Genomic DNA, 72089 nt, shown 5'->3' on the forward strand with positions numbered 1-72089 from the left:
TTAAATACTGGTGTCTTGTGTTCCCTTATGTGCGATCTATTATTTTCTAATATTGGTTATATTTGCATGTAACTGTTACTTCTATCAGAGGGTAATCCTAACAACATAGCACCTTGGTAGGACAAAGAGTGCATGGGTATAGGAAGTAGTCCTAAATCATCCCAAAAAATCATGCATTTTTCTACAGGATATGCAGCCCAATCAATGCATAGGCCTCTAAAAACAAATGTGTGCATAAGTCAAAAAATGTTCTTTCCATTCAAAATTGCCAATTAACACATCAGCACATGAGGTTGACTGAACCAACACATGAGCCAAGGAAGGAATATTGAGTGCTTTAATGTGAAAATATATTTCAAGGAATGGACCTGTACACTAACAATGTCGTAGGGTACTAAGGGACTTGCAAAACCATTGTTCCTTTTTTTGAAAGGACAAAGGCCCACATTGAGAACTAGCCCATGTACCAAAAGAAATTCCACCCAAAAGTTGCTATCTTGCTCATGTATTTTTGATAAATAAAATCAAAAAGTTTCATATATATATAATAAAAAGAAATATTGTCTCGATTTCCATGCCTAGGTCAAAATGGCCTAGGTGAAATTTTTTTGCCTCATATTTCAATAGCATTCAAACTAGACATCTTTTATATGGAAATGGGGGTTTTTGAGCACTTTGAACTCAATGAGTCTGTTTTTGCTCAAATTCCTTAAAAATTAGTGATCCCCATATCCAAAATAAAAATGTTGAAAGCTTAGATCTGAAAATTGATTCCAAATCTCTCACAAATAGAACAAGTGCATGAAGATCGAAAGCTTCGATACCATGTTGAAGTTGATGAAAGATCAACCCCACAACTCCCTAGAATCACCTAGATGCAAACACCTATCACAGAAAGAGAGAAGCAAAAGCTATGGAGGCTGATAGTGCTAGATCCATTCATGAGAAAAAAGATAAATTGCTATTATAAAAAATGAATTAGTTAATAATTAAAATGAGATCGTCCCTATAAAGGAGATTGAAACCCTAAAAATGTCTAACCGAGGTTGCATCATAACAATTAATAAAACAATTAATTATTAGATGCCGACAAGTTTAGCCTAAGAAAAATAGAGTCAATTATGAAATATCTAATTACTCTAACAATCACTATTACAAGTAAGAATTTATATTTGATGCAATTATAGTTCAAATATATTTGACATCAACAAAATGTGCTTGCAACAATAGGATTATTGTAACTTATCTTCTAATATGTATTTAGAGTCCTTTGATCAAATCATGCCCATAAGGCACATACATGATATAGTAAATCTAATAGCCTAAGCTATATAGAAAGGTTATGCATTATTGATTTAGCAGACAAGGCTAGAGTCCACAAGGGGTTTCGAATAAATGGATAAGAAATCAGAAGTCCTCTGTGTCTATATTTTATTGATAACCTTTTTCCCAATGTCACCTATGATAGTTTTTGGCTTATTCCTTCTCTTTCACTATTATTTATCAAATTATTGGGAGTTAATTTCCTAGTAAAGATTAACCTTGTTTAATGGCTTATGTGTAATAATATATTGGCACCTAGTTTATTTGTGTAGAAAGTACATAGATTAAGCAAGTGACTTTCTTTAAAAAAAACATCATTTGAATGAGAACATATATTCACTAAAGTTCCTATTTTTTATGGGTATGGTATATTAGAGATTGGTTCTTAATTGTTACTATTCTAAAACTAAGCTTTTTTTGTGTGTCAGAGAGAGAGAGAGAGAGAGAGAGAGAGAGCACCTCTTGAAATATATAAATTATCATTCAAATGTTTTTGTGTTACAATGTGGACTGGAACAACTATATGGGATCGTCTAAAAGGTAAAATAGAATGTAAGGGATCCCACCATTTGTAATGTAAATTTGGACAAAAAATTCTATATAAATTCAAAAGTTTTTCTTGCTACAATGGTGTAGAAAAATTGTAGATGCCTAATGATAGATGCATAAACTATGCACATCTAAGATGATGTAAGCTCAATGCACAATTTGCAAGCTATGGACATCTAAGTTGTTGTAAGCCATGTGGGTGAAAGTATAGATCTATGTCACCTTTGGGGCTAAATTTTAGGTTTCAATGAGATAGGATCTAGTTGAATGGGTTCTAGGGGGACCGAATCTAGTCAGAACTACATGGCATTGACTATGCACCAAGTGGCGTGTATAGCTCGATAAGGGTCTAGTTGATAGGGATCTAACCGAAAAATCCTAAATTATATAACTCACGAAAAGACAAATCTGGCTGTCATGTTCATCATATGAGCTTCTAGGAACTACGGAGTGGGAAGAGCTATAGAAGACATTTGGCCTGATCAAGCATGTTAGAAATTCCCCCTAATTTTTAATATATTTTAAATTTTATTTTATGTTTTCTTAGGTAGAAATATGGTTTTTAATGTGTATTTCTAATGTAGATTTTTTTAAAGAAATCAATTTATTATTATTAATATACATTTATATTTTCAAGTACTCTAATTTTTTATTTTAAAAAAAAAATTAGATCGGTAAATGGTTGAAGCCTACATTGATTATTGTTAACTATTGGACTTAATTATTATCATATGTTAAGCGAAAGTAGATTCGAACCCAAGACCTCCCACATGAGAGGCTCGTAAGTTACTGTTGCATTGTAGGCTTTTGCCTTTAAGTACACTAATGTTAGATGACGTTTAGAAAATGTATTAAAATTTAGTAGAATTTAGAAATTATTAGAGAAATTGTAAAATATTATTTGTAGAAAATAGTAGAAAATTATATAGAAAATTTAAATTCAATTAGTTTATAATAGTTAGAAAATTTTTTAACTTTATAAAATATTAGAAAACTTAGAAAATATTAGAACTTTTTGGAAATATTAGAAAATACTACAACAATTAGAAACTTTAGAGACTTTAGAAAATAATAGAAAAAATTTATTAAATATATACAAAATTAGTTAGATCATGTAAATTAGAGAATTTAAATATTTTTATTTTTGTTTTTATTACAAATCATTAGAAATTGTTATAAAGGTAAAGGTTTAGAAACAACTATAAACTAGTAACTGAAATGATCAGATTGAACTAAATCAGACTTTACTTCTTACCATGAACACAAATAAATCCTAATTGAAGCCTTAACATTGAACCTTAAGCATGAGAAAAAATTAACATTAAATGTAATTAAATCACAAAATTAAATCAAATCAAATTCGAACTAAAACTCTCACACTGAATCAGATTAGACTCTTAACTCCTATGTTGAACTTCAAATCCAAATATGTTGACTAAACTACCCTCTAAACCCTAAATTTCTTTCTAAACCCTAAACCACTCTTGAACCATATAATCTGAAAACCTCTCTCTCTCTCTCTCTCTCTCTCTCTCTCTCTCTCTCTCTCTCTCTCTCTCTCTCTCTCTCTCTCTAAATTGCTCTCTAAACCCCATAATCCATAACATAACTTCATCTCTCCCACTCCTAAACCCCATCTCTATACCCTAAACCACTCTCTAACCCCTAAACCCCATCCCTCTAAATAGTGAATCACTTTGTAACTCCTAAACCCCATCTTTGTAAACCCTAAACCACTCTCTAACTCCTAAACCCCATCTCTCTAAACCCTAAACCGCTCTCTAACCACTAAACCCCATCCCTTTAAACCTTAAACCACTCTTAACCCCTAAATCCCATCTCTCCAAATACTAAATTACTCTGTAACTCAACCTCATTTTTGTGAACCCTAAACCACTCTCTAAACCCTAAACTACTCTCTAACCCCATTTAATCCCTAACATAACTTCATCTCTCCCACCTCATCTATCTCTCTCTCTTACATAACTTCATATATTCATATTCATATATATATATATATATCTCATAACCTCATCTATCCCAACCCTAACCCATAATCTCTAACATAACTTCATTTCTCCACTCTATCTCTCTCTAACTCCTAAACCGCATCTTTGTAAACTCTAAACCACTATCTAACTCATAAACCCCATCTCTCTAAACCCTACACTGCTCTCTAACCCCATTTTATTCATAACATAACTTTGTCTTTCCCATCTCTCTCTCTCTCTCTCTCTCTCTCTCTCTCTCTCTCTCAGACACACACACACACACACACACACACACCCTCATCTATCCCAACCCTAACCCATAATTCCTAACATAACTTCATCTCTCACCTCTATCTCTCTAACTCCTAAAACCCATCACTCTAAACCCTAAACTACTCTCTAACTCCTAAACTCCATCGCTCTAAACGCTAAACCACTCACTAACTCCTAAACCGCATCTTTGTATACCCTAACTTCATATATATATATATATATATATATATATATATATATATATATATATATATATATATATATATATATATATATATATATATATATATATATATATATATATATATATATATATATATATATATATATATATATATATATCAAACCTCATCTATCCCAACCCTAACTTATAATCCCTAACATAACTTCATCTCTCCCCTCTATCTCTCTCTAACTCCTAAACCCCATTGCTCTAAACCCTAAACTGCTCTTTAACTCCTAAACTTTGTCACCCTAAACCCTAAACCACTCACTAACTCATAAACCCCATCTTTGTAAACCCTAACTTCATATCTCTCTCTATCATAACCTCATCCATCTCAACCCTAAATCATTCTCTAACTCTTGAAAGAAAAATATAATGTAGTTAACATTTCTTTATATGTTGTACAATATGTTTGTTTAGAAAGATTCATTTAGTGTGCTTTGATTCAATTAGTTTATCTAATAATATGTGTATATATGTATATACATGCATGTGAAGATCTCTATTATCGTCTATCTAGTTTTGTTTGTTTATATCTTTCATCATTATGGCATTGGGGGTAGTGATTCTGGAGAGGCCAATGTACATGGTCATCCTCGTAGTGGCTCATCCCATAGATTGACTAGTAGTACCTAGGACAAGGAGACATTATTCAATGATACTATTCAGTGCTTATAAAGAGTACATGATACTATTGATTAGAGTCTACAAGCTTCACCTACCCTACAGTATAGGGATAAGGTGATTTCGATCAGAGATGAGATTATTAGCATGATGTGCATAGTCAAGGGTTTTAACCCTTATGATAGTGTTAGTTTAGACACTTTTTATAGTGCTCTATCCTATTCTATTAGTGGTGGTTTGTGATGGGGGGAGATAGATGAGATGGTCTCAGTGGAGAGTGTGAAGAGCATGTTCCCATATTATCGACCTTTGAAAAAGGTTAAAGGGTACTGTGCTATGAGGTGTATTGATCCATTGGTGGCACCTTTCATGCATCCTCATTGGTTGGCTACACATCAAATGTGGACCCAAAAGGATGATATCCCCTTATATTTCTGCAAACAATTGTTTACATAATTTCATCTTCATCGAGAAGTTGATTACACTGATATCCTCGGGTATGTTGGGTAGGGTTAGGGTAGATTCTCAAATAAATTCAGACACCCAAATGGTCCTGCACCCGTTAATAAATGGGCATTGATTGGTCCAAACCTTTTGGTGATGCCAAAATGTTTGGAGTTAGCTACAGCTAGAAATAGAGTGGCAGATGATACACGTAGAGATGTGTATGAAAGTATTGCCACTATTGCTACCTAGATGCATGAGATGTCTTCTAACTGAGTGCACAAATACATGACATAATCACAATCTCCATCTACAGGTGGTCACACTATTGCATCATCTTCAGGTGATGATATGTATCATGAGGTTTACATCTCATCTCCAGTAGATGTCTCTATGGAGTCTTTAGTGGATTGCTTGAGGGCTATAAGTACATGTTTGTCCAGTGATCTACTTTTAGCCTATTGAGCTATACAGTTGCCGACTGGACAACAACTTAGTGTGGTGCCATCATATGTGACTGGTATCATCAAAGATACATCTAAGGTACAGGGTGGTCAAGGGAAGGAAGACATATGTTGCAGCTACAGCTACACCATAGACCACAGTTGAGAAGCATGTAGCTCCCCCTACCGAGATAGATTCTCACCCACCATGAGATTAATTTTTCATAGATATGCTCAGGATCCTACACTTGACATCAGAGATGTGACCTTTAGTGATATAGACTTGAGTGAGATAGATAGGCATATATTTGTGACAACAATGACATATGAGGATTTGTAGACACCTATGCATCCTGTGCAGCAGGAGACATAGGTAAAACTTTACAAACATATCTATTTATTTGGACCTATAGATCTTATATTTAAAACTTTAGTAAAGTATAACTTGTGACATATTTGTTTCTTCTATTACATACAGACTGCATCTGCAACTTGTGAGGGTGGAGATGGGCAGATAGCTGTCGACACTCATCATCTTGAGTCATAGGTAAATTTAATTGTACTTATGTTATTATTTAAATTGAATTTATGCACATGCTCATGATACATTTGTTCTTATATTGGATACAGGGTTTGTGATCTTGTCTCAGTCGATCACATCATGGAGCATGATGTGATCATGTTTGATATTCATACATGTCATATACATGACGTTTGATATTGATTTACATTGATATCATTTCTAGATTTATAGCTATGGGACATTACATTTCAAATAGAAAACCTATTTTATTGTTTAAACTTTATTGAGTTAAATATATCAACTTAAAAATAGAACTTTATTTTTAAAATAAATAAATAACATATTTTATTGAATTAAATATAATAATTTAAAAAATAAAACATTACATTTCAAATAGAAAACCTATTTTATTGTTTAAACTTTATTAAATTAAATTTAACAATTTAAAAATAAAACTTTACCTTTAAAATAAAAGAACCTATTTTATTAAATCAATAAAAAAATAAAACAATACATTTCAAACCCTATTTTATTGAATTAATAAAAAATAAAACAATACAAAGGGCCTTGTTATGATAAAAATTAAATTTAATATTCAAAATTAATACATATTTTAAAATATATGTTTTAAATAGAAAATATAAATATGATTATATTAATTAAATGTATATTTATTTTGTATATATTTTTATCTTGATTTATTTTTATCAAATATATTTAAAATAACACTTGAAATACTTACATTAGAAATCATAGTAAATAAATGAAAGATATATTATTATTTGATTAATTTAACTATGATTAATTTAGAGATTTTCTAAAATAACAATCTAGATGTAATTTTATGTTTTTTTATTTGAATTTTTTACCAACCAAATCATATGAGTGACCTTGCACGAGCAATTTTTGTGTCGATGTGATCCAGCCGGATTGGATTTGGCTATATCAAGTACAACTAGATCAGATCTGGCCAGAACTGTCTAGGTGTCATTCGATGTGACACTTTCTTTCATGTTTTTTGCAATTCTGAAGAACTTAACACTTTAGAGGCCAATTTCATCATTAGAATTAGGGTTTAAAAAAATACAATTGGATAGAGCTTGTAATCAAAATTATGGCAATATAATTTTTTTTATAGGTGACTCAATATCGATTACAATAATTATTCTAGAGGAGAGAGTCCTCTTTGATAATATATAAAAATTTTAATTGTTAACATAGATTTACTAGGGAAAAGATGATGGGAATGAAAAATCATTAAATTATGAAAAGTTCAACTTTAAATAGCTATAATAGACAAAATATACAATATTTTTAAAATTTTCTTTTTGATAGTTCTAGGTACACATGTCATCAACAACATAGTTCAAATTTAGATGAAAATATATTTATTTGCAGTTATTTCTGTGGTGGGAACTATAGCCCCTAAGTTGCTCAATTTTTAACACTGTAAAAAAAGGTCATTGAAAATCATAAAAACATACTAGTTTTATTTTTTAAAATTTTGAAAAAATAACATACATAAACTTTATCCTTTTATACACATTTCATCAGTTTAAACCAACTTAAAATTCAAAATAGAAATATGACTTTTACATTGTTGAAGTTTAACACTTTTTTTGATGTTAGCCTTTTCCTTTGTAAAAGGGTGACACATGTTTGTACTTTTACCTATGTACACTTTTAGTACTCTACACTTGTGATAGTTAATATCTAGGATATTTTTCAATTTCTCTAATATTATAGAATAAAAATTACTCTATGGTATATATGAATGCCACACTCAATCCAAGAAGTTAGAAAATGAGCACTTGAGATATCCTACATTTTCAACTCCATAAAGCATTATAGATTGTGCTTCTTTTTTGGTGTTGTAGAATGTGTCTAACAGAATACAAGCTAAGTGAATTTTTTTTGTCTTGATTATCAATTTGAATTTCTTCTGTAGGCTCAATATATTGACATTATTGTCTTAGCAATTCAATGATATAATTATAATTCTTTAGAAAATCAACAATAAGGTACTCAATACTTCTTTGAACAAAGGGAGGAGATTACATTGAATCAAAGTTAGTTTAAATTACTCTAATTTATATAATTCATTGTAAGAAATTTCATTCACTCTTAATTTCCATAATAATTCCACTCAAATTCACTCTCTTTATTTACATTATATTTAAAAATCATTCTAATTTAGATACAATTACTTTAATTTATATATTAGCAATACTTCTAACTTATATTCTAACAATAGCTCTAATACTTTTATAAAATCTTTAAATAATAATAATAAATTCACAAATATATAATATAATCAAATATTTTGGTTTAATATTTTTTTCTTGGGTAGTTTGGTATTACATAAAGAGATAAAATCTTTTTTTTTCACTAAACATAATTCTATTTTGTTTTAGTTTACTTATTTTTACTATAACTCTATTGATTTTTATAATTTTATTTTTCCCAACTCCCACAAATAAATTATATTTTAAAAATTCTTTTAAATTTCACTAATTTTTCTGTCCCTCTCTCAACATAAATGGTAAACCTAGTAATAATATATTTTAGTGTATTCAAATTTTCTATTAAATATACAAATTATAACCTTACTATTATATAATCTTACTGTAACTTATTATATAACCTTACTATTATATAACCTTACTATTATATAATCTTATTATGCAGACTACTTAAAACTAGAAGGCACATTCTATTTCACTGTATTTTTTCTTAAGAAATTTGGCATATGTTTGGTATCTCTTATCCTATGAATGTTAATATTCTTGATATTATTACTAGGCATATTGATGGGCTAAAAAAAGATACTAATCTTTTTTAGAACATTCTCTCTTCTAATATCTTATGGGAGATTTGGAAATGTAGAAACAAGGAAAGGTATCAAAACAACCCCTGAGTTATTACTGAGTTTTTGTGAAAATTCACTTATTTTAAAATCTTCGTGGAGGTTTATTCCACAATGCTGATTGATAAGGAAAAGCTCAAAAGGTTCTTTGTCTTTGAAATAAAGGATGATTATGAATGGAGGAAGAATATGGATAACTTGCAGATGTTCGAGAAGACTAGAAAGAAGCTTAACCTGGAGGTTAAGAGAAATAAGAAACTTCTAAAAAGGACCAAATCCTCATGCTTGCACAAATACAAGAGAAGAAAAAGATGTGTGGATGGAGGGAGCTATGGGATGGACTACCTAGGTGGACACCCATGATGGTTTCTGACATTAGTCTCTTAGATCTCTCATTTGTATCTATGCATAGGACTTTGTGATTTGTGGATGTTGTGATACTCTTGATGTGAGGCTGGGCCTCCTTTTTTTTGTACATTTCCATGTAATGGGTTTTTTTCTTCTTCTAGTGCTAAAAATTTCTTTTTAAAGCTATACATTAAAATATCAAAACATGTTTTATTTTGTATCTTCTATAGATTTTTGACAAATGAATATATTTTCTTACAAGTATTGTGGCAAATATTGTGTGTGAGAGATAAATAAAACACTTGGCCCTCACATCAGCTCTAAACTCATCCCACAAAAATATTAATGTACATTTTATAACAACTGTTAAAATTTTGTTGTTAATTTCAAAATATTTTACAAAAATACACATAGATTCCAAGTTTCCCACCATATACATTATCTATTTAATCACCAAGGAACTCTCTTAAAGATATAAAGAACTGATATGTATTTAAACAAAAATATTACATTATTACAAAGGCTCTCTTAAAAAAATATGCATTAATATTAAAGTTTTAATTTTTTAAAGTGTGGCTTACTCACACCTCTCCTATTCATAATATTAATATTAAAATAATAAATTGAATCAAATATAAAATGACAAAATCTCAAATATTTCATTACATATGATGATAAACAATTTTGTCTTATCACTTCAAATTCTAGAAATTGTAATGATAATGTAACACAGTTCAATACAAAAGTTTTCTTTCCAATCTACTGTAGCAACTATTCTTCTCTTATATTACTGTAATATATTATTTTATATTTCATTTTCCTACACATACTAAGTCAAAGCTGTGTATGTTGTTTAAGAGTGGCCAGCGCTTTGATCCTATATAGGTAAATTTGTAACTTCTAACCACAAAGACTTGCGTTGCAATAACCTACCATAGGTTGCCCAGGAAATAAAAGCACGGATCTTCTTCCAATGCATCATGTTTTACGGTAGGGACTACTTGATATATGTTTAAAATGAACTTTAGCCTAGTACGGTCAAAGGTCAGATAAGCATTGCAGCGCAGCGCTCTAAAAATCCTCCTAGAAAACAACACCTTGAAAACCAGGGTTGCGAATTGCTATTAACCAATTGAAAAAATATTGCAACTTAACGTTTTATTGACAAAAAAAAGTTTGATCTTACATTTACTGCTAATTTAACACCCATTCATTGACTGTCTGTTTAATCTAGACTACAAACAAGACTGTCCTTAATTACAGGGTGAGGGAGGCATGATATTATTCTAACAAGCAATTTTACGTCAGGAGAGAAATAATATACAGTCTAATCATAAAATGGGAATGATTTACTTTAAATGATAGTCTAATTACAAAAGGGAAAAAATTGATTTGAAATGAGCACAATGACTTGATGAGCGCATGCCCAAATATGTAATGTTTGCTGAGGTTTAGTCGTCTTCTTCTTCGGGCAGCGGCCATGGAAGATGTCCAGGCTCACAAAAGAATCTGAATTTTTGGAAGGCTTGAATTCCATCCATTGAAACATTAAAGCGGCGCAATGTGTTTCTCAGCTTAATCCATTCTTCTCGCTCCTCGGTTCTTGTGTTTTGTTGCACTGGGATCTCTTCTTCCTCTTTGAAAACTTTCTTCTTGATCATTTCCAGCATATCCCTCATCACTCTTGTCGCCTCTTGCTCTTTCAAAACCTTTATTAGGACTTCTCTCGTATCTTCCTGAACCTTTCTGAGAGCTTCCCTAATCTCCTTCTGCTCTGTCAAAATCTGCTTTAGACGGTCATCTCCCTCTCCGTCCTCATTCAGAATTGTTGTCATGTTTTCCTCTGGCGATTTGTCACTTGTCTTCTCCTCTCCTTTCCTGTTGCTGAGGTTGGAAATGGCGTCTTTTATGACACTCTTTTTTTCAGCTGGCCACTTATCTTCTGTATAAAGCTCAACAATCTCTCTTAGAGATGGCCCCTGTGAAGTACCTTTCCAATTCCTTAAGACCTTAAGCTTTTCCCATTTCTGCATCAGTTTATACAAATAAGTTTTGGTTTTGGTTAAAGAAGTAGTAGAATTCCGTGCCTAAGGAAATAAATAAATTACCACTGCCCGTTCAAGTGAACAACATTGAGGTTGGATTAGAAAAACCAAGTGCGATGTTATCTTACTTGTATAAGAGTTGTCATGAGGTCCCTCCATTCCCAGCAGACAAAAATTCATGCAATCAGTTGTACTTGCCATCCCTCGACTGGATCAATATATTTGAGATGAAATGTTAGATACATAATATTCCATGCTAGCCGATGGTATGCCATGAAGCTTTTCCACTCTCGGGGAAGTTTTCTACTGCGCGAGGATCGCTTGTGAAGGAAGTCAAAAGCATTCCTTTCTCCTGGGGTATAGTTAGGGATGACCGTTGTACTAATTAGTAACGATAGACTTTCCTGTTCTTTATCACCTACAGTGAAGCTGTAGCTATTATGATAAAATCTTTTATATATGGCATCAGTAATTTATTAGTTTCTTTTTTAAATGGATAGAATTTTGTAGTCGCAGGTGCATAATTATGAAAATATAAATCGAAAGACGATTCATTCACATGTACTTTATAACAAGCAGTCTAAGTTATATGGACTGGGAAATTCAGGGAAAACAAATTTAGTATAATATTTGGTTGATTGTCTACTGTCAGCTATACTTTTTATCTCGCTCTGTTCTTCTACTAACAAACATTTTCAATAAAAATGGATTATGAATCATTCAATCATATATTGCACACATCATCAGCTTATATATAGTTTATGGTTCATAAATATTGCACAAATCATCAGCTTATATATCGTTCATAGTTCATAAATATTTTATAAATAAAATTATAAGCGATTTGGATTCAGAAACTAAGGGTAAACAAAATTAGTATAACATAGCCAGCATACTAAATTTGAAGCCCGCACCTTGCTCATCTGCTTTGGCTGTCTCCTCGTGCGATTGCACATTGCGAAAACAAGGCAATGCACAAAAGTAACTGAGTATTTGTGTTATCAACGACTTCCTCTCTGCTTATTAACATTTCGATTGAAAATACATAGTGATTATTTGATCAGATTGCGCAATTCATCACTTCAAATGCTCAGTGTTTAGAATGATGAATTCACCTTCTTTCTTAGTTGTTTCTTTCAGTTCCATTTGTTGCAACCCTTTTTGGCCCATATGACTATCTGTTCAGGGAAGCAAAATTCTACATTAAGGGCTATATTGAAATAAAAATTACATTAATAATGAAAACGAATTATGAAATATGTGATAACCTACATTGTACAATCCATCCCCTAAAATACAGTTCACATATATTTTATAAAGCGGATTATAAGTGACCCACGAAGAACAAAATTAATATAATATAGCTAGATTATTAAAATTGAAACCTGCAGCTTCCACATCTCTTCTGCTTGATTGTTCATTATTGACTGCATCTTGTATCTCAATCATTGCATCTTCAACTTCAAGACCTTGTGCTAATTGACAAACATTTTTAGTGCAATTGGATTGTGAATTATGTGACCATACATTCAATAAGAGTAAAGAAAATTGATATAACACAGGCAGCTTATTTAAGTTGAAACCTGCACTTTGTTCATCTTCTTTGGCTGTCTCGTTGTTTGGTTGCACATTTCTCAAACAAGGTAACGCGCAAAAGGAATTGAATATTTTTGTGATTGGAAATGCCCTTTCTGCTAACCAACAATTCAAATTACAAAAACAATGAATTATGTGTTTGCATATGCACTAATCATCACCAGAGATGCTTTGTGTCTTAGAATGATATACTCACTAGCTTTCTCAGCTGGTTGCTTCTGTTCCATTTCTTCTGGTCCTTGTTGGGCTGTACGAGCATCTGTTCATGGAAGCAACATTCGCACATTAAGGGCCACAGTGAAATCAACACTACACTAGTACTGCTTAGAACATTGTTCTCCTAATGCTTAAAAGGATATTTTCACCTGAACCACTGGGGTCTTTTTGTTCTTTAACTCCATCTTCTGTTGAATCTTTCTTTGATCCTCCTCTAACTACAAAAATATAAAAATGGAAGAAAATTAATTTACATGTTAAATTGGTACCATGACTTGATGAATATAAAATATTGCGAGTCATACATGTTTAGAGTTGAATATATTCACCTGGTTTAGGTCTCTCTATAGTTGAAGATCCGATTTGGAACTTTGGATTCTCATTTCTATGGTTATAAGCATTCCATTCCTGTGTTTCCGCTGGTAGACTACTAGACCGTTTTGGGTTATTACCCCACATACCTAGCTGGCATTGCAAAAATTCATTGGACTCTTTATCACTAGGGTCCGGTAACTGTAACGGGAGCTGAACTATCTTGCTTAAATATTTATCTGTTAATTCCTCGTTGGACTTATTATCAGCATTGCTGTTAGCGTCCCCGTACTTTCTTACAATTGCCCTTTGGATCATGTTGTTTTCCGTGCTCATAATTACATTGATGTGGCAGGTGGCCAGAACCAGATTGACTGCTGATAAAACCTGCCAGGTAAAAGTAGTAATAAACATTATAGAAAATATTTGATAATTATATTAACTAGAAGTAGACGGTTGTCTTAAAGTTATACCTGCAAAATAACATTTTCTTCACACCGATCGAGATCATCGACGAAGACTATTATCCCAAGATTATCACCAAAAGCAGGGGGCATTTTGTGAATCTTCGTTCCTGGAACATAGTTCTCATACCATCTCCATGTAATGCAACACCACATAAAAGCAAACGCCTTCCAGATCCAGGTGGGTCTATAACAGAGTTGCTCCTTCAGAAAGTTGATATCTTTAATAACCTGTTGATGATAGCCAAGCTTTTGGCTGTGGTCTGGCAAACATATGTAGTCTACCACTTGGGAACTTATCGGTTTGACGAAGGAGATGACTGACTTCCCTAAACCCCAGGCAGCTACTATCATTGATGCTGGTACGCCTCCATATTTAAGTTTCTTTATATCTTTATTATGGGCTGTACCAAATACCAACCAAACGATGATACTGAGAAAGATGGCCGCCACCAGTTGGAGGAAGAATGGGAAAATCACTTTCAAACAAATGCTGTCTCTGCGGTTTGTCCAGTTATACATCCAGCTAGTCCTCAGCTTGTGCACCACTGTCATTGTCGCTTCAAATTCTTCTGTGACTTTTACTGCAAGACCGGCCCATGCTTCAGTCTCGCTCTTGTAATGCCAAGCATTGTATTGTACAGTCAAAACGGAAGGTGTCGTCCCCTGTACTTCACCAAATATCTGTTTCCCAGATATACCTGATTTTTCTTCTTCAAACTGGATCTCGCCAAACCCAGAACAAAGCAAAATTCTCAAGTTAAAAACTCCATAAGGTATTTAAATGGTTAAAGAAAATATATTGGAATATTCACATGAAGTAGGCCAAGTTCGGAGCTTTGTGTTTGTATTTAAGTACCACATGGCACTTTCAAAAGCCTACTCAATAAAACAAAATCATCGGATTGTAGATAACCTAGTTTTGTGGATGCGTTGGAATATTGTAGGAGGAGAGAAAAATATGAATTGTTACGTATAATTATTGTTCGTATTTCTTACCATATCACGCCTATCAATGACAGCTAGGGACTTCAAAATTTGATGATATCTGGGTTGATATTTTTTTTCAAAAATATTATCAAATATTATCCTATTTTCATGCGTCAAAGGAGCACATTTCTCCCATTGAGCTTGCAGGGCATTCCAAAACTTGTGCGACCCTGACAAAATGTTTCCATCTGTCCCCTGCAGTTCAATGCATATAGTGTAGTTACTCTTAATTTAGAATACAATGAAGAAAGTGTGTTTCAAATTTGACATGATTCAATTAATTTGTTTTGATTGCAATAACATTCTTCTACTCTTAATTTCAAAAGACTCTTTAATCCATTTTATTTTTCTAACCAATCATAAAACTTTAAGTAAGAAGGTACACTCTGTAAAGAAAAAGCCTAAATATTCTATAAGATTATTTATCAAATAACTTCGGTACAAGTCTATTGAGAACATAAATCAATAAAATTAACGAGTTAGAATAATCATTTACCTTGTCAACTTTGTTTAAGGATAATTCTGTCTTTTGTTTCTCTTTCTTCTTGAATATTATTTTTGAAATCTGTATTTTTCAAAGTTAAGAGGAGCCAAAAAAAAATCACACTAAATTGTCAAGAATCCCAAAAAAATAAAAAAAATAACAGATCAACACACCTATGTCTTATTAAGATTTATATAACACTTCCCATTCTTAAAAGAGAAGCCAAAAAAATTCATTCAGTATTGATACGTTTTATATTTTCTCCAAGAAACATATCATCTATAATTGTAGAGAAGAAAAATAATTACTAGGTGTCTAAAGTTCTGATTTGTGATGTAAGTTCCAGAATATTGAAGATATGACATTAGGAATGTGTATATTATAATGAATTGAAATATTTTTAAAAGAACAAAAGGAATAAAAGTAAAGATATGCAATTATTGTTTTTAATATTAATAAGCAGTCAAAATGGGGGTTGACCCATAACAAAAAAATAAGATCGAAGATCAATCATAAGTCATTACCATATGATCAACCAACCCCCTTTCTTAATATAAAAAAGCCCAAAACCAAAACATCCATGTAATTAAACTCCCTACAACTAACAACTAAAAACTAACAAACTATCATATTTAAACATAAAATTAACCCAATTTATGTCTCCAGGCATGAAACAAGTCTAGTGCATAATACAAAGAAAGCCCTATGGGCCAAGTAGTAACTAGTAAACAAAAACAAAAAATGAAAAGGAAGAGACTAGGAGCTAGCTCTCTTTCTTCTAGTTGTTCATCTTCTCTAGTAACAATCATGGCCAGTTGTCCACCAAAAAGCCATACAATAAATGGGTTGTCTCCATATCCTTGGAATCATTGCTCTCCCCCTTCCTAACTCATAGAAGATAACTTTAGGGTGGTAGTAGTAGAATGCATCACACGAACAAAAAAGTTAACCACACTACAAAACTTGTCTTCCAAGTCCTCATTTTTCTTGACCAGACTAGTGATGGATTCCTAAAGTTTGGTAAAATTTGGATTAATCAACAATTGTTTGTTAGTTGTAGCTTACCCCATAGTCTTTCCCTCATTCTAATTATCACCCTCCACAAGTTTATCTCCATGAGCCTCCATTTTCCTCTCCACCTCTTGGTTTTGCACTTCCATATTAAGGATTCTAATAGGGGAGGTGACCATTCCCTACTCACCCGTATCACCTCCTTTCCTAGAATCTAGTGTATTTGTCTCAGTTTTAAAAGTATCAGACAGACTGGAAGGAAAAGGATTATCCCAACCCACACCAATGTCCTCCTCATTCATATCTTCACTAGTCATCTCTTCCTCATCTTGTTCTCCATAGTTTCTCCTGCTGACTTTCCTTTTGGGTCTAGGACCACCTTTCTTCCCAAAGTTCTCCATGGAACTAGAATTAATAGGTTTCTCTTTACCAAGAGTGGTCAAGGGATTTTTCTCTCTTAGTCTCTTCATAGACTTATTATTACCCTCTTGGTCATAGCTCTAGTACTTTCTACTTCTAAAACCTCAACTTAATCCATTTTAACCCTCCCAAAGTAGTAGAGGGATCCTTACCAACTTGGCTTTTGCCAGATGGGGATGAAGTTTGGGAAACATCAACAATTTTGAGTGGGGAAGGGGTCAAGATAGGAATCTAAGGGTGGAGACCTTTATAAAAGTTAAACTAGAAAAACATTAAGGCTTGGTGGTAACCAGGGAAATTTTTACCCTTTTCTCTCTTCTTGTGTATGTTCCAAACATAGTCTTCCATAGAATGCAATGATAGGTTAGGGAAAGAGATACATTCTGTATTCCTAATATGGTTGAGAATGGAAAATGGCAATACTAAATCACCTTATACATTTCTTCCATGGTAATGTGGATTATAATCACATGCACACCATATCCTAGGGTTCAGATAGCTTCTCACGAGTAAAACTATCATAGAAATGAACAAGAGTGTCATTAGGTCAAAAAAAAAATCTCAACTTTGTCTCATCCATGACCCTCAGTTGCTTTCTCTAGAATTATTCCTCCAAAACAAGTGTGGTGGCATTTGTTATTAACTCCTTAATGATTTCAAAGAAAAATCCATTAATATTCATCGAGTGGTTCTTCCAAGAGTAAAAAAAAAAGTCAAAAAACCTTACTTTAGGCCTTCAATGCACTCAATAAAAATAATTAGACCTTCTTCCCTCAAGTAAGTCCACATATCCTTATCCTTCTTGATATCATCTTCAAATTTGGGTGGCTCAATCTGAGCATTGGCCCCCTCTATTGTTTCTTCTTCACCGAGTTCAACCACCAAATCATCCACAACTTCTATCATCGCCATAGCCATACTACAAGAAAAATCAAGCAATATGTGCCGAAAAACCAAAGAGAAACCTTTTCTTTCTTGACAGCACAACTTTTTAATAAAATGGCTATGGTGTTTTGATTACAATTGGGTTTTCTATATGTGAACATGGAGTAAATAAAATTCTCCTCATTCCAACTCATCTCCTTTCCATGATCATTACATTAAAAATGCTATCTAGAGTTGGAAAGTCTCATCCTTTGGGATTGCAAAAAATCATTCCAAATCTTGCCTTGGGTTACAAGCCTATACTAAGCATGAAAGGTCATAATTAGGACATTTAATGAAAAGGTGAACTAGTTTAAAATCATTATCACTAAAGCCCCCACCTTGTAAGGCATTATAATAATAATGACTCCCACCAACCACTTATTTAAAATGTCCATCATTACATGAAAATTCTATTTTTTTGAACAAGAGATAAAAGTGTCATAGACAAATCATACTTGCTTACCCAAATGTGGTTATCGGTAGCTCCTTGTCCATACCTCGACAAGCTGTCCGCCACTTGGTTTCCTTCAAGGTACACATGTTGAATTTTGGTCTTAAAAAATATATGTAATAATATTTGTTCATCTCTTATTATTTATGTTGCAGCACTACTCATATTGTGGGCCCTTTTAATGGCCCCAATAATAAGTAAGGAGTTTCCCTCAACCACAAGATTTTTAATACCCAAATTAAAAGAAATCTCCAACCCTGAGAGAAGACCCATCTCCTCTGCATCATCACTAGATACTTTTCCACACTTTCTTGCATAACCCTTGATGTAATATCCTTGTTTATCTCGGATAATCCCTTTGGCAACCACCTTGTCATTTCTCTAAGATCCATGAAAATTGAGTTTCCACAAATTTGGAGGGTGGGTGCAATTATTGTTAACTATTGGGTTAGATTTCCATTATGATGATGTATATTAGATGGAGTTTCAATTTGCTAAACCACCAAGATTTTGAGTCTAATTAATGACGAGCCAATCTAAACCATTGGATAAAGTAAGTATTCATTCCTAGATTACTAAGAGATTTTATATCATGGACATCTCTTCTAAAGGACATTATGTTCTAGGTGATTAAGCTTGTTTAGTTTTCCTAGTGAATGCATGGTGTTGCATGTGGCATTTCCTAAGTGGTAATAACTCTCTACTATGACACTGAGGTATATTATTGAATAATAACAACTATGATATTGCTATTAGGATATAACTATGTAGTTTGTGAGTCAAACTCATTGACCCATGCTTCATCAGTATTAATTCACACTAATACATCTCTCATGAGAATAAATGGAACACTTGGCACTCATTGGATCTAGGTGGTCCTCATAGAAGTAAATAATAACAAACTTAATAATATTATTTTCTTATAGACTGAATATGTAAAAATTGTATTAAAACTCATTTTCTTGTCAATATTTCACCCATTTAATATATAATTATTTCATTATATATTTTAAAATGCTAATTATTTATATCCATATAATAGATTATATATGACATAGTAATAAACATATTAGTTAAATAGTATAGATATTATTAGAGAAATATTTGCACTTCACTATTATTATATTATATGATTATTGTTAAATTATAAGTTATTTTATTATAAATACTATTACTTTATTATTAAAATAAGAATATACTATTTTATTTATTATTAGTTTTAATATTATTAAAAAAATGACAAAATTATAACTTCATTTTTATATCATTATATTTCTTGATTTATTACTATTATTTATTTATTTTTTAAATTGGTCAAGGCCGAAGCCAAGGTTAATTATTATTATTTGTTCTGATTATTAGTCAAGCTCAAATCAATTTGAACCCAAGACCTTCCAAATAACAGCTTGACAATTCACCATTGTATTTTAAGCTCTTTCTTATTTATTACTATATAGTTATTATTCTAATATTATATACATACATACATACATACATATTTATATCATATATTAAAAAAAAATAAAGAAAATAAAAATTCAGCAGTTCACGTATAATAAGCCAAGATATAGTAAATAAATTAAGAAATAATCTAATTTGCTTTTAAATATAAGAGCTTATAAACTGCTTTAATAACGTTGGAACTAAATTGATTGATCAATTTGAAAGTTTATCGGTTGTACACAAGGCCTACCTCCGTGGTGAAGTTCATGACTCGTTTCACGGACATTCTAATGTCGTCAATAATAGAAAGCAGAGTGCACCTTTGAGCATCTAACTGCTCTGTAGCATTTGCCATTTTCCTGTGCCTGGCTTTCCCATTTACAGATAATGCGGATGCGTTCGCTCCAATAATATCATCTCTCTGGAATGAACTTGTGAATACTAACTGTGCGGCTTTCTTTAAGAGAATCCTCTCTGTCTGGAGGCATAACAATTTAGATTAGCGCTAGATGATCTGATAATGTGGTAGAATCTATAGTAAGGACGATCACCTGAACCATAACGCTTGACTTTCCCATGCCCCATTCTCCCGAGATTCCCACCGTTACGGGAGATTTCACAAAAGGATTTAAATACAATGCAGCCAGACCAATGGCGAACGGATTGCGCCCTGTCCAATGATCAAACGGAAAATGTTAGGAAATTCCATGTGTCTCTTCTATTATTAATCAGATAATTATGGAAGTCGAGATAATTACACGTACCAAGATGATCCTGCATAGCCGGTTTGTCGTTCCTTTGCTCAACAATATTCTTAATTTGGTCTACAACTGTTTGAAAACAATAAAATATATATGGAAAAAAATTCCAGCCATATACGCTTTTATTTAAAGCAAAGGTATAAACAATCTTACCATCTCGAACTTTTGTTCTTTCTTGACTTGGGAGAGAGTCTATCCATTTCCCATCACGAATGAAATCAATATCCGCACCCCTGGTGATGAATTCCCTTACCATGTCTATATTGCCTACTCTTGCTGCTACTCTAAGCAAGTTCTCTTTCCCTATATTTTCCTGTATTTTTCTCTTCTCCCCTTCCAGATATTTCTCAAGCGAAGAATTGGAGTACAAACCAATTTCACTTGCAAAAGCAAATAAGAGCAAGCTTCTCTCCTCTTCTTGTTTACAGTTGTTTAAAAGCATCTCGGCTATTTTTACGGCATCCTCACCATCTGCTTGCGCTGCACAATGAAGAGCTGTCTTGCCGTCAGAGTCACGTTCCTTTAAGGGATCGGCTCCCTCCTCAAGAAGCTTTTTAACTACTCTCCAATGGCCTCCACTCGCTGCTTTATGCAGTGCTGTTTGCCCCAGGACGTCTGCTGCCCCAACATAGTGCTTCTTATGCTCTTGGTCTGAGATCTCTGACAGAAGAATTTCCACCGTAATTATTTTGCCTCTCGCAGAAGCCACGTGCAAAGGAGTTGTTTGGCTGAAATCCTTGACAAGAGTTGACTTTGACGTAGATGTTGCTTTCAAAATTATCTTTAGAACCTCGTGATCCTCATCATCAGGTCCAGCTACTGCATAATATACAGCAGTCTGTCCATCACGATCCTTGGCAAATAACATATTTCTGTTGTCCTCTAGAAGCGAACGGCAGAGTTGTCTATTTCCAAGGAAAGCAGCGAGATGAAGCACATTTCTTCCGTAGTTATCCGCAACAGATACTTTGTCCCAGTTAATACCTCCTCCATTTTTATCAGACAGCAGTCCTCTAATAGTTTCTTCTGCCATGTTGTGGTCTTCACCCTCGGCAGCGTAATGAAGAGCTGTCTTTCCCTCATCGTCTCCTTCAAAAGGATCGGCTCCTTCATCCAGCAGCATTTGAACGAGATTGTTCAAGCCCAATCGCGAAGACTCGCGCAGATACAATACCAGTGGGTGATTCAGCTTCTTAAAATAAGATTGCGGTTGACGGGACACTGACAGCAGCAACGCCACGGTAATCACAGCAGTTTTGTTTTCAATAGCAAGATCCACAGGCGTATTCATTCCAGCATTGCGTTCGTCGTCCTCCAATGCCGGATCGGGACCAACACTGGGCTTTAGTTCTACCGCTGAAATCAGAACACGAGCGACCTTGCCACTATTGTCCGAAACTGCGAAATGAAGCGGTGTCATGCCATTGCCGTTTCTGGGTGTTACGCTTGCGCCGTATTTCAGGAGGAGTTTGCACATTTCTGCATTGCACGAACTAGCAGCTTCATGTAAAGGAGTACTCTTCATGTAATTCTCGACTGCGTATGCGAGGCTTTTATCTTCTCTGAGCAGCATCTTTGCGATTTCAAGTCCAGTGGATTCATCCTTCAGTCCTGCTGCGCCGTGCAACGCTCTTGATGCTTGTCCATCTATTACAGAGGGATGTACGGCACACTTTATGGCTAATTTTACCAGATTTATGTCCCCTTTCCCAGCAGCTGAAGCAACAACGGTGCTGAAGACATCAGACTTGCCTTTGGAGCTGAAAATTGAAAAGCCCTGGTCACCTAAAATCTTGGCAAACCGTTGGAAATCGCTTTCGGTATCTACTTTCGCTTGTCTTCGCTGGCGCTTCTCAGCATGACTGTAATGACCAGGCAATCGGAAGAAATTGTAGAAAGCGTCAAGCAGGAATACCACCCTTGGGCAATCGTCCTTTCTATTTCTGATTCTAAAATTGGGTTCAGCACGCCCCGCCAGTCGTTCAAATAAGTCGGGTTTAGAACGCATCACCAGTCTATCATATAATCTACTGCAAAAGAATGAGATCAAGAACGTTTCAGCATAATAGAAGACTCTTTCAGCAATCACATCCCAAGTCCTGGGCACGCATGAGTCGAATCTGTTATTTTCAAACATCTCCAAGGTCTCTTTCAAACCTAAATAATCACAAAATATGGGGATTTCAAGAAGCCAACTTGCAAAAATGTCACTTGTAATCTTGCCTTGCTCAGAATTTTGATTCTTGATCACGTGGTCATTCAAAGACTCTTTGATGTCGACTGCAAAGTCATTGTAAAGCTCGAGAATGTCAGCCCTCAAGACTTTTAAAGAAGCGACTGAAAACTCTGCTCCTCGCATTGTTTTCTTTGTATGAGTACGCACATGACGCTGCCACTCCCTGGCTATGATGCTTACTAATTTGCTTGCAGCTTTTGTGTCATCGGCTTCCCATATTGCTGGATGATCCTCTCCAGGCGTCACTAACCAAGAAAGGACCTCCTCGTTCCAGTCCTCCATGCATAACAACACCGCAGCACTCGTTCCTTCTCTACTCAATTCAGGAACCTCCGAATACAGGACCCCCTTCCTGCCATCTTTTGAGGATGATATTCAATCGTAAGCATAACATATATCTACACTGCAACATTATAATCACTTACCTCATGAAACTTTGAAATTTCAGTAAAACATGTTTTGTCATCTCTAATCGACAACTACTTTCAATTCAAAAGTATAAGATGTTATACTGACCTCTAATCATTATTTCGGGATTTGTTGACCGAATGACCAACATATATCCCACACAGCTTCTGCAAGCCTCTTCCACTTGAAAGTCATAAGCAGAACCTCCGATCCAGCCATTTAGAAGACGGGTTGTGTCCCATTCCTCCAACAGATTACCCTGCTTTATCCATTCCAGATTCTCCTTCGCTTCTTCCACAGTTGCCAAACGCCACCCATCTGGAGTTTCGCAGCTCCTCTCCAACTTTCTCAGGGCCATATTCCTTCAAGCAGACAATCACGATCAGCACTGAGCCGCCGCTAAATTGATAGAGATTCAATTGACTAGTAAAGCACCTCTATTCATATACGTTGGCCCTACTTTATAGCCTGACGAAAACAATTATCAAATGATATAAAATAATAAGAAGTTTTTATTCATGTATAAATAACTATATCAATATATGTAAAAACTTCTTTAAAAACCATGAGTGGATAGGAAACAGCCAATGTGATGGCAGCGAAGCCGATGATAAGCACAAGTCCCCCAAGTTGAAAAATTAACGTGGCTATGCTGCTTTGGATAATTTATGTGAAATGAAAATATATAAAAAGGCCAAATCCATAAATCAATCAAGAACGTAACGTGGGGGCGCTGCTCTCGAGCGGTGAGCTGTGCCATTAATATTTCATCAATAATTTAAAATATAATCCCGACAAGGTCGCATTGCGGTTAATTTGGAAGTCCGTGGGAAAAGGTTCGGGCACATGGTTACATGAGAGTCCAGGGCGATATTTCTGCCATGATCTCTTACTAATACAATTCACCCATTGCTTAAATTATTTAAAACAAATTCCTGATTGAACAGTAAGATGATATATTTTATTAAATAAATAAATAATTCAAACGAGTAAATGGAGCCATCGACAGTTGTAATTGCATTAAGCATCCAAGACTTGTAATAGCAGCTAGGCGTTGACTGAATAGATATGAAAGGTCAACTAATTATATGACTTTTGTCACTTGTCTTCTCATTCCAATATCTCTACATTCCCATATTTATTCCCTCATCTCTCCATCTATCTCCATCTCCTATATCTCACTCTATGTTTCACTCTCTTTTCCATATCCCTTATAGTGCCTTTGGAAATCTTTTTTTAGAATAAATTAAAGGACTAATGAATTGTGCAATACAAGTAATGCTTAAGTATGTGGATCTTGTAATGCTAAAAGAAGAATGTTGAAATCTGCATAAAATTGTAACAAATACATTCATTTCATTCATTATTTTTCAAGATATGCTCCAAGATGAAACTAGACACATACTATCACAAACATTGTTAAAATATATATGCTGCTTCTACTTCTTCCTCGTCTTCGTATTTCTTCTTTTCATCTTCCTCTTCCCCCTTCTTCTGCCTCTTCTTCCTCCTCCTCCTCCTCTGCTTCTACCTCTTCCTCCTCAACCTCTTCTTTCCCCCTCCTTGCCTTTTGCTTCTTCATTATCATCATCATCTTCTTTTTCTTCTTCTTCTTCTTTTTCTTCCTCCTCTTCTTCCTCTTTGTATTCCTTCTCTTTGTGATCCTCCTCCTCCTCCACCTTCTTCCATGTCTTCTTCTTCTTCATCTTTTTCTTCTTCTTCCTCTTCCTCTTCATCTTCCTCCTCCTCTTCATCTTTCTCCTCCACCTCTTTTTCTTATTCTCCTCCTTCTTCCTTGTCCTCTTCTTCTTATACTTTAAAAACATGCTCACACACTATCAAAAACTAAAGAAATACAATTCCACTTTTATATTCCAAATAATTTGAAGAACCTAGTTTTTTATTTTGGAAACCTATACAATTAAAAAAATCTAAATTCATTAAATTTAAACTATTTAGTGGCACAAAAAACCTTTAATAAAAATAGTTAAAATTTTAGAAAAGTAAACTTGAATTAAACATTTGATTATTAACACTGCCTTTATGAGAGACTTAGGCTAAAGGTACCCTTCACATCAAAATGACCCATATTCCTCTTGTGATAAAAAAAAGTTCAAAAAAGTCTTTGTACCTTAGCAAAACATTATTTGATATCAAAATATATCGTATGAATTTAGTGACATGTGTGAAAAGTGTGAAATAAAATGAAATTAAACTTTAATATATTTGTCTTTTTCTTAAAATTATTGATAATTTACTCAAATAATTTAAAAATAGTACCATCAATGTTGTATAAAAAAAACTATAGCCATGGACAAATTCCAAAGGCAATGTGGATAAGAGCAGTATTGGAAAACTAGAAGGAACTAAGGCCCCATTTGGTTATGGGAAGAACGAGTGTGGAATAGGGTTTTCAGAGCCAAAACCAAGTTATGGAGGAAAAGAGGGGCATTTGGTTTAGCAAATGTAGAACCCAATTTCGGTTTTCGTCTGCCAATTTTACCCAAAAATTGGAAGAAACATCTTCCAGGAAATAAGTGGAAGTTGAAATCAAAACTCAAAGTTGGGTTTTTATGAATGCATTTGAATAAATCGTCGGGTCCACGAAATCCACCTTAGGTTTTTGGAAGAACAAATTGGGTTTTTTGGAAGACAACGAATTGTGCTATTTTCGTGCTCTGCAGTGTGAAGGCGAGGGTTTCTGGTTTGCTGGGTTTCTTAGGCTATGGCCGTGGCATTTTTTGGGCTGTGGCTATGGTGTTTGCTGGGTTTGTTGGGTTTCCTATGGCCATGGAGTTTGTTGGCTTGTGGCCATGGCATTTTTTGCGGTTTCTCTACAACCATGGCTAGGGTTTCTCCGCTTTGAATGATGGCGACAGCTTTGAACGGTTCTCTTCTCCCACCCACCTTTTCATACTGGATTCTTTTTGGGTTTTTTTTGTTCATTTAAACATGTCTGCTTAGAAAAATACTTAAAATATATGCTCAGGAATGAGTTCCAGTATGTGCTCATGTCGTTTAACTCTGATTACTTGTATATATCATAGTTAAAATTTTAATTTTTTGGACTCATAGCAATAAAATTTACAAGTATATCAACAGCTTTTATCTATACATAGCTGACCTATACATAGTTTATCATGGTTCTATTTCTATCTGCTATCTACTTAGCAATTTAGTCAATATATGTGGTAACTGCTTGTTTCAAATCTATTTTTAAAATAGTCAATATGTGCTCACTAATAAATTCGAGTATAGTGCTATGAGAGATCAATACCAGTGAAATGAACAATTAAACTTTGTAACAATTTCTAGCTATTTGTTTCAAATCTGTTTAGCAAAATAGTCAATATGTGCTCACTAATAAATTCCTATATAGTGTTGTGAGAGATCAATACTAGCAAAATTCCACAACTAAACTTTGTAATAGTTTCTTGCCAGTAATGAGTTCTAGTATACTGCTGTGAATGCAAATGAGTTCTAGTATATTGCTATGAGAGATGAATGCAATACCATTAAATAGAGCCAAGTCATAAACTTGTGCTCACTAATAAATTCCAATATAGTGCTGTGAGAGATCAATACCAGTGAAATGAACAACTAAAATTTCTAATCATTTCTTGCCAGTAATGAGTTCTAGTATACTGTTGTGAGAGATGAATGCAATACCATTAAATAGAGCCAAGTCATAAACTATGTATGGATCAACTATGTATAGATCAATGGCAATCATAGCTTTTATCTATACATAATCAATATGTGCTCAATATGTTCTTAATAATGAATTTCAGTATGTGCTCATGTGATTACCTGTATATATCATAGTGCCAATCAAGCAGAACATGGCAATCATGGCTTTTATCTATACATAGTTGACCTATACATAGTTTATCATGGTTCAAATCTATTTAGCAAAATAGTCCAATATATGTTGTAACAGTTTGTTTAGAATCTATTTAACAAAATAGTCAATATATGCTCACTAATGAGTTCCAGTATAGTGTTGTGAGAGATCAATACTAGTGAAATGAACAACTAAACTTTGTAACAATTTCTTGCCAGTAATGAGTTCTAGTATACTGCTGTGAGAGATGAATGCAATACCATTAAATAGAGCCAAGTCATAAACTATGTATGGATCAACTATGTATAGATCAATGGCAATCATGGCTTTTATCTATACATAATCAATATGTGCTCAGTATGTGCTCAATAATGAATTCCAGTATGTGATCATGTGATTACCTGTATATATTATAGTGCCAATCATAATAGCAAAACATGGCAATCATGCTTTTATCTATACATAGTTGACCTATACATGGTTTATCATGGTTCAAATCTATTTAGCAAAACAGTCCAATGAGTTCCAGTATAGTGCTGTGAGAGATCAATGCAATACCATTAATCAAAGTGAATCATGCCAATGAAATGAACAACTAAACTATGGATATATCAAGTATGTATTGATCCATGCAAAATCATTCAACATACTTATGAGGTCATAAACTATGTATAGATAAAAGCCATGATTTCAAACTATGTATAGATCAATGTAGAAAGAAACTCTATTCCCACTGCCAACATTGCTACTTTTCATCTTCTAAAAGATGAGCTTCAGTTTCAGTAGACCAGACAGTTTATTAAAACACATTCATAAAAACCCAAATTCAAGTTATAGTTTGTACATGTGTATGTGTACATACATACATGTGTCTGTACATTTATACATGTGTGTACATGCATACATACATACATACATTCATCTGTGTGTACATACATACACACATACATACATGTGTGTGTATGTACATACACATACATACATACATGTGTGTGTACATACAGACATACATACGTGTGTGTGTACGTACATACATACATACATACATGTGCGTGTGTGTACGTACATACATGCATACATGTGTGTGTGTACGTACATGCATACATACATGTGTGTGCACATACATATACACATATATGTGTGTATACATATAGACAAATGGAATCAATATTATGCTTTCATTGGTATAGATAGATTACATGGAGTAGAATGACACATTATTGTAATTTGTTTATTATGGGCTTATGATCCTTAGTAGTTGGTACTCCTTGCTGTATTTGAATAAATAATTGACTTCTTAATGCAATGAGGCTAGCAAATAATCATGTTGTATCTCGATAGGTGATAGTTGATATCTCATAACTTATAGTGTTTAAATTTTCCAGATTTCAAGTCACTGATGGATCCTATGGAGAGTATAGAGGTCCAAGGAAGCATAGTTAGGAAGACCACATACACCTGCATTTTCACAATTCTTTTTTCTTTTGTTGGCATAGCCAAAGTATTGGTAGCCCGAGAAGGCAGTCAAATGGGTAAACGAATAAGAAAAGGAAATTCCTTTTGTAAATACATTATTCATTCGAATGAGGTGGATTGTCATGATCAGATTCGGATGAGTAGGGCAACCTTCTTTTCTCTAGTTCATATTCTGAGGCTAAAAGGAAGTTTGAGAGATACGATCCACTTGAAGTTAGAGGAACAACTAGTGATGTTCCTCCACACCCTTGGGCACAATCTAAGGAACTGCAAGATTGCCCATAACTTTGGGCACTTAGGAGAGACAGTCAGTCAGTATTTCCACAAGGTTTTGATGGCTATCTTAGCCCTTCATAGAGATTACTTCATACCACCTGGTCTAGGCACTCCTCCTGAAATTAGTGGGAAGGATCATTTTGAACCGTTCTTCAAGGTAAATCACACATTGTTACAAGTTTATTGTCTAGAATGTTGTCCTTATCTTATTATTACTTCAGTATACATTTGATTAGTGTATCATTTCCCATAAGATTACATTGGATCCATCGATGGAACCCATATTCTAGTACGAGTTGATGTTGACATATAGGGTAAATATCATGATAGAAAAGGGAACCTATCACAAAAATGTTATGGGTGTCTGCTCCTTTGATTGTAAATTTCAGTACTGCCTTGCTGGTTGGGAAGGCTCTGCTGTAGATAGCCATTTTCTAGCCTCAACTCTATCTAGATCAGATCCACTTGTAGTTCCCCTTGGTAAGCCAAATCACATTTTAATATACTCAAGGTTATGCTAAATGGTTCAAGTATTGACAATATACTTTCTGTATGTAGGAAAATATTATTTTGTGGATGCTGGATATCCAAATGCACCTGGATTTCTCGCTCCTTATCGGTGTACACGCTACCACTTGAAAGAGTGGTCAAGAGAGAACCCAATAAAATATGCACATGATTTGTTCAACCATCGACACTCCTCTCTTAGAAATGCAATAGAACGTACGTTTGGTATTCTGAAGCAGCGTTTTCGAATCTTAAGACATGCAACGTCTTATGATATCATGACACAATCCTATATTGTTTTAGCATGTTTCATACTTGACAATTTCATTATGATAGAGGATGGCCTTCCATTGGAAGAAGCTATTGAAGAGGAAGATGATCGTGATGGGATAGAGGTACCACTACTTGAGACATATGGGTTGTCTCAGGAGGATAGAAATGAGTGGGCCCAATTTTGAGAAGATATAGCAAGTAGGATGTGGGAAGATTATAGATCATGAGAATAAATGATTTATTAGAAGGCAATGTGCTTTATATGATTAAATTGATGTATGCATATACAATGATGGTGTGTGATTTCGTTATTCTAATCTCAGTCCTTGCTACATTCTAATTAAATAAAAAGAATGTTAACTTTCAATTTCACACCTTCATTGTGTACAAAAACTGTTGATCATATCTGCAATACACAATCCAACTTGAAATATAGATTACATTGTTTTAAATGCAAGAATGCACAATTATTATACATCTTTGCATTGAAAAAGTACAATAACATGCTTCATAATGGGGCTCACGACTATTTACTTGCCATTGATATCACCATTTTGTCTTGCTGGTAGTTTTTTTGATGCTGATGTGTTATCATCAATTATTTCTTAAAATGTATATCATCTAATAGGAGTAGCTCAAATGTCTCCCAACTATTCCTCCTCTTTGTTGCCTCAAACCCACTCAAATTGTCACATTCTATAGTTGAATAATGTTTATCATATTCAGTTAAATGCTTTCAAGTTTATTAAATGTTAGCCTCATTGCATTAGGATGTATTAAAAAATGATATTTAAATTTTATCATCTTCAATTTTAAATGAAATACAACAAGGAGTACCAAATGATGAAGATCATAAGCCCACTAGTAAGAAGAGAACAACGAATTCTCTGAAAATCCTATTTTTTTGATGTTACTGCTTGTTACATTCCATTTAAATTTAAAGAGCAATAACTTTCAATTTCAGTCATATGATTACTTTAAATCGTAATATGTTTACCTATTCAATATGTTAGCCTCGTTCCAATATGATGTATTACAAATTGATAGTTAAAGTTTTCACCTTCAAATTTAAATGAAATATAGGAAGGAGTACACAATGGCATATACCGAGCTCATGATGAGCATGGACGGATATGATCATGTGAACCAGATGTGTTCTCCCATTACTTTGAGTGATATAGATGGATCCCTCGCTATGAGCAAAAAATCTTCTTCTTCAAAGAAGAAAATGTGAACAAAACCGATGGAACTCAAGTTTCTAGACTTGCTCCTCAAATAAGTCCATCTCGGATGGAAAGGTGAAGGTGGGTTTAAAAAAGAGGCATGGACTGCAATAGAGAGGACATTCAATGCAGCAATGAACTTGAATCTATCAGGAGATCATTTTAAGAATAAGCTAAAAACATGGAAAGTAGGATATAAAGTAATGAAGGACTTGAAAAATACAAGTGGGTTAGCTTGGAATGAAGAAACTCAAGCTGTGGATGTCGAGGATTCAGTGTGGGATGACCTTTTGAAGGTAGGATGATCTTTGTACTCTTTTCATTGAAGAAATTTTCCCTTCTTATTTTAATAATGAAAAACTTACAACCTAATCCATCTATTAATGCTTACATGTAGAGGAGAGAATTCAAAAATGCAAAAATGTATAAGAGGTCACCTTTCCAATATTTCAATGAGTTGGCTATAATTGTCGGCAATGACATTGTTGAAGGGTTCACATCTACAATGCCCCTTGATGCTGAAGAAGGGCACCCTATGAATGATGCATTTAACGTGCTTGATGAGGATGATACCAATTGTGGTACACCTCTTGATAGCTAACTAGATATTGATGAAGAGTTATATCATTCCAAACAGTCGAGTGCAAGTGCTAGAAGGACTCCTCCACCATCATCATCAAGGAGGGGAAAGAGGAAGAAGACATCTTTGGCTACATCATTGGATGTGATACACAAAACTATGAAGGAACTGAAAGATGGCCTTGGTAAGCCTTAGATTGTAAAAGTGGATAAATTTGAAGACGATAATATTTTGAGCGCTGCATATACTACTCTCAAAGCTATCCCTAAACTGAGTCGAGCAATTTTTGTGAAAGCACATGATACCTTCGTGCTTCAACGTGAAAGAGCCAAAGGGTTCTTGATGATGGATGAGGCAGAGAGAGTGGAGTGGATTGCAATAACATTTGGTACGATTTAGCTATTTCAGCTACTGATTGGATTGCAATGACTTATGCTGCATGATTACTCTGTTCAATGGTTTTGCATTAATCTCTAATAGCACTAAATTGAAACTATATTGATCTCACATCACTATATTGGAACTCATTATTGAGCACATTTTGACTATTTAATTGACTATTTACTTGACATATCCATAGTTTAGTTGTTCATTTCATTGGCATGATTGACTTTGATTAATGGTATTGCACTGATCTCTCACAACACTATACTGGAACTCATTAGTGAGCATATATTTACTATTTTTTTAAACAAATTCTAAACAAACTATTACATCATGTATTGGACTATTTTGTTAAACAGATTTGAACCATGATAAACTATGTATAGGTCAACTATGTATAGATAAAAGCCATGATTGTCATTGATCTTCCATGTATCCATACATAGTTTATGAGTTGGCTGCATTTAATGGTATTGCATTGATCTGTACATAGTTTATGACCTCATAAGTATGTTGAATGATTTTGCATGGATCTATACATACTTGATATATCCATAGTTTAGTTGTTCATTTCATTGGCATGATTCACTTTGATTAATGGTATTGCATTGATCTCTCACAACACTATACTGGAACTCATTAGTGAGCATATATTTACTATTTTGTAAAATAGATTCTAAACAAACTGTTACAGCATATATTGGACTGTTTTGCTAAACAGATTTGAACCATGATAAACTATGTATAGGTCAATTATGTATAGATAAAAGCATGATTGCCATGTTTTTTTATTCTGATTGGCACTATGATATATACAAGTAATCACATGAGCACATGCTAGAATTCATTATTAAGCACATATTGACTTTTTTGCTAAACAGATTTGAAACAAACAGCCAGACACTATTACAAAGTTTAGTTGTTCATTTCACTGGTATTGATCTCTCATAGCACTATACTAGAATTTATTAGTGAGCACATATTGACTATTTTGCTAAATAGATTTGAAACAAACAGTTACCACATCTATTGACTAAATTGCTAAGCAGATAGTAGATAGAAATAGAACCATGATAAACTATGTATAGGTCAGCTCTGTATAGATAAAAGCTATTGATATACTTATTGATTATGTCTAGATAAAAGCCATGATTGCCATTGATCTATACATAGTTTATTACTTGGCTTTATTTATACGGTATTGCATTCATCTCTCACAACACTATACTAGAACTCATTACTAGCAAGAAATTGTTACAAAGTTTATTTGTCCATTTCACTGGTATTGATCTATCATAGCATTATACTGGAATTCATTAGTGAGCAAATATTGACTATTTTGCTAAATAGATTTGAAACAAACAGTATGTATGTACACACATGTATGTACGTACATACGTATGTATGTATGTATGTGCATATGTATGTACGTATGTATACATACTTGATCTATGCATTGCATTGATCTCTCACAACACTATACTGGAACTCATTACTAAGCACATTTTTACTATTTTGCTAAGCATGTATGTATGTATGTATGTATGTATGTGCGTATGTATGTACACACATGTATGTATGTATGTATACATACTTGATATATGCATAGTTTAGTCATCCATTTTATTGGCATGATTGACATTGGTGAATATGTTCATTTCATTGGCATTCACACAATTGGCATGTGAAGTAATTCTAGATGGTTAGTTGACTTTGTGTAATGGTATTGCATTGATCTCTCACAACACTATATTGGAAATCAGTACTGAGCACATTTTTACTATTTTGCTAAGCATGTATGTATGTGTGTGTGTGTGTGTGTATGTATGTATGTGCATATGTATGTATGTACATGCATATGTATGTACACATGTATGTACGTATGTATGTATGTGCATATGTATGTACACACATGTATGTATGTATGTATACATACTTGATCTATTCATGGTTTAGTCATCCATTTCATTGACATGATTCGCATTGGTCAATACATAGTTTAGTTGTTCATTTCATTGGCATTCACATGATTGGCATGTGAAATAATTCTAGATGGTTAGTTGGCTTTGTTTGATGGTATTGCATTGATCTCTCACAACACATAGTTTATGATCTCGTAAATGTTTGGTATAGTTGTTCATTGCATTGTTAATTAGAGTTATATTTGAACCATACATACGTGGAATACACGAGGAGTGGCAAATGATGAATGCTCAATTGTAGAACTTGAAAGCATATAGAAATGTGATTTGCTAGATGATTGTATAGTTCATGACTCTGTCCTATGTTATATCTATAGTCCTAATTTGCTTGCATATGGTTTTATTTCTTGTCTTTTTGTCCCTACTTGATTTCCTATGTATGTTCTCATTGACAAGATTATCAAAAGTATTGAGGATTTTTGGTAGATGATTGTATAGTCATGATTTTGTCCCATGCTATATGTATATTCCTAATTTGCTTGGATATTTTTTAAATTTCTTGTTTTTTTTCCCCACAATTTGGTTTCCTATGTACGTTCTTCTTGACAAGATTGTCAATGGTATTGATAAAGTGTCTTTCTTTTGTATTTTTTTATTGCTCTTGATTTGCTGATATTGCAAGACCACACATGCTGATAAAAAATGAGCTATCTGATGATTGTTTACTGTGTTTGTAAATGGTCAATATTTCTGATGCCACTCCTTGGTGTATTCCATTAAAAAAAAATTAGGTTTTAATTTTTTAAGCATGTTTAGTTCATATATGCAGGATTGAACATCTAACAATACAAATAGTAATGGGAAGATTAAGCAGCATGAGAGGGTTGCCGTCGAATGTGGGGCATAAGGGCATACATCATGGATTTTTCAGTGTTTTTGTATTTAACGATGTTTTTTCACACCACCATTCAGATCATGGATATTGTTCTATCAAGTTAGCAAGTTTTCATATTGTTCATGGATATGTGATCTAGTTAGCAAGTTTTCATATTGTAGTAATTATGTGAAATTCATTATTAGAATTTCATGATGTTAAAATATGATTTATATGATTAATGATTTTCATGATTTTGTTTTAAAATTGCATGTAAAATCTATGTAGCCAAAATTCCACATTTTTTAAGAGCAATTATTGACAAAGCATCATTTTTCTTGTTCAAGTTATCATCAAATGTTTAATGTATGTGAATGTAAAATGGTATATTTTTTCCTATATAATATTTCACGTAAAATTTTAGTTGCATATTTTGTTGAATAATTAACTAACTTAATAAATTTATTAAAAGGGAGAGATACATAGAGGGGCAGAGAGTGTGGGATAGGAAGGGGGGAGGGAGGGACGGAGGGAGAGGGAGAGAGAGAGAGAGAGAGAGAGAGAGAGAGAGAGAGAGAGAGAGAGAGAGAGGAGCTCGTGTGTTCTTGCATCTGTAGAAAGGTGTCTATTGATGTAAAATTTTATGACTCACCAAACAATAGAACAAAATACCTAAATATCTTATCCTCTCTTGAATATATATCTGTCTATGAGCTCATCAAGATCTTCAAATGTCTCCTCCCCAATTGAAAGAATTTTCCAAGTCGAAGATAGCTAGCAAAATCCTTTTGGTCTTTTCCTCCCTCCACAATATCCTTGTGTGCATAAACTCCATTGAATATTTTCAGTGTTAGAATCAAGTGAGTAGGCCCTTTCAAGCTTGGATAGATAATACTCTCCCCTGGCTCTTTATCTGCTAGGAACTTAATGGTTTCATTCTCTTGTTCACTTCATGAAATGGAATCCTCTTCCACAAAATATGGATCCTTAACCTCCTTATCCTTATCCTATTCACCCTAATAGTTATCATTCTTCAGTGAACTCTCTTTGCAAGTTAACTCAACTATGTACTTCGCTTTTGTCATAGTTTTCACCCAATAGGTAAGGATGTTGCCTTCTGTAATTTTTTCTATAGGATCTATATCTAGATCATTAGAAAGCTCCTCTTTCAATATTATTCCTATCAAGCCTGATTCCAAATCACAAATTATACGATGATTTTGGACTCTGCGGGCTATTGCTTGGACAATTTTTCCCACTAACAGGGTCTCTTCATTTTCTTCAGTTAGCAGATAAAATTCCTCATCCTGGGATGGCTCTTTATATGGTGATCTCAAATCCTTAAATCCATGTAACAATTCACTCTTTATGTTAGCAAGGGTTTCCCGCTTTTTATTGGATGTCTATTGCTCCACACTTCTAGCATATTCATCAATATCAAGGGCATTTAACATATCAGGATTTTTTTGACATGCTCAATAGCCATTTCTTGTGTTTCCTCATCCATATCATCTATATCATGTCTAGCTTCTTCACAATATATGTCCTTAGCCATTTTCTTAGCAAGTTCATATGACTCTGGATGAATTCTAGTATCATCCAATGGATCCATAACATGGTTTTCGGAAGCTGCTTGTTGAGTCCCTCTAACCCTTAAAAAAACTAGTAGCATTTATAAAGACAATTCACTTCATAGCCTTTATAGTTGGTTGCTGTAACCATTACCTGCTCAACAACTTCATACTTTTCATTTGGAGTAAGGAAATGTTCTAGTGAATGAAGCTTCAATGATAATATTTTTTTTCTAGGACTACATAATGTTGCAACCATGGCCAATGGATTCTGAAGATACTGACCAAGAGCCACAACACGCCTCACAATCCCTCTCTATGTCAGCAACTGGTCCTAAGAGATGTGAGAATTCTCATATAGTGTAGGCAATAATTCATCTGCATAAACAACATTTATTGTGTCCAATCCTTTTGCCAAATCACGTGGATGAACACAAACACAGGAAGAGACAGAGGGAGGACACAAACACACACATATTTAGCGGCTAAGTCACAAGGTTCGAGTTTGAGTTCAAGTTCGACAATTATGAAGTTCGGATGAACTTGACAATAGATTCAATTCGATGATAAATTTGTCTTATATAATTTTTCAAAAATATATAATATATATGATCACAATTTCCAACAATGGGACAAAAAATAACTTTGTACAAATGATTGCAAGTATGATTATTTTTTAATTTTCTTTGCTAATAAATAGAATTAAAATAAAAAATAATAATCATTTTATTTATTCTTCACTAACAAAATAAAATTGTGAATATTCAAGAATAAAAAATAATAATAATGTAGTCTAATTATAAAAAAATTAAGTCATAAATATTAATACTTTACTCATTATGATCTTTGTGTTTCACTAATAAAATAAGATTAAAAAAATTTACATCAAATTCCAATTCCAATTCGAAAATGAACAACCAAACGCAAGAAAAAGATATTCCCAGTCATATTCCATTCCAATTCCAATTTCTAAATTGGCAACCAAATGCAGAATATGGATTTGTATATTCATCTTCCGTGTCAACCAAATGGTCCAACTATCTTCCTAAAATGCATAACTAGGTTTTCCAAAACCTGGTTATGATATAACTTGGTTATGAGAGAAATTCATCTTCCCTAACCAAACGGGGCCTAAAAAGATTATCTTAAAATGGAATCTATCATATCTTGCCGATAGAATTTGCATTTGTTGAGCTAAATTAAAATAGGAAAATTTAATAAATGCAATCATGGTTCATTGATTGTAAAAAAATTTGTGTCATTGACATGGCATTCGTATGACGATGCCAAGGTTTTTTGGTGGTGTCATGAAAGTATGAAAAACTTGAGTGCTTCCCCTTTGTTTCACTAGTAGCATATGAGATGCTAGTCAAAAATTAGGCTCCTCACATAGAAAAACGTATTATACAAAAAATTATCTCCTCCACTTAAAAAAATTAATGAAAACTGACCATACAATTATCATACGTGAGAAACACACTAAAAGACATGTGCATCAAACTGTTATGTTCTAGCACCATCCCTAAAAATGAACCCCAAAACCCAATAAGTTAGTGATAATTTTAGTCCAACCCAACTTACAAATCATCAATTCAAAAAAGCTCTAGATTAAGTAGAAAATTTGTAGAAAATTTGATTAGACATTTAAAAATTGTGCAGGATAGACTTCGACAAACACCAAGTTTGTGAGAGATAGAGATAAGGTTTTGTGACTTGTCAAATATGTGTAAAGTTACTCAGTAGAAACTAGTGAATGAGATCATTTCTATGGTCATCCTACTTCTCTAATATAGTATCTGTCATTAGATGGAAAATTCAGCTCCTCCTATTCATATATGGTAACACCCATGGTGTAATTAAATGCTTGATTAAATAGAAAGATGATGCATTTGTTGAATAATTAAAATTAGTAGAGTCCTTAAGGATTGATAGTTGCATTAAATTAAGAATGAAAAATTTATTAAATCTAGACATTTACTAAGTATTTAATTATCAACTGATCTCTTCTTCAAATGTAATTATTTTTAATCAAGAAAATGTATATAATATAAAGAGTATTCAATCAAAAAGAATAGATTGGTAGAAGTTTTTCCAAGTTAGTAAAGATGGCACATGCTATTAAATGATTAAAATATTAGACAAGTCATAAAGTTACTTTTTATTAGTCTCTACCTATATATAGGCATAGGGAACTAATTTTTTCATTAGTTTTCATTCAATTAATTTTTAGAGTTAAAATAATCTTATACTCTAAAGTTTAAGATGTTTTAATTTTTAATTTTTAATTTTTACAATAATTTATGTTTTATCATTGCCTAGAAATAATTTTGCTAGGGGTTTATCTAATTTTTTGAGCTCAAATAATTAAATTAAAACTCACTTAAGTTATGTCATTCTAGAAGCTTTGAGTCTAATGGTGAACTAAACAACTCAAAAGATTTAAGAGGAGATGACAGTCGAAAAAAACATAAGCCTCCTCTATATACATAGCCCTCACAAAATAGGCTATCTCCTCTACTGTCACAGTCCATGAGAGATGAACCGTGCGACATTGGCTATTCTTGTGGAATAATGCAAGCCAAGCTCACATAAAGGATACTAGACTATGCCTGTCCAAAAAAATGCACTTATGCAGAAGCTTTAATTACAGATCTAAGATCTCCCATTTTCAGATGCAAGGTAAAATCAAAGTATAACATGTGCAATGCAAATAACATAGACCATAAGATTTGGTGGGGTGATCTCCCCAAGTATGCTTGATTCAAAAGTAACCAACTCAAAATGAATAAGCAGATAGGATGCAATGTTAACAAACATAGATCACCTCCAGAAATTGGATTGGCTAAAGCCTCTTAGCTATCCTTATTATAGTGAGCTCCACGCTCATAAAATACAATAGCCCAATATACAACTTTGACAACCTAGTGATCAAGACCAACTCTTAACTTGTTGTCCTCCACTACTCCATTGTTTGTCACCAAAATCCAAATTCATTGACCACTGCCTTGATCTTGAATTCCTTGACTGCTCCTACACTAGATGCTTCAGTGCTTTGCAATGATGAATGTTGTATTTCCTTTATAGTGGACTCTCTCTAGCTAGCCATTACAATTTGGGACTAGACCCACTTTAACTCCCATGCAACAACACCCATTACATTAAGGATGGGACCTAAATTGCCCAAGTCAGCAACCAAGTAAACAATATCCAAGGATTAATAAAAACCCCACCAGTCCTATCTTGCACATCAATGCATCATCAAGCCTTAGTGATCTCCACACTTAGTAAATTACCCATGGTGTGAACCTAAATTACCTCAGCTTCACAAAGAGTTACCAATTTGGTCATCTGAGCCATCAAGTCAACCTCAAAGTCTAGACCCCTTACATCTGCTAAGGAACAACTACTAGTTTGAGATGAAAAATCCCACAAAATCAATGGCTACAGAGGTTGTATCGATGATGGAAACATGTGGATTCGGAGTGCTTTGCCTTTCTAAAATTTGGTGGAAAGGTTGAGGCCAGATACAGGGCCTTAAAAGGGATGAGATGCATGATAACAAGCCAATCAAAATCATCCAAAAATTATCCATTTAATTAGATCATGTTACAATTTAAGGGCTTCTCACCAGCATGGGTGATATAGTTGGTAAACATTCTGCTTGCATTCACCACAAGATATCTCTACAAAAAACAATACAATCCTCTACCATGACAAAATTGCATTTTAACCTTAGATTTTTTTTTGAAAAAGTGGGCTTCATTGTCAAGGGAATAAGAATCTAAACTTTTATAGTAAAAGTAGATTACGAGAACCTTTGAAAAATTATAGTTATTCTTCAATATCCAATAAGATTTGTGAAAAATCTTAGTATCCTGAACTTGTGTCCCATTCTTAAGGATGTTAGGGATTTACTAGTTCCATTTTTCTCAAACTAGAGAAACTCCTTTCCCTCCTTCAATCCATTTTTTATTTGAAGAACCATATTTTTGACCTAATTTTCTATAAGAACAGAGTGGAATATGGGCAAGAAAAGTAAACAAGAGACCCCATCCGCCATTTGCATATTGGTTGAATACATCAATTTCAGTCTGTAGAAGGCACAAGAACATTCTACATGCAATTATTAACTATCTATAATTGACCTACTTTCTGTACTAATTGAAGATTTTTTCTTAATATCCTTTTCAACTTGCAATATCAATTTTCACCCGCCTAGTTAAAACAAAAACTCCTCATGAGCTACGGTTCCTCTTGCCTACAGTTAAAAAATCACTTTTTAAATAGTATTCATGTAAATATTTTATATATTTTTTTTCATCATTATATTGCATGTTATATATAGAGAGAGGGGTTTATAGTGAGTTCATGAGAGTAAAAATGCATTCACAATTAAGTAGTATTGTAAAATTTATATTTTAATAGGTTTCATTTTTAAATTTCCTTTTCCTAAAGAAATTTATAATTTTATTTAAAAAAATTATTATTTCATTTTAAATATATTATAAATATCATACTAAAAAAATTGGAAGTTGATTTAATTTAACATATAAAACTTTAATTTTATTAGCCATCTTTATCTATCAACATGCAAATCAAATTGTGAGCAAATAAGATATATCAATAAATAATATATCTTGGTTCAAAATTAAATAATGAAAAATACTTAATTTTTATGTATCTTGTATATGGCATATTATAATATCTAAAAAAGATCAAATATTCTTTTGTTTAAAGTGACTTTATTTAAATAATTTCCTAAAACTTTAATATTATTTTTAATAATATTTGATATTATTTATAACCTATAATATTTATCATGTTAGATTCATGAAGCAATAGAGAACTAAAAAACATTGAATATGTAGTATTGTTAGAAATGTTTAGAATAACTGAGAAGGGGGTGTGGATAACAATAAAACATAAACATTCATTATTCTGCTTAACCTAATGTTGCTTAGTCTTTGCTATAATTATGAAATTACGGTCTCAAGCATAACATGAATTTTTTAATTAAAAAATTATCAAATGGAAAACCATATAAAAGATTCAGCATAATTTTGACACTAGGATTTTACCTAGAAATCCAATTTGGGAAAAAGCACTAGCAACATGTTACCACTTTTTCACTTTTTCAAAGTGAGCATTGTTAGGAGCCAATCCTATTAAAGGTTTACAATATACACTTGTTATTGTTGTGGAGCTTGATTAGTCTCCAAGTGGGAGATTGTTGTGATGTGAAGCCTAATCAGACTCAGAAGTTTATTCAACGCGATTTCCCTCCATATTATTTCTATGGGGGTTTGGGAGAAGCACCCCTGTCGGGTCTAGGTGCACTCTTTATTGCAGCATAGAATTTGGGTGAACTATGTTAAATCTTGGTGTCTTGTGTTCTCTTATGGGTGATATATTATTTTATGGTATTGGTTATATTTGCATGTAACTATTATTTATGTCTGAGGTTTAATCCTAACAAGTGGTATCAGAGTTAGATGGTCATCATTTTTTTTTAGCCAGACAATTGTCAATTTTCTTTAGCCAGACCATCACCCTTTTTTTAGTGATCCTTTGAAATAAGGTCTCATGGTTGAGTGGGAGCAATGGCAGATGAGGGTAAGCTAAAGGTGGAGAAGTTTGATGGGTAGAACTTTTAGTTATAGAAGATGCAAATAGAGGACTATCTTTATTAGAAGGATTTATGGAAGCCGTTTGAAGGCAAAACCAAGAATCAGGGATCTATGTCAAATGATGACTAGGATATTTTAGATAGAAAGGCACTTAGAAGTATTTGATTATGCTTGGCACCATCGATCACATTTAATATTACAAAAGTGAAGACAACGAAAGAGTTGATGAAAACCCTAGGAATGTTGTATGAAAAGCCCTCCGCTTCAAATGAGGTATTTCTCATGAAGCGTTTATTTAATATGAAAATGGTAGAAGGTGGATCTATTGTGGATCATTTAAATGAGTTTAATACTATTACTAGTTAGTTATCTTCTATAGGTATCAATTTTGATGAACAAATTAGGGCTCTCTTGATTTTGTGTTCTTTGCCTTAAAGCCAAAATGGCTTGGTAATGGCTATGAGTAATTTTGTTCCTAGATCTAGTACCCTAAAATTTGATGATGTGATTAGTGTTATTTTGAGTGAGGAAACTCATAGGAAATCCTCAAGTAGATATACATCATGAAGTGCTTTGAATGCACAAAGTAGAGGTAGAAAGATTAAAAGAGGAAATAATTCTAGAAATCATGAAAAATAAAGAGGAAAGTCAAAAGGGAGGAGGTCTCAATCAAGGGACCAAATGGCTGCTAGTACTGTAGGAAACCAAAGAATAAAAAGAAAGCTTGTTGGACTTGAAAGAAAAATGAAGGAGATAAGCCAGATGGAGACAAGGAGGGAAATGTGGTAAGTAACAAATACAAAGAGGATGCTTTGCTTTTGTCTTTAGAAAGTGTTGATGATTCATGGGTTTCAAATTTTGGTGCTTCATTTCATGCTACACCTCATAGAGGTTATTTCATTGATTATTTCCAATGAGATTTTGGACTTGTTTATTTGGGGGATAATGAACCGTGTCAGATTGTTGGAAAGGGAAAAGTTAACATTAAGTTACAGAATGGGAATCATTGGCTACTACATGACGTAAGACTGATTCTAAGGCTGACTAGGAATTTAATTTTAGTAGGGCAACTTAGTGAGAATGTTGTGTAGTTACTTTTAATGATAAAAATTGGAAGGTTTCAAAGGGTTCCCTTATCATAGCAAAAGGTGTGAAATTAGGCACCTTATATCTTTGAGCAGGTCATGTTGTTCCTTCTATTTTAATTATTTCAAAGAAAAATGAATGCTCAGAAATATTTGTTGCAGTTGAGCAAGGAGAACAAATAACTATTGTAGATTCTGATATAGCACTATGGCACTACAAACTTGGGCACATGAGTGAGAAAGGTATGAAAGTACTTTATTCAAAGAAAGTTTTATCAAATCTGAAATGTGTTAATATGGATTTCTGTAAAATTTGTGTCTATGGAAAACAAAAGAGTGAGTTTTGTGAAGACTGGGAAGGAAAATAAAAGAGAAAAATTACAGCTTGTGCATACATATGTATGGGGACCAGCTTAGGTATCTTCCCTTGGTGGCTCTCATTATTATGTTACATTTATTGATGATGCAACTAGAAAAGTATGGATTTATTTTCTTAGACAAAAATTTGATTTATTTCAAACTTTTAAGAAATGGAAATGCTTGGTTGAAAATGAGACTGGTAAAAAATTGAAATGTCTCAGATCATATAATTGTGGTGAGTATTGCAGTCATGAATTTGAAGATTATTGCTCCACTAATGGTATTTGTAGACAAAAAACTATTCCAACGACTGCAAAGGAAAATGGAGTGGCTAAACACATGAATGGGAGCATAATGGAGGTCAATGCAAGAAGTTGGGTCTCACTTTTGGCCAAAAAGTGGAAGTGTTTTTCCTGTTTTTGAAATATTTGCTCAATTGATGCCAAAATTTAAGCCATTTAGAGATTAAATATAAAAAACTGTAGAAATAAAAATTGTAGTGCCTAAAATCTTATTTTTGAATATGTAATTTATTTGTATACCCATATGATAGATTTTTTTTTTTCGTATGGATCTTTAAAAACCACTTTTTCAAAATGTCTATTTCAGGACCATACAACGCTCATGTACAGACACCGTAATTTGACACAAATGAATAAATTTTTGCGAATCTTTTTAAATGGAGTTATCTAATACACCAAAGATTGATCAGAATATTTTTCTTGAATTTTTTAATTAATATTTTTTTAAATTAATTTTTAATTGGCTATAAAGGAAAATTTTAAAACCTCTCGTGTACGGATGCCATAATTTGATCAAAATTTCACTTTTTTCAATTTTTTTTTAAAACTTCAAAAGAATTGAATGTAGATTGATGACATATAAATTTATTTTTAAAAAAAATATAAAATAAAAAAGTTATTAAAGTTTTAGTGAACGTTGCTATTTTACATTTAGGTACCACCTTTGATTAAATTTTTTTAAAAAAATAGTAAATAAAATCATAACTCTATAAAATTTAAATTTTTGAAATTAGGACAGTGAGAGCTCTAATGGATTTTTGTTTCATAAAAAAATTTGATCTGAAAGACCCTCTAAAAATTATGGCAAGGCATGAATTTGTCAATTCAATGCCTTAGCCAAATCTTGAGAGGCCAAGGCATAGGCGGCCAGCCTTAAACATCACACACTAAAGAAGAAATTAAGCCTGGAAAAGTAAGTCAAACTTTGACTATTTAACACTTTTGCACTAGGAATCAAGCCTTAGCATGTGATGTTTAAGCCGTTCGAGCATAGGTTTGGTCTCACCAAGCTTGTCCCAAACCAAAATTCAAGGTAGGAAAAAAAATCCGTCTCATGTTGTAAGAAACAGGCACTCATTATTTGAATTTCAAAAAATGGGTACCCATTTTGAAACGCTAAAAGTGGCATGTAAAATTCGCCAAAAACTTTAAAAAATAAATTTTTAAGAAACGAGTACTCATTTTTTACTTTTAAAAGATGGGTACCCATTTTTTATTTTTTTAAATGGGTGCCTATTTCTTAAAAATTCAAATTTTTAATTTTTTGAGAAATGGGTACCCATTTTTTGAAAATAAAAATGGGTACCTGATTTTTAAAAATAACAGGTGACCATTTTTTAAATTTAGGGTCAGGCACCTGAGTCGAAAACGGGTGCCCATATTTTAAAATCAGGTACCCATTTCTAAGAGGTTTCATTTTGTAGATTTGATTTCCATGAAATTGCGACCCAACTTTGTGCATTCACCCATGGAGCATGAAGTTGCATGCTAGGTTGCCCTTACACATGTGAGAAAAGACTATCAATACTATTGTATATTTGATTAATAGAGGTCCATCTAGTCCTTTGGGTTGTGGTATTCTAGAGGAAGCATGGACTAGTAAGAAGGTGAGTGATTCTTTTCTCAAAACCTTTGGTTGTGAAGCATTTGCTCATATATGTTCTGAAAATAGAACCAAGATGGAAGCTAAGGCAAAGAAATGTGTATTTGTTGAATATGGCATTAATGAATTTGGTTATAGGCTTTGAGATTTTGAAAATCATAAAATTGTAATAAGTAGGGATATCATATTCAATGAGAAAGTGTTGTCCAAAGATCTATTGTAGCAACATGAGAAAAAATAAAATGATTATGTAGTGCTAGATGATACTCCAAAAGTTGATGTTCCAGCAATTCCTCATGATGTGCAACAACCACAAAAAAATACTACATAGCCCAGTGAATGTTAGATGGTCAATAAGGATGAGTAGACCTCCAGAAAATTTTTCTCCTTGTATTCTATTTTACTTACTAATGTTGGTGAACCTAAATGTTATGATGAAGCTGTATAGGTAGATACAAAGATTCAGTGGGAGCCTGCAATGAAAGAACAAATGAACTCTTTTTTCAAAAATAAGACATGAGATTTATTCAAGTTGCCTACAGTTTAAAGGGCTTTATAGAATAAATGGGTTTATAGGTTAAAAGAAAGGGATGGAGGTAAGAAATGATTTAATGCCAAGTTACTGGTAAAAGGATTTGAACAAAAAAAAGGCATTGATTTTGATGAGATATTTTCTCCTGTTGCTAAATTGACTTCTATCCATACTGTTTTAAGTATTGTGGCTATTAAAGATTTGCATTTGGAGTAGCTTGATGTTAAAACAACCTTCCTTCATGGTAATCTAGATATAGAGATATATATGGCTCAACCATAGAGATTTGAGGTCAAAGGTAAGGAGAACTTAGTGTGCAGATTGAAAAAAAGTTTATATGGCTTGAAGCAAGCACCTCGGCAATGGTATCTAAAATTTGACATTTTTATGCATGAGCATGGATATAGTAGGTGTCATTTAGATCATTGTGTTTGTTTTAAGAGGTTGGGTGATGACGGCTACATTATTTTATGTTTATATGTTAATGATATGCTTGTAGTTGGTTCTAACATGGATCATATTAAGGGGTTGAAACATTAGTTCACACATGCATTTGCTATGAAAGATTTGGGGATAGCAAAACAAATCCTTGGTATGAAGATTTGTAGAGATAAGAAGAACATGAAATTGAAATTATCTCAAGCTAATTATATTGAGAAGGTGTTGCAATGTTTCTCTATGGAGAATGCTAAAGCTATCAGCACACCTTTACTTGATCATTTGAAGTTGACTAAGGAGATGTGTCTCAAGACACAAGAAGAGGAGGACAAGCTATCTAAGATACCCTATGCTTCAGCTGTAGGAAGCTTGATGTATGCTATGGTATGTACAATGCTAGATATTGCACATGTAGTGGGAGTCATTAGTAGATATATGAGTGATCTAAGAATTGAGCATTGGAATGCAATAAAATGGATTATTAGATATTTGAGAGGAACATCTAGTAAATGTTTACACTTTGTGTGCTCTAGTACTGATTTAAAGGCATATGTTGACTTAGATTTGGCCAGAGATATTGATACTAGGAGGAGTACTATAGGTTATGTATTTACTATTGGTGGGGTAGTCGTGAGTTGGGTTTCTAAGTTACAGAAGGTTAATGCTTTATCCACTACAGAGGTAGAGTATGTTACTACTACAGAGGTAGCCAAGTAGATGATATGGTTTTAATTATTATTGAAAGAATTGGGACACCCCCAAAGGGATAATTATTTGTTTACAGATAGTCAGAGTTCCATTTATCTTGCAAAAAATTCAGCTCTGCATTAAAAAGAAAAACACATTCAGTTGTAGTACTATTTCATTTGGTCATTTTTGGATGATAGATAGTTAAATCTAGATAAGATACATACATATGACAATCCAACAGATATGTTTACAAAGGTAGTAATAAGGGAGAAGTTGAATTCCTCTTCAACATCGGTTGGTCTTCTAGACTAAACAGAATAAAAGAACAATAGAGTCTAGGGTGGTTTGATATTCCAATGGGAGCTATAGGTTTAGCATTGCTATGATCAGTCTCCAAGTGGGAGGTTATTTTTGTGGAGCTTGATTAGTCTCCAAGTGGGAGATTGTTGTGATGTGGAGCCTAATTACACTTAGAGGTTTATTCGGCATGGTTTCCCTCCATATTATTTCTATGGAGTTTTGGGGGAAGTAATCCCAAGATAGGGTCAAGGGGCAGTGCCCTTGCAGGGTCCTGGGGGTACACTCCCTGTCATAGTATAGGGATTGGGTGAACCACATTAAATCTTGGTGTCTTGTGTTCTCTTATGGGTGATCTATTCTTTTTTGGTATTGGTTATATTTGCATGTAGCTATCATTTATGTCTGAGGTTTAATCCTAACAACACTATTAAATGTGACCTAGTTAGAGTATTTAATCACTCTATTAGGAGTGTCCTTGTTAGAGAAATTTGATCATTCCATTTAGAATGTCACCTTGTTAAAGGATTTACATAGAATATTAAGTCTTTCAAACAACTGTTAGGTCAACCCCTATTAAAAGGATTTCAATACAAACTGTTTACAATGATTAAAAATAAAACAATAAGTTTTGATCTATATGTTGTTAGAAATAGATAATATTGAGAAGGGGGGAGGGGGGGTGAATCAATATTCTACAAAATTTTGCCTACAACTGAATATTGTTAATTACTTTATAACTTGTATATGAAAGTAAACATGAAAGTAAACCAACAATGTTGAACAATAAATACAGCCATGCACATAAAGAACTCATAATGCCATTATTTTTTAACTAGGGAAACCTTAGCGAAGGGAAAAATCTAGTGGGGATGATACCCACTAGATGATTCTCTAAACAATAGGATCTTGCTAAGGATATTGACCCTGTTAGGAGTCTATAAAATACATATAGTGTCTCAAGTCCTTGTTAGAGGACTAGACCTTGTTAGAAGCCTCAAGCCTATTAGGAGCTGGTAGAACAAATACAATCAATGCAAGAAGAGCCCACTACTCTAGCATGAAACTTATACAATTTAGTTCTTCAGAAGAATAGATATACATACAATACTTTCTCACTACTGTACTTCATACTATTTCTTGTCATACATTAGAATTTCATCACATAATTCTCACAAATAGTTCTCACAATAGTTTGCATGGCACATCTAGCACACACAACTTCCATAATAACTGTACAAGATAAGATCTCTACTTATACCTTACATATTGACAAAACTCTACTCGGTCAGCCTTCATGTCTTCACATGCTTGACATAATATAAAATAACTTATGGAATAATATCCACATAGTTGGCTCATCATAACTTAGTAATGATTTCATAACCAAAATAATTCTTAAGGCCATACAATCCAATTCTCTGCTATGCTCTATTCTGCACTGTTAAATACCCACACTAGTATTTTAATCATAACTTGTGTCATACTATCTATACACATCGAGGCACTGACATACACCATGATGATGATGTCATGAAGCTTCCCTCAACTGTGCATAAGCTAACTCTCAACGAGTTGTCCATACACTTAACACTTGTTCTCTATGCTACTGTAAACCTTCTAACACTTAGATAATTTTTTAACTCTAAATGCATAAATGAAATGCTGAATGTATGTTGCAATAAATGACAATCATCAAGACATCTATCTAATCATATTTCCAAAAATCTCCCCCTTTGGCATTGATGTAATTTTTTTGAAAAATTGGCTAAGTCCCAAAATGATGTCATACATAACAAAACCAAATAAAAATAACTACATAAAATTTCCTTCAAAACATAAAGTTTTATTCATGTTTTGATGGATCATTACATTCCTTATCATTCAGGTTTACATTGATACATACATATGCTCCCCCTTACATATACATATACATCTATACTATTTTTCTTCACATAATACTCCTCCTTTAACATCAATGGAAAATGTGTCAAAAATTATATCCAAAAAACTTTGTTACCTTCTATTAATTAGTTGGTTATTGTAGAAATACAATCTGCAAAATCATGTTTCAGCTTGCCAAAGTCCTTCTTCCAGTTCACTTTGACTATGTCAGATATATTGATGAGTGCACAAAGTTCATAAGATTCCACTTCAACTATGCTCAAGTTAGTATAGGAGACTTTTCATAGGATGTCTTAGTTGTAAGACACTCCTCCAACTGCCTCTACAAAATGAAAAAATTGGGTGAAAAGTATTCTTTGAGAACAAAGAATCTTCGTAGTACCTTTTTCTTGTCAAACTCAATGCTTCTAATAGCATTGTGCATCTTTTCTATCTCAAATTCAACATCTTCAATTCTAGTCTCTAGTTGCTACAATCTTGTAGTGAGTATATGAAGCTCACTCATTTGGCCTTTGATCTTGTTATCAAAATCTGATAAGTAATTGTATGACATTGCGCATTGCCCATACAACTTCTTACCTTCATCTATGCTCAATTCTTTTATGCACACATCTAAGGTTTTCAAATAATTTATGACATTTGTGCATACTATATTGAATAGTGCTACATCATGAGTAACTTGAGCTTTTCCTGAAGCTACTTCTTCTAGAGTTGTAAATTCCCCATCAAAGGTCTTCACCAACTCTTTGTCCTTTACCTACAAGTCTAGATTAACTACAATAGCGGTAACTATCTTCTGCATTTGATCCAAGACTTCATTTAGAGTCTTCTCCAAAGACTTCACATATTTATTCTTCTCAAATAGCTTTCTTAAGCTGGTCATCAAACCTTTCTTATCTTCATCATCTGGTGTCACTACTATTGCTATTAATGGACTAGATGTTGATGCTACAATAGATACAGTTGTTGGAGCTACATAAGGTATGTCAACCTCTTGTTGGAACACTACTTTTCCTTTTTCTAACTCTACATATTTCAAATTAGGAAAGAATGTTGATTCCTACATTACAATCTTCCATTTTTTCTTGAGTTCAGAGTCTTCATTTGACTTCTCCCTTCTCTCTTGCTCTTTCTTCTTTCTTTCCTCTTCCTCTTTCCTTTTCTTTTCCTCCTCTACTTTCTTCTTATTTCCCTCTTATTTTCTCTTCTTTTCTTCTTCTTCTCTCTTCTTTTCTCCCTCTTCTTTCTTTTTCTTCTCTACCTCTTCCCTTTGTATCTGTTGGGACTCAAAAATGAAGCCCTGATTTTGAGTACCATCCTAAAACTTCAGCCCCCATAAGCGCATTAAGGCATGTGTACCCGTCTATCATGTTGAGGCATATAAAGTATTTTGTATGTTTTTAACACTTTGAATTCAGTATATTCATGCATCCCATGAAGATAAATTACCATTTTGAGTCATTCCACAAAGTTTCATTTTGAGCAATGTTCAAATCTGCATTTTTGCCTGAGTGTCAAACAATGATAAGAAGCCTAGTTTACATTTCAATATCTCACACCGAGTAATTTTTTATGACTCATCACTTTGGGAGTGTTTAATACACATATTAGAGAACCTATATTTCAGTTTTCAAGTTGTTTTGATATGTTTTGACTATGTTTCGAGTCCCTCAAAGTCAATTATTTACTATTGTCATGTTGATGTAAATTGTTTAGAATTCTAGAAGGCCTTGTTTGATTAGTTGTAACTTTGACCTAGTTGACCAAAATGATAAAATTCTTTTTGCATTACATTCTAGGCATCAAAGACTTGTTATTTTTCATATTTGAGCTTATGAAGAATCCATTTGATTAGTTTTCAAATGTGATTCCAAATGCAATTTGTAAAGTTTTACTAGTGTCAAGAAATGCATATTGATTAGTACTCTTGTTCGGGATGTCATAACTCTAAATCCATAATTTTTTGAACCAAATGGATTGTACCATTATGTTCTACTTTTAAAATTCTCTAAGTGTGCCAGTTTTCAAGTCTTGACAAATTCATTTGCACATTTTCCTAGGTCCAGTCCATTTGGAAAAATTATTTTTCTGCCACTGTTCCTAGTTCTACAAATTCAAGTATCCCACTTTGACCACTCGCCAAATTCACCTAATTATTCACCATGAGCCCAAATCATAGAGTTATATTCCCCTCGTAATAGTGAAGAACTAGTGCCTCAATTTTGATGCTCCCAAGTGTCAATTTGACCTATTTTGGAAGCCAAAATTGAATGCCTTTTATTTTTTTCTAACAATGTTTGCTTGCAAGAAGTTTCATGAAGGAAAATTTGAAGGCAAATATCTTTTGACCCTGAATTTTTCATGACACAAGATTTGACGTCAGTAAGAGAATGTGGAACAAAAAATGAAAATGTCAATTTTCAGAGCCTAGTTATCTATTTCAGTCAATTTTCAAGGCTAGACAGAGGACCCCTAGGCACAAAATTGGTAGTTTCCAAATAAGAGGTGAAATGAGTTGTAAATGATAATTTAGTGGTTGAGTTCGATCTTCATCAGTACCAGATGTTCATGAAACCAATTTGGGATGTCAGTTGTTTGAAACCAATTTTTTTTTTAGCCAGACCCACTTTGTGGCCCAACTAAATTCATCAGATCATTGAAAGGGATGAAATCTTCTCAGTTAAAGGGATAGTATTTTAACATGCACTCATTATCGTCATTGATCATCAATTGAATATCTTTGTGCACAATCCAACACATGAATTCACTTACATGAAATTAAACTTAAAGATTACATTAAATCATAAATCATAAAAATTAAAGACACGTATGCACTATGTAAGCCTAAATTTAAAAATGCTTTAAATTGTGCACATGTGCTATAGCGTGCATGTGCTATTTAAACCTTTGGATTCTACCAAGACTAAGACTTGGTTTTACGTTGGGGATCCAACCCAAAGGTTATGAGTCTCTAAACTAGTTTGAGATGTGTTGTGACAAACATACAAAAAATGATTGATTTTTCTTTTGTGCTCTCCTTCAAGTTTCCTCATGGTTGAGTATTAATAAAATCAAGTTACATGGCATTGCAGATCTTTGTGTTAGCTATATAACCATATAATTTATTTCAAGTTCGAACTATTTCAAGCCTTTCAATTATAATTTCTTTTAAATGTATGTCCATTTTCTGTCAAAAACCAATGTGTACTAATTGGGGTGTAGATTTTAGCTCGTTCATCAAATTTTGTAACAACTTAGTTTTTTAGAAATTAGACTCCATTCTACACACTTTGAAAAAAAGAAGTTTTGATTTTAGATTAGTTTTCAATCATTTCTATGTGGGGCACATAGATATTTCACATTTTTGGGATGTGTCCAATTAAAAACTTCATTAAAAAAATACACATTATAATATTACCCAAAAAAATTGGGATACACTACACAGTGTTAAGTAACTTTTGACCAGAGTGATTAAAGAATTTCAAAAAAAGGTTAACATTTTAGGGCTCTACACTTTGCACTATAATATGTTTTTTTGAAAAATTAGTACCACTTTCTATGACCCCCTTTTTTGAGAACTTAAAACTAAACTATTTTGAAAAAAATAGTAGTTTAGAAACTAGATTCAAAGGAACACTACTTTTGTTTTTGTCATATCTTAAAATTTTGAGCATAACTATCTTCAAATTCTTGTTGAAGTTCATAAATTGTTGATTTCAGAATAAAAAATGGCCACTTATAACCCCCTTTTGGCACCACAACTTGGTGTACTTACCCAAAGTTAAATATTTAATTTTTCCTCTTCCACATCCTTGTGTATGTTTCTACTAGACATATGTGTAAGTAGACTAGGCACTTGGCTGCTCCAGATTCTTTCGATCCAATTATGTCAAGTTGCTAGCCTTCTTGTGCTAGGGTCAAGTACTTCTTCTTTACTGGAGAACCTCAAGGAGCTAACCACTCCATGGTTAGGTGGTAAAAGTGTCTCGACCACTCTTTTGTCTCATGATAGCAAATGGACAATGTTTAGATGGTTTGTAGACAAGACTTTATGAGGATGGGCTTATAGGTCTGATGGCATGATATGTTTTTGTGTTTCATGTTATTGTATGTTTATCTCATTTGACGTACTCATGATTCTTTATGTTCAACATGCAGGTCAACATACTTGTGATAGATGTTTGATGTGTAGACTTTATGACTTTTGTTAGTTATGATATCCACACATGGTCAACTTTTTAATATCAGATGTATAGAAAGATTTTGGTGCTTATGTAATGATGATATGTGATAATAGTTTTCAACTCGACTAAATATTGTTATAAAATTTTCAACATTATATGAAAATGAAACAAGTAATTATGCTTATGAAGTCGGCATTTGACTTTTCAACTTTTATTTTCTGCATTCTATGGTTGATTTGTGTATGTGGCAATGTTAGAGAATTGGATTCTTACACCCTAAAAGTTATTTGTATAATAATGTTGAAGTGGACAATCAAGATCAACACTCTAAAACACTAAATAATTTCTCGCATACGAGAGAAGCAGCAACAAAGGATGTTTTCCACCATCCATAATACAAATTAATACTCAAAATGTTAAAGATGCATATTATAAAAGAAACCAGCTTTATAAAGAGGAGGTGGAACATAAAGAATATATAAGATTAAGACAAGTAAGATACAAAAGTATATAAGTATTTTAGAAGCTATTTATACAAACTTAAAGTATTATACATGAATAGATCTTGAAAAATAAATGAATTAGAAAATAATATTTTGAGCTAATATTATTTTCTACATGATGTTAATTATATGAAATAATTATTAAAATCCTTAAATTGATATTATTTTTAATTTTATTTTCTTAATTTAAAGTGTGGATGATAGTTAAGTGGACTTTGGATAAAAATAAGATTTCAAAAGAAATCATTTTTCTAATGTATAATTTTTAATGGAAGTTACTAAAATTAGGTGTATGATTGCTTTAATTAAAGAAAATAAAAACTAGCTTATATATATATATAAGCCGAGAGATATCTTTCTCAAAGCGTCTATTTTCATAATCTCATAATTTTCATCATTGTATATTTATGTGAGTCTAAAAGGGTGAGGAAATGATTTGAGACTCTTGATCTGCCTCATTTTTACTTTCATTTCCTCTCTATAATTTTCACGATTTTAATTATAATTATATTTAGTCTATTTCTATTTTATTTTTCTGACATGTAAATGAACGTCAATTTTTTTTCAAAATGAAAAATATTTACATTGAAGATTGCTGCCATTGTAAAAAGCTTCTCAGCTTAATAAAAACTAACTTATATATATATATATATATATATATATATATATATATATAAAAGCCAAGAGATATCCTTCTCAAGGCATCTATTTTCATAACCCCGTAATTTTCATCGTTGCATATTTATGTGAGTCTAAAAGGGTGAGGAAATGATTTGAGACTCTTGATCTGTCTCATTTTTACTTTTATTTCCTTTCTGTAATTTTCACGATTTTAATTATAATTATATTTAGTCTATTTCTATTTTATTTTTCTAACATGTAAATGAACGTCAATTTTTTTTCAAAATGAAAAATATTTACATTGAATATTGCTGCCATTGTAAAAAGCTTCTCAGCTTAATAAAAACTAACTTATATATATATATATATATATATATATATAAGCCAAGAGATATCCTACTCAAGGCATCTATTTTCATAACCCCGTAATTTTCATCGTTGCATATTTATGTGAGTCTAAAAGGGTGAGGAAATGATTTGAGACTCTTGATCTGTCTCATTTTTACTTTTATTTCCTTTCTGTAATTTTCACGATTTTAATTATAATTATATTTAGTCTATTTTTATTTTAATTTTTTGACATGTAAATGAACGTCAATTTTTTTTTTCAAAATGAAAAATGTTTACATTGAAGATTGCTGCCATTGTAAAAAGCCTCTCGGCTTAATAATTAATAAATAAAAAAACAACCAATATAAAATAATTACATATTTAATTAATTTATAAATAAACATATACATATGGAGAAAAAGGTTGTTCAATAAACGTGAGTGAAGAGAAAACAGTTAATGTGGTCTAAGCGAAGGCGAAGAAGCACCAAGTCGCCCAAGTTGAAATTAGCGTACCGTGATTATTCTGGTTTGGAGAATTAATCCACGAATAAGAAATATTTTAGTGCACAATTACCCATTTCGCCCCTGCGTCTAATGGAGAACGTAACGTGGGGACGCTGCTCTCGACAGCTGAGCTGTGCCACACATATTTCATGAATATTTTAAATTATAATCACCGAGAGGTCACATGGCGGACAGTTGGGCAGACCGTGGGAAAAGGCTCGGCCACACGTATTGGCTAAAACGTAAAATATACAAACGAAGTTTGAAAAGTCGGAAAAAAAAAAATCAAGTTTCCGACTTGGTAAAATTTACGTTTTAGCCACATGGTTACAAGAGAGTATGACGGCGATATTTCCGCCGCGAAACTAGGTAATATAAAATTTGAATTTCTAGGCGTTGCGCTTAAATAATGTAAAACTAATGCTTGATTGAATGGTAAGATGACACATTTTTTTAAACAATTCAAACTACCAAAGTCTACTGGAACCATTAACAGTTGTATTTGAATTAAGCATACGGAGTTTAAAAAGGTAAGTTAAATGCTTTGTCCAACAGAAAGATGGATACATTTAAATAATTCAAACTAGCATTAACAGTCTACTGGAACCATTAATAGTTGTATTTGCATTAAGCATACAGAGTTAAGAAAGGTAAATTAAATGCTTTATCAAACAGAAAGACGGTGCATTTTATTCAAATAAATGAAATCAATAGAGTCAACTGTAAGGATTGACGGTTACATTTAAATTAAGAAATAACCTTTTTTGTAATATCTAGATGTTGACTAATTATTTATCAACATAGCTCTTCTTGTAATGTATATATTAATTAAAAGAAAAAGAGTATACAATCGAAAAGAATACTCTGGTAGAAGTATCTCCAAGTCGATAATGATGGGATATATTATTAAACAATTCAACCGATTAGAAAATTAATAATGGAACATTTTAAATTGTGTATTGATCCTTTTTCACGATTGGTATTTAAAATAGAGTTAGTACTTTCATCAATAAGTGGATAGTATCGTATGATTTGTCTTCTTACGCCGAGAGTTCTATACAATCACAGCACAAGAATATGTTAAAAAAAAATTCTGTCAATATAAAAAAATTGGGAGCGGTTACAAACTTTCAAACTAAATATTAAAATAGAATTCTCGAAATAATAGCTGGCCGAAATAATAGGAAGCCAAATGGAGGCCGAAATAATAGAGTCGAAATAATAGGGCTCGAAAAAGTAAGACCCAAAAAAATAGGGACGAAATAATTTCTATATGATTTTTTTTTTGTTAAATATAATTTTGCATGCACATTCATGCTTTTTTTTTTGTGGGCAGTGAGGGGATTTGAAACAAATTTGTGGAATGTGAAGAGACCTCTGTTGGGGGATATGAGGAGCCTCTCAGAAGTTATAAAACTAAGGCTCCTCATTTTATTTTCATTTTATGTTTTTGCAAGAAGGAAGAGGTGGAGGTTATTGGGGGATTAAATTGAAGTTTTTGAATAGGAGTAGATTGAAGTTTTGGAGTAACATTTTTGCAAGTGAGATTTCTATTTTTTATTTACATTTTCATTTAGATTTAGATGTAGATGTAAATTGAAATTCAAAATTAGTTATAATATTCTACTTTGATTTAGATTTCAATTTTAATTAATTTCATTTAGATTTAGAATTCTGTTCATAACTATTTAGGCTTGCATTTAATAGTTTAGTCTTGCATGTTTGATTTAGATTTAGATTTGTATTCAAAATCTATTTGATTTATATATTTTGTAATACTTTTTATTGTTAATGGTGCTTGATGGGAGTGTTTTAGGGGTGTCTTCTTTTCTATTTTTGAAATATTTTGATCCAATATGTACTTTCCTAACCAAATCTATCCATTTTCTTCTGATTCATGCATGGAGCTTCCTGACACTATTAGCACATTGCTGGGACTGAATAGGAATGGATTAAAGGTAAACGATTGACTCTGGATCTGGATATGCATTTGGAATGGGCTCTGTTGTGGCTCCAATTTAAAGGTTCCTTCCTGTTACGTATTCTTTCGGTGATTTAATCTGGTTAAGTGCGGATTGAGAGGTTCTGGCTCATTCCCACCAGTTTGTAATTTTGTCACGATGTCTAGTGTGTGGCATTTTGATGGGATTCTTCATTGGAAAATGGTGTGGATAATTATGTCAATGCTGAACGACTTGTCCAATGTGATAATTGCTCTAGATATAGAGTGCGGTCATGGTGATTTTCTTAGCAATACAATTGAAAAAAAAGGAGAAATTTGGTATTAACACAATGTTATAGGAAATCTCTGAGTAGAAATGCTTATAAATACATTCAAATTTCTTTTGTAACTCATAATATCAATCTCACTTTTTCTTGTGCTCCTTTAGTCTAAGAAAGATAATAGATTGGAGGAACAAATTGCTTCTATAATGGCAGTTGCAAGTGCAATTATTTTAGTAATTTTGGGCATTCTAACTGTTCCTGTGATGGGTACTTATGTTTTAGTTCTTAGATTATGTGATTTGGTTGTATTTAGAGTCTTTTAAATAATTTTTGAAACTACTGTTAAATATAATAATAAATATTAATTTAATGTTAAATATAACATGCTACAACACTTATCAAAAATATCAAAAACACAATTGCTACAGAAAAATAAGAATGGAGAAAAAACTTTAGTTTTTGTATTAATTCGTCTACTTAAAATAGATTACAATTGCCATATTTTATATTGAGAAATGCCTCATATGGACTTTCACATGCTTTATTAACTACACTACAATCAAGACTAACTTTGTACTTAATCTAATTTTATCGAATGAGATTGGCCCAAGATTCCTATGTAACTACTGTTATAACAAACACAGATAGTTGTAGAACTTGTGATTAATAATTTATAACTGCTTGATTCTCCGTATTTCATGCATAAATTCATGATTCTAAAAACTCAAAGTTCAAACTGCATGTTACATTCTCTTCCTTATTTGGTGAATTGGTGCATGACTATTAGATTAAATGGTGCATGGAAGAGACAAAACACTGAAAGAAATTACTCTTTTCTTATTATTATTGTTGCTGCTATTTTTTTATTTTTTTATAATTATTGTTAGTCTTGATGTCGTTTTTAATTTTATTATTACAAATATTGATTATTAATATCTCTGAGTTCATCCAGAGAATAGTACTAAATCTAGAAAAACTTAGTAATAATTGTTTGAGATAACTGCAGAAAGTTTTTATTTTCACAAATATTCTCTTTCTTTTGAAAATCTGCTATTATTTTGGTAATGAATTGTAAAGTAGAAAGGAAAAACTTTTTATAAATCTTTTTTGGTTACTGTTTCGCTTGCAGTTTTCATTTTATATGAAAGTTTATTAGTTTTTCAAATCTTAAAAATAAAGATTTTTATATATGTAATTTTATTTTATTATTAAAATAACAAGATATTGGAGGTTGTAAAATATTGAAGTTTAGAAATTATTTTAGATTTTACAAATGAATTTTAACATAATATTTATATTAAAGAAAGAAAAGATAATAAAATTGTTACTTAAATCAAATATAAAAATTATAAAATTTTACCTAAATTTATTAATTGTATAAAAAACTATTAAAGATAATTAAGTTCTATTAAATGTACTTGATTTTATATTATAGAAATACAAACAAAAATTATAAATTGGGACAAACTTTAGAAATGAAGTCAAATTTAAAGAGAGACGAATAACATGAGGTGACGTGTGTGTGTGTGTGTGTGTGTGTGTGTGTGAGAGAGAGAGAGAGAGAGAGAGAGAGAGAGAGAGAGAGAGAGAGAGAGAATTAACATGAGGTGACATGATATAGAGAAAGAGTGAGATAAATAACATGATGCAATGTGTGTGTGTGTGTGTGTGTGTGTGTGAGAGAGAGAGAGAGAGAGAGAGAGAGAGAGAGAGAGAGAGGATAATCTTAGAGGGGGTAGAAGGAAAAGGGGAGAGGGGGAGAGATGAGCCATGAAGAGAAAAAGCATAAGAAGGGTCCAAAATAGATGGAGATGGAGATGGCGGAGAGAGAGAGGCCATGAGAGAGAGAGAGAGAGAGAAAGAGAGAGAGAGAGAGAGAGAGAGAGAGAGAGAGAGAGGGAAGAGGGTGAGAGACATGAGGTAGACATACATAGAGCATTTTAGAGATATATAAACATGAAGATGGTGTATGTGTGTGTGTGTGAGAGAGAGAGAGAGAGAGAGAGAGAGAGAGAGAGAGAGAGAGAGAGAGAGAGATCACATGAGGTGTGTGGTAGAGAGAAAGAGTGAGACAAGGAGGAGAGAGTGAGAGACATGAGGTAGACATAGATAGATGTAGTGAAAAATAAGGAGGGAGAAAGAGTAGGGCGGGGGGGGGGGGAGGGGGAGGGGGAGGGGGGAGAGAGAGAGAGAGAGAGAGAGAGAGAGAGAGAGAGAGAGAGAGATGATTATAGGGGGTAGGAGATGTAGATATATAGAAGGGGAGTAGGGAGAGATGAGCTAAATAAGAAAAAGAATATATAAGGCCCAAAATAGATGTAGACAATGATGGGGAGAGGAAGAGTATGACGGATAGTGATAGACAATGACAATAATTATGGAGGGAGAGATGTATATATGTAGAGAAAGAGATGGACAAAGAGAACAACGTAGGGGAAGTGGGGAGGTATACATTATTGGAGGGCAGGGGGTAATTATAGAATGGGACATGTGAGAGAGTGTGATTACAATTAACCCTAACCCTAACCCTAACTCTAAATTATAATTATAATTTAGAGTAATAATATTTATTAATTATAATTTTATTAGTTATAATATGATTAGTAACCCAAAAATTATCTTAATAACAATAATAACACAAACCCTAACTCTAACTAGATAATTCTAATTTTAACCCTAACCCTAACCCTAACTCTAACTCTAACTTTATCTCTAACTTTAACTCTCCCCCTAACCCTAACCTTAACCCTTTATAATCCTAAATCTAATGCTAATTCTAACCCTAACCCTAATTCTAATCCTAATCCTAGCCCTAACTCTTACCCTAACCCTAAATCTAATCAGGTAAATTTAACCTTAACCCTAATCTAACCCTGATCACAACTCTATCTCTAACTTTAACTCTAACTCTAACTCGAACCCTAACTCTAACTCTAATTCTAACTCTAGTTCTTATATGAACACTAACACTAACACTACCTCTAATTTTAACTCTAACTCTAATTGTAACCCTAACCCTAATGCTAATCCTAACCATAACCCTAACACTAACCCTAACCCTAATGATAACCCTAACCATAACCCTAGCGCTAACTGTAACCCTAACTCTAACACTAATTCTAATCCTAACCTTAACTCTAACCCTAAATATAACCCTAACTCTAACTCTAACTCTAACTCCAACCCTTATTCGAACTCTAATTCTAACTCTATCTCTAACCCTAACCCTAACTCTTATTCTAACCCTAACACTAACCCTAACTATATTTGTAACCCTAATTCTAACCCTCACCCTAATTCTTACCCTTACCCTAACCCTAACTATATCTCTAATCCTAACTATATTTCTAACCCTAATTCTAACCCTAACCCTAATCCCAACTCTAACTCTAATTTTAAACCTAACCCTAACCCTAACTCTAACTCTAACCCTAACTGTAACTCTAACCCTAACAAGAACCCTAATTCTAATTCAAACCCTATCCCTTACCCTAATTTTTATCCTAATGCTAACCCTAACTTTAACTCTAACCCTAACCCTAACCTTAACACTAACCCTAACCTTAATTCTGACCTTAACCCTAACCTTAACTCTAACACTGACCCTAACCCTAAATTTAACACTAACCTTAACCATAAACATTAATTTGTCCCTAACTCTAATCCTAAATCTAACTCTACCATAATTGGACTCTAACCATAACCCTAACCCTAACTTTAATCTTGGCTCAAAACTTTTCCCTAACCATAACTCTAGAACCTTAACCCTTACTCAAGCCCTAACCCTAACCCTAACCCTAACCCTGGCCCTACTATAACCCTAACCATAACCATAACCACAAGTCTAACCCTAACCTTAACCATGAGCATAACTCTAACCCTAAACTTAACCATAAACATAACTCTATCCCTAACTCTAACACTAAATCTAACTCTACCATAACTAGACTCTAACCCTAACCCTAACCCTAACTTTAATCCTAACTAAAACCCTAACCCTACTCTTAAACCTAACCTTAACCCTGACTCAAACCCTAACCCTATCCCTACAATAACCCTAACTCGAGCCCTATAATAACCCTAACCCTAACCCTAACCTTAACCATGAGCATAACTCTAACCCTAAATCTAACACTACCATAATTGGACTCTAACCCTAACCCTAACCTTTATTTTAATCTTGACTCAAACCCTAACCTTCACTCTAACCTTAACCTTGACTCAAACCCTAACCCTAGCCTTACTATAACACTAACCCTAACCATAACCATAACTCTAACCCTAACCTTAACTATGACCATAACTCTAACCCTAACCTTAACCATAAACATAACTCTAATCCAAACCTTAACCATAACCATAACTCTAACCCTAACCTTAACCATAAACATAACTCTAACCCAAACCTTAACCATAACTCTAACAATAACCATAACCGTAACTCTAACCCTAACCTTAACCATAACTCAAACCCTAACCCTAACTCCAACCCTAACCCTAATGCTAACCCTAACCCTTATTCTATCCCTAAGGTTAACATTAATTGTAATGGTAACTTTATCCCTAACCATATATCTATGTTTGACTATAACATTTTACATTACAATATGCCAAAAACAAAATTACTTTTTTAAAACCATAATCCTACCCCTAACTCTAACCCTAAATATATAACCCTAAGTGTAAATCTAACTCTACCATAATTAGACTCTAATCCTAACCCTAATCCTTAGTTTAACCTTCACTAAAACCGTAACCTAACCCTAACTCTAACCTTAACCCTGACTCAAAACTCTAACTCTAACCTTAACCCTTACTTCAATCTAGATGAAAACCATAGCCCTAACCCTAACCTTAACCCCAACTCAAACCCTTACCCTAACCTTAACCCTGATGTAACTCTATATACAACGCTAACTCTAAATATAAACCTAACCTTAACCATCACCCTAAAACTAACCCTTTCTCTAACCCTAACCGTAAATCTAATTTTAACCCTAACCCTAAGCCTAATTTTAACCCTAATTATAACCCTAATTTAAACTCTAACTCTAGCCCTTATTCGAGCTCCAATTCTAACTCTACCTCTAACTCAAACCCTAACTCTAATTCTAATCCTAACCCTAACTATATGTTTAACCTAAACCCTTATTATTACCCTCGCCCTTTCCTTAACCCTAACCCTAACTCTAATTCTAACCCTAACTATATTTGTAACCCAAATTCTAACCCTAATCCTAACATTAACTCTAACTCTAATTCTAAACCTAACCTTAACTATAACCCTAACAAGATTCATAATCCTAAAAATAACCCTAGCCCTAACCCTAATGCTAATCCTGACTCTAATTGTAACTCTATTCCTAACCGTAACTCTAACCCCATCCATAACTCAAACCCTAACAATAGCCCCAACCCTATAACTAACCCTAACCCTAACTATAACTCTACTCTTCAATATAACATTTTACGTAACAATATGCTTAAAATAAAATTGAATTAAAGTGATGCAAATAAACACCATATATAGAATTAAAAATAAAATATTCAAGAATAATTTTATAGTAAGTTTACACTATTACATTTTTATAGTAAGTTTATACAATTGTATTTAAAAAGAAATAAATAATTCAGCACTTACCTTAAAAAAATAGAAAAAAATTTAAAAATACTTTTCCTATTGCGCTGCAATTGCCACTAGCTTATATATACCTCTATATATATTACACCAAGAGTAATCATTCTCGAGGCGCCTATTTTCATTTTCATAAATCCCAACTGTGATTAAAATAACCTTGGGATTAAATGAGAATAGGCGCCTCGAGAACGATTACTCTCGGCGTAATATATATAGAGGTATATATAAGCTAGTATATTAGATTGAGCAATGGCAATGAAAATTCTTTATATTATGATAATTATATTTTATTTGAGTCTAATTTGAAGTTTGAATAGTCAAAAGTTGCATGAATTTGCTGACTAGAAGTCGATACTATACAGGAGTGAGCATAATGTCTGAATTGTGTGAGTTTCACTATCTTAGTTATTTTACTACTTTTTCATACAATCAAATATATTTAAAGAGAACTCGCTAATCAATTTGAGTCCTAACAACATTTTTAATATATTTTTCACATTAGTTAAATTACAAACAGAAACATGATAATTCTAAAATTTAATTTTCACCGAACTCTTTACACATTGATGTGAATATTTAGAAGATAATATATAAATTAATAATTCTTAATGGCTACTAACATCGTGTTTAATCCTCCTTACGTTGACCTTGATTATTCAATCTTTTTATCTTTCATTCCTTCCATCAAGCACTTCAAATAGAAAACAAAAAGTAAAAGAAAAAACTTGACACTTAATGATTTTAAGATTAACAATATAAAAAGATAAATAAGCATATATCTACTAAGAAAAGCATCCCTATATATAACTATGAATTGCACGTACAATAAGGTGCAATGGTTATGCCGATAGGAAGATATACTTTGGTAAAATATTGAAGGTTGCAATGAAGTAACATAATAGTTATCTTATGCTATATGGTTTGGCATTTAATTCTAACGCAATCTAAGAGGACATACAATCCATCCAATACAAAAGGATGTGTAATTTAAGTATTAAGATCCATTTAAATCATTACATTGATAGGTTAACCATGTACAATAAATTTTTAGGGAGTTGTTGTCAATGTCTTTGTGATACATGGTATTTGTCTTAAAGACCTAAAGAAAAATAAGATTGAAAAATGAAAAGGGCATGCTAACATTCACAAAGAACCTACCCAAAAAACTTTTTAGGCAAACCTATAGGTGATGGACTAGAAGAGGGAAAGAAACATGTAGTTAATGACTCCAATCTTCTTAATGATAGAATGATTATGATAATAAGAAACTTTTATTCTTTTTCAAATTTTGTTTATCTCTCTTCTATGAGATAAGAGCTAAAGAAGACTAATTTAAGGGAGATTCCATTTTCGATAAACAAAATTTTACCTATTATAAAAATGTTGCTTATCTATGGTAATCAAAGGCCTTCTAGAAATCTCCTACTTGAATTATGAGTAGATTAATACAACACAAAGGACATCTGGATGTACATAATAGTGAATTTTCTATAGCAATTCAAACTTTAAACATAAATAATTTTAATATGTTTACATTCTATAACTTTCTTGATGATCAAAATGCAAAAAAAATATTATGACATTTAAATATAGAAATTTTCCACAATCCATAGTATCTCCATAGTTGTTCATATAATGATTAAGAGTTTTTGTCTCCTTTAGCTCTCTCATCCAGATTATGGATAAAAAAGTGTGATTTTTGAAATGTTACTACCACTATGAGCCTACAAACATGTTGAACACAAATTATTTTTTAAATAGAGGACATGACTATTGGTGATTAGAAATATAATTATATTAAACATTATTTTATTATTAATTGTGACTTTTAGAAAGAGGAATCTATTGCTAATGTAAATTCTACTTAATTTCTACATGGCACATCAAAATACTAAGAAAAATGAAAGGTTAAGTAAGTCTATCCCATAGAGAATGATTTACATGTATAATTTATCACAAAAGAAAGTTGCTACATTATTTAAATTGCTATGGAGTATGCTAATTTACTTGTGATGGGACAAAAAAACATATAAGTAATCTATTACTACAAATCATAATAAACTTCTTCACCAGTAATGATCTACAAATGTTAAAACATACACACACACACACATACACATAGATGTGTGTCTGCATGTGTGCACACGCTTGATCAAGAACAAAGCACATGTCAAACATCTAGAAGTCATTCAACTATTTGCAGAGATGCTCTAGATCATAATTATGAAGATCTTTTTATTTAGTGGGTATGGTGGTAAAAGGTAAAGATTACCATTAAACCAAATATTCTCAAATGTATGGAACTAAATGTCTTCTATCACTTAAGATCACATATGGTGTCTTTCTTGCATCCTTACTTTGTGTAAGACCTTAAAACACCATAAGATCTTGCAATTTTAGTGTAATCACTCAATAATATATATTACACTCTATCTCTACAAGGTTGAAAATTTAGTAGAGAATATGAATTTCTATAATTATCATTATTCTCCCTCTCAACATTCTTCAGTTCCTACTATTGTAATACCAAAAAATGAGAGAGGGATATGAATGTAATTTTCTTATGACTTGGTTGGCGATAGATATAGAAATACAAACCACAAAAACTATTCTCATGCATTTGAAAGAATAAAATAATCACCTTATCAAAATCATAATTTCTATTACCTTTCATATTGTTGAATTACTAAAGACTTTGAAAAGGACTATATTCTTTCAACTAAAATGTAAAAATTGATTTTAGCTTCTTTACAAGACCTCCTTGGTAAAATAGTGGGGAAAATTTAGGTTTTCATAAATTTCTTAAGCACAAATTAATCATCTATTCAATTCTAACTGGATGCAAAGCAAAGTTCTCAATTTTCTACATCAATAACTTGAATACTCATATATGCCCTCCACTTTCCTTTAGATATATATGTGTGTGTGTGTGTGTGTGTGTGTGTGTGTGTGTAAGTGAGGGAGAGGCTTCATTGTAGTCACATTTCACAAGTCTAATGATAAGTTATTATTTTTTGGAGTTTAAGTTTCTATATTTTAGATTCCTTCTACCTAATTTCCTACATTGCTGAAGAAATAAAGAATTTAGTTCTCACTAAGAAAAAAAAAAAATGAACAAGTCAATCAAGTTATATGCTTCTAAATCACAACACACAATATACAAATTTACTTAGATGAAAAATTTTTACACTTGAAAAAATCCAACATAGCAACTATCAATTATAAATCATAACACATTATAGGATGAGATCAAAATTTGAGAAGAATGATTCAACAAATAGTAAGGATGTGATCAAAATTTGAGTAGAATGATTCAACAAATAGTTATGAATCCTAGGCATAGGATAAAAGACCATAGGGATCGACCCTACATAAGTGTGAGGCTTGCTCTCAAGAGAACACAAATAGTTTAGCTCATGCCCCATCTCAACATTGAATGCACTTGCCTTCATACCTCACACTTCATACCTAAGAGTTTGTGATATTTTTTTTCCAAATACGTTGGATTGAAGTAAATTTTTTTCTTTGAGTTGTGCTTGGACCAATTTTTGATTGGCTTGGAAATTAATTTTTTTCTTGAAAATGTCAACATTGGGACGTGATCTTGTTCATGTTGGAATATTGGATTGTTTCTAATATTTGATAGATTCTTTCCTAAAATGATTCTTTCCCAAACTATTCTTTCCTAAATTGATTCTTTCCTTTCCTATAGTTGTTTCCTTTCTTGTAGCTTTATTCATATGGCACACAACTATATATACATACCTGTACATTTTTATGTGAATACAAGAATGTAAAATATTCTTCTTGATTTCTAATTTTCAAGTTGGTAGTAGAGCTTTGAAGCTTGAAACATTTGTATCCCTTCATTGAACCACGGCTGATTTAGATTCAAAAGTATTTGAGAGAAAATCATTTGAGAGAAAATCCGCTCCCATTATTATTCAATCTGCAGGTTCATCATTCAAGGCAAGGATTACACTCAATGAAACAAACTATGATTTTTGGTCTCAAATCATGGAGATGAATGTTGTTGGTAAGGAGAAAATCTCTTTCATTCGTGGTAACTCACAGCCACCTACCGAGAAGGATGATCGATATGAGAAGTGGTATGCAGACAATCAAAAGGTCAAAAGATGGTTGTTGATATCTATGTCCCCAAAAATTATGAAGTGATACATTCACTTACCCACCGCTCAAGATATTTGGAAAGGTCTTTCTAAGGCTTTTTATGATGGAGCAAATGAATTCCAGGTGTTTTTCTTGAATCAGATGGCTTTCCCTGCCAAACACAATGGAAGAACACTCTGTGTGTATATGAGCAATGTTAGTATGATAATAGAAACCAAATTTAAATAAAGCTTCTACAAACTAAACAAAATTCATAAACTTCAAGATAGACTAAGATGAACTCTCAATGAGAATATGAGCCATTAATGGACTCTCTCAATAAGAAGCTCTCTTGTTGAGTAGCTTTATCTAAATGGATAGGATGTATGCTCAATATGCTTCCAAAGGCTTCAATGGATGATTGTGGATTTTTGGTGTGGATAGATGGCTTTAGTATGGATTTGGCTCTCAAAATAGCATTATAACTTTACTTCATGGATTGTGTTATTTTGCAAAGGGGAAGGATCCAATTTATAGGCAAGAGGCTTGAGGGATTGAGGGCTAAGATGCAAGGATGGAAAAAAGCTCATGGAGGGCTCAGATTGCATGAGAAGAGAGCACATGGATTGTGCTTCCTTATAGCCAATCAAGGAGTGACACATGTAACATGGTGAGAGGATGGAGGAAAGGGGAAGGATGAGTCAACAAAGGAGGCTCAAGGGATAAAATCTTCATAAAGACCCTCATAATGACTTGTAAGAGCAATAAAAGGGCTTGTAAGAGTCATTTATGACCTAGTGGACTTCATAAAGTTTTATGGTTGAGATATTTTGAGGGTGATGAGAGAAATTTTGACTTGGACTTGATTAGGAAGGTTTTATGCTTGTTTAGGCTTGTGCAAATGATTAGAGGATGGATTAGGATGGTTTAGGATTAGCTTAGGGATAGGCAAGTGGATGGCATTTAATGAGGGTGGGTGAAGGAGGAGATATTTGTTAACTTTGGCTTGGGTTAGTAAGTTTTAACCCATGTTTAGGGAATGTGACAAGGTTAGGAGGGGATTAAGATTAGGTTTAAAGACATCTTTTAGAAGAGTCTAGACTTTGGATGAGGATAAAGACTTTCTAGAATAGTCTAGAATTTCCTAGGATGAGGATGAAGACTTTCTAGAAGAGTCTAGAACTTCTTAGGATAAGATTTTATGACATAAATAAAGTTTTATTTATTTCAAGGGTTTGGGTTGAGGAGATATTTATTAAAATATTTTTAATAAACATTAGGATTAATATTTAATCTTGATTAAATATTTTGAGTTGGGATTAGGGGTAGGAAATGATGGGATTAGCCTTTAATTAAAATTAAAGAAGGATTAGAAGATTTTGGAAGAGGTTATTGGTCATAAGGAAATTGGCCAAGTTTTGGGCAAAAAATAAATTTTTTATTTATTTTAGGATTTTTGGTCAATTTATTAATTAAATAATTAATAAATAAGGAAATAATGTTTAAATAAGATTTAAAAATTTTAGGGAGGGATTCCTTAATTAAATATTTTAAATTAAGATAAAGGGATTTAATGGCATAAAAATAAATTAATTAATTAAATAATTAATTAATTAATAAATGATGATGTCATCAGGACTTTTTCAGAAAATAAAAAAACTTTATTTTCTAAAGGTTTTTAGGTGTCTACATGTGTGTTATGGAGAATTAAACGAGATTTTTGGTGAGTTGGATCATCGTGATGAAGTGGTCATGGAAAGTGATAATGATGTTGAATCTTACTGAAAATCAATTCAGTGACAAAGGGTGCATATTTTCTTGCTGGATTAGATGGTGACTTCGAAAAAGTTCATGGTGAAATTTTGAGAAAGGATCCTAATCTTGAATTAGAAGCATGTTATGCATTAGTCCACTGTGAATCTGTTCGACACACAAAAATGATTAGAGAACCAGAAAAGACTCAAGCTTCAGCCATGGTGACTCAAAACTGATCTAATCAAAATGGGCCTCCTCAAAATCTACTTAAGATCACTAATGGTGTTGATAAATCCACCTACAAATGCACCCATTGGAATCAAAATAGTCAGACCAAAAGTCTCTAATTCTAACTTGTTGGGTATCTAGAATGGTGGGATTGTAGCCATGATTCATGGAAGAAGAATTCCAAGAAAACTTCCAGTGTAGCATTTGTTGAAACAAAGATAGAGGATAATGCTACTAGATAGATCTTGGCATTAGTAGTAGTGGCAGGTAATGGTGGTAAGTTTTTAAATATTACTAGACTTGTTTCTAATAGTGCATGGATAATTGATTCTGGTGCTATGGATCATATGACATTTGATTCTAGATAGGTCTCATCCCTTAAACCGTCTTCACAAAAATTTGTTTCCACTTCCAATGGCTCTCTAACCCCAGTTATTGCAGAAGGGTCCTTACCTCTCAATGATACTTTGAATCTAGATTCTGTTTTAGTGGTTTTGTCTTTAGATTACAATTTGTTGTCAGTTTCCCAAATCACCACTACTTTACTTTGTGTTGTAATTTTTTGGTATGATTTTTGTGTGTTTAAGGACATCTAAATGAGGCAAATGATTGGTTGTGGTGTTAGGTGAGGGAAGTTGTATTACTTGGACTTGGTGTCAAAGAGTTCAAACAAGCTGCATCAAGCTCTAGCGATGGATGGCTCTGAGGGGGACAAGCAGAAATCTAAAATCTGGTTATGGCATCAATGTCTGGGACATGCTTCCTTTGGCTACCTAAAGAAATTATTTCCTAGTTTATTTGTAAAATTTGATGTTTCTAGCTTTCGGTGTGAATTTTATGAATTTGCAAAAAGCCATCATGCTTCTTTTTGTAAGGAAACTTAGGTGCAGAAATAGCGTCCTACACTAATCTCTTAAGGAAAGTATGGTACAAATCCTTTTAAAAATTTTACACTTTCAAATTTGATATCATATAAACAACAATATTGCAGCCAACCATGCATACATAAAATAGATAGAGAAAGAAACACAGAACACAAAGATTTGTCGGTGGGGAAAAAACTTTCGGTAAAACAACCCCACCCCTTCAAAACTTGCAAAATGTATTATCTTCAACACAAGGTTACAATACACTTACAATGCAAGTTTAACAACAACAATAGAAGATTTCAGTAGCACCTCAGTACCTGTACACTCTCATCTTATTTTCAACGTGCAATAGTACTTTTATGAACATCTTAAGACCCAACAAAATGCCCACAAAGGAGTTGGGCATTTTTCATGGCTCAACCACCAAGAACCATGCACAATGCCACATGTACATGAAATACCAAGAAAAGGGCATCCATCCCTTGAATAGGAAATGATAGCTTGTCATAGAATCTACCAAAAATAGTAGTCACAAGAGAAGTGTAAGGGAATCCATCATACCAACCTATTTTTGGCATATTATCTTACACACACCAACCACTCATTCTTGAGCACCCAAAAAGGCCCCATGTCATAAGATGCTCTTACACCTATCATAGCTCATTCCTTAAATAGCTCTTATGCATCATAGGAATCCATCATAACCTTTTCAGCCATGATCTCCTTTACACACTTCAAGATGCTGACACATGTAAGTGATCAACATGCCACCTAGACATGCACACTCACATTTACATATTATTTGCAAAAATACATTTACAAAACAAATAATAATAAGAATAGGAATTATACAAGGTTGAGACACCTTATTCCTATAACTTTTCCATTAAGTTTGAATAAAAGTCTAGTTCCATTTATGATCATACATTCTAATGTTTGGGGTCCATCCAAAGTCACTACCTTGGATGGATCACGTTGGTTTGTTACTTCTATTGATGATTGTACTAGGATGACTTGGGTATGATTAATGAAGTCTAAAAGTGATGTGAAATTGTTATTTCTAAAAAATTATAATGTGATTCATACTCAATCCAATGCACAAGTTCAAGTTCTTCTTAGTGACAATGGAGGTGAATATTTGAGTTCTGAACTTCAACATTATCTAGAAGCACACGAAACTATTCATCAAACCACTTATTCCAATACACCTCAGCAGAATGGGGTAGTTGAGAGAAAAAATCATCACTTGTTGGAGGTTGTCCATGCTTCTTTGATAGAAGCCCATATTCCATTATCCTATTGGGCCAAAGCACTTACCTCTATTGCTCCAGTTGTCCCAAATTTACCTCCTCACATCTTTGGTTGTGTAGCTTTCATACACCTCCATAAGCATCAACACAATAAGTTATCTCCTCGAGTGCTATGATGTGTCTTTCTAGGATATGTTTCTTATCAAAAGGGGTACCGATGCTATCATTATCCAACCCAATGAATGTTTATTACATTGGATGTAGTTTTTCATGATGACTCAATGTATTTTTCCTCTAAATCTGAACTTCAAGGGGAGTACCAAAAGGAAATTTAGACTCTAGACTATGATGATTACATCTCTAAAGATGTGGATGTTCACATCTCTGAAGATCTAGGTAGCTTGGACATCTCTTTTGAGGCCTCACCCAGACCCATCATAGCATGGATATTTTATCTACACTTTGATATTCAAGAACCTGATATTTTGGATAGTTATTTGAGACTTAGATGGAAAATGGGTTGTTTTATCTATGCATTTTGATACTTCAGTAGTGGTTTACATTATTATAGGCACTTAGAACCTATTATTGTGTAAGAAATGTTTGAAAACATATGGATGCAATTTTATGATAGTATACTATTATATTTTGATGCGATGCTAAATGTTAATTTAATTCTGATGATTTTTGATTTATAGATAAATGTTAATGTGATTATGATGCTTT

General features: G+C 32.9%; 2 protein-coding genes across 3 annotated transcripts; both read right to left on the bottom strand.

Moving 5' to 3' along the window:
- Positions 1 to 10938: 10938 nt before the first annotated feature.
- On the bottom strand, positions 10939 to 13124 carry LOC149564032 (uncharacterized). Of its 2 annotated transcripts, XM_089824098.1 has the most exons (5): positions 13041 to 13124; positions 12771 to 12833; positions 12570 to 12671; positions 11784 to 12073; positions 11551 to 11637 (listed from the first exon to the last, which is right to left on the bottom strand). In XM_089824098.1, the coding sequence occupies exons 1-4, from the start codon at positions 13102 to 13104 to the stop codon at positions 11832 to 11834; spliced, it is 471 nt and encodes a 156-aa protein (XP_089680224.1). In that variant the 5' UTR covers positions 13105 to 13124; the 3' UTR covers positions 11551 to 11637; positions 11784 to 11831. The 2 variants fall into 2 exon arrangements, with proteins under 2 accessions (XP_089680223.1, XP_089680224.1); XM_089824097.1 differs by lacking the exons at positions 12570 to 12671; positions 12771 to 12833; positions 13041 to 13124 and having other exon boundaries at positions 10939 to 11637; positions 11784 to 11893.
- Positions 13125 to 13382: 258 nt separating this feature from the next.
- Positions 13383 to 23732, bottom strand: LOC149564033 (uncharacterized). The gene is made up of 10 exons (XM_089828288.1): positions 23654 to 23732; positions 20884 to 21897; positions 20734 to 20799; positions 20521 to 20639; positions 20220 to 20447; positions 15730 to 15798; positions 14253 to 14963; positions 13797 to 14166; positions 13617 to 13685; positions 13383 to 13510 (listed from the first exon to the last, which is right to left on the bottom strand). Exons 1-10 carry the CDS (start codon positions 23730 to 23732, stop codon positions 13383 to 13385), a joined length of 2853 nt encoding a protein of 950 aa, XP_089684414.1.
- Between the last annotated feature and the right edge of the window lie 48357 nt (positions 23733 to 72089).

This window comes from Cupressus sempervirens, chromosome 4, assembly GCF_028749045.1.
Source record: "Cupressus sempervirens isolate cs-2001-9-10 chromosome 4, ASM2874904v1, whole genome shotgun sequence".
Lineage (NCBI taxonomy): Eukaryota > Viridiplantae > Streptophyta > Pinopsida > Cupressales > Cupressaceae > Cupressus > Cupressus sempervirens.

Coding starts and splice junctions, on each gene's coding strand:
- LOC149564033 (XM_089828288.1), bottom strand. CDS start 23,732: ATGGCCCTGAGAAAGTTGGAGAGGAGCTGCGAAACTCCAGATGGGTGG. Junction 20,800..20,883: donor AAGAACAAAAGTTCGAGATG/GTAAGATTGTTT, acceptor GTTTTCAAACAG/TTGTAGACCAAATTAAGAAT. Junction 20,448..20,520: donor AGTCAAGCGTTATGGTTCAG/GTGATCGTCCTT, acceptor TTATGCCTCCAG/ACAGAGAGGATTCTCTTAAA.